The sequence below is a fragment of the Pteronotus mesoamericanus genome, unplaced genomic scaffold (assembly GCF_021234165.1).
Source record: "Pteronotus mesoamericanus isolate MK-2021 breed Mesoamerican mustached bat unplaced genomic scaffold, CSHL_Meso_final contig_90, whole genome shotgun sequence".
Classification (NCBI taxonomy): domain Eukaryota; kingdom Metazoa; phylum Chordata; class Mammalia; order Chiroptera; family Mormoopidae; genus Pteronotus; species Pteronotus mesoamericanus.
The window spans coordinates 17,438,549-17,503,180 of NW_026555277.1; the positions used below are offsets into that span (position 1 = coordinate 17,438,549).

Below are 64,632 nucleotides of genomic sequence, written 5' to 3' on the forward strand. Positions count from 1 at the left end.
GGGGCTGAAATGCAATCCAGGTCTGTTTGACTTCAAAACCCCTATCTCTCCTCGAATCAAGACTGACCATGTGAAATCACACCCTACACAACCTCAGCTCCTTGTACAGGTGTGCACTCCTCCGACTTCGCTGTTAGACTAGCTCTGCAGAAGCCGAACAAAACACACACAAACACATACACACAGTCAATTACCATTTAAAAATAGCCCCCTATCCAAATGGCCAAATTAAAGTATTATTTTAGCCTAATTGGTCCTCATCTATTCACTACATAGGATTCTTCTGACAAAGAGGATAGAGGGGGGCAAGGGGTGACTTGTGAATGTAGCCTAAAAGCTTGGCTGAAAGCACTTTGAATCAATAAGCAAGCCAGTGCTTTGGAATGGGAAATTTACTGCAGTTGGGTTTGAAATGCTTTTTTGTTTTCACTTTTATAATTAATTACTGTGGATAATGCTTCTTCTTGTTAATTTTAAAATTAATAATCAAGTATTGCTAGTAGCCAGCAACTTTTCAGACATTGCTTAAACATACAGAGATAAGAAATCAGAACCACAGCTAGAGTGCACGTTCATGGATTACTAAAATACTCACACAAAAATTACACACTAATTCAACTACAACAAAAAAAAATACACTTGAAGAGCTTATTATATACTATTCCCTCCCTCTATGAGAAACATTTTAGCAGAAGCCTAGCATGGTTACCATGGCAACTATAATGCAAAATTGTCAGTAACTTTATGAATTGCAAATTCCTCTAAGGGTGTTGGGGATTTTTTTTTTCTACTTCCATTTTTAACCATCTCATATGCATTATTCCAGCAATATGTTAAACAAGGTTTTTGAGAACTCATGCATCATTCTGAAACAAGCTATGTTTTAAACTCTCAAATTCTAACAAGATCAGGCTAAACAGGGAACACCCGATTTACTGAATTTTAAGTTGTCCATTGTTTTAAACTGAGATCTTAACACATTTACCATCTGCACCTTTTCTGAAGAAGAGGCAGTTAGTCAAATAAATGAAATCACTATTTTCTTCATCATTGTCTGAATCTCTCTGAGAATGGAGAAAGAGGATAAACCCAGTTTAAAAGCAAAACAAAACAAAACCTCTCAATCCCACAATGTGGTATTTTCTTCAAGTAACTTCAGCTGCATTTGTATGAAGCCTTTAGTCGAACAAAGGGTCCATTTTCAGTCCTTTCCTTCCTCAATCCTGTCTTCCCTCATAGATGCTTCTCTCAAGATCACCTTTGAACATGACAATGAGCCAGAGAAGGTCCCTGAGTAACCAGTTTCCCCAACATGGATGGTATGCCTTGGGAGGCCAGGAACTCGGAAGGTAGCCTGGACTATCATGACAATGTGAGAGCCTTCTAGGTTACAAATGCTTGTAAAGCGAGGTGGGGTTATCCTGATAACCACGGCTGGTTCAGGTGCTAGCATGGCCATTTCCTAGCTAGGTGACTTTGGATAAGTCACTTATGCTTCATGAGCTTCAACTTTCTCATCTATAAAACAGAGATCTTCATTTTTGCCCATCCCTTTCACAAGACTGTTGCAAGGGTCACATGAGACATTGCATTGGAAAGTTACTATGTTCTATTAAAATACTATTATCAATACTTCTGAAAATTTCTTCCAGATTACTAATATTAATAATCTCCAAAATATGAACATTCTTTAGTTTCAGAATTTGGTATCAAGAAGACAGCTGTTGATTCATGGTTAGTGTGGCTCAGGGTTTAGAAAATAAATTGAAATAAAGATAGGAAAAACAGAGTAGAACTAAATCCTTCTTCTATAAAGGAAGACCTAAACTATTGCTTCTGCTCAGTTTCCAGTTGGGGGGACCTACTTATTTGCAAAACTGTCCACAGCAAACAACTGCATTCAAAGCCCATCTCTAAGGCAACTGACCATCCATATGCTCAACAAACTCGGGGACAAACAGCATTTTGTGAAGACGAGAGTCTCCTGGTTTGTTCCTTTCTGTACTGTTTCATAGCAAATTCCTGAGGTCAGAGGACTGATGGTTGCTCTGTCCTTCAACAGTAGCCTTCGACAAGGATGTAAGGACGACAGGAACCCCGATAGATATAACATTATCAAGTGCAGGATAATCAGAGAAGCCTGGAGGAGAAGCTTTGAAAGACTGAAACCGTGCTTGGTTTCCAAGAACTTTCTGTTTATTCACTTATTCCTTTATTTGTGCGCTCAGCAAATATTTACTGAAAGCCAACTACACTCTGCTCAGAAAAATAAAGGAAAGCATCAGACATGTTTTTACTCATGAAGAGCTCTCTAATTTACTGTGGGGAGATTGCATGCCCCTCCTTTCCAGTCCTAACTGCAGCTAAGGGCTAAGGGAACACAGAAATGGCAAAGACTAACCACAAATGGGGCAGCAACATCCCAGGGAATGTGTCGTTTAAGCTGCATTGATTAGGAGATTTCCAGATGGAGAAGGGATAGCAGGAATTCTGCAGAGTAGAAAGCACATGGGAAGGCTCAGAAAGATGAGACTGGCCTCTAAATGGCTAGAGCACAACATGCCACTGATGGGGACTAATAACCAAAGAGTCTCAAAAAAATGGGTTCAGGGCTCAACTCACCAAGACGCTGTAATTGTATAAGCAAGGGGGACACCTGAACATTTCAAATAAGGGAGAGGATCTGGGTTTTAGGCAGGCCCCTTAAGGAGTTGCAGCGTTGCCCAAAATAAGTACAAGTGATCAAAGTCACTGACATGTCCAATAGGGCGGACCTAAAACCCTGTGGCCTCAAAGGCATGGGACACCCGCAAAAGAAAGGCAGGACCCACTCCACTCCACAATTCCCTGAAGGGTAAGGAAAAGCCTGGAAAATTATCAGCATTATCTCAAAAGGTGAACGCACAGATTACACGGTATTTCTACCTTCCCCAGCTTGGCCGTAATACAAAATGTGGTCGATTCCCTTCGCTCTGAGTAACTCACACCAGATGCTGATGCCCTTAGACTCTTCCACAGCTTCAGCTCCCAAAATCATTTCTTTCCAGGGGTCAGACATATGGAGCTCATTAAATCCCATACGCCAACATCTTAACTGTGTAAAACTTTATGTTTGCAGTGCAATTTAATGTTGAACTTGATTTACAAAGCACTGCGTATTTTTGGTCCTGGGATGACAGACTGCTCCTCTTTGAGCGTAAAACATGGTTTGGGCCAATACGGAGGACTTTTGACCAGAAGTTGGACTTGGAAATCAGGGCATATGTTAATCATTTGCAAAGAAGGAAGAGCCTCACGTCTTAGAGAAGGTCTATCTAACCACCTTATTCTACACAGGAGTAAACTGAGACCCAGAAGGTTAAATGAGAGGATGGAACCTGGGACTCCTCATGCGCAGTCCAATGACCTTTCTTCTCTTTCTCCCTTCTTCCTAAAGTTCAAAATACAAAATTAAAAAAAAGAAGAAGAGGAAGAGGCCTTTCTCATCCATGATGAAATCCCTTCAAAAGTAAAAAAAAATTACCCATGTATATAATGTATTGGTACCTTTATCTCCTAGCTTAAAAATGAGAGAAAAATCAGTCATATCTGTTTGAAAATTATTTTCTGTCTGTTTGATTAGTATAAAGTTATGTAATATATCATACATGGCTCTGGAATCAGATTTGAAAGATTAAATAACTTGCTTAAAGTCACGTGACTGGTAAGTCTAAGTCTGGGTTCCTTCATCTGTAAAGTGGGCACAATAATATGTAACTCAAAGTTGAGTGTTTTAGTTCAGAGAAATGCTTAAAAGACAGTGGCTATGATCACATTTTATATATTTGGGTTTGGGCTTAAAATAGCTTCCCTGGGAGACTCACCATATATTTTTTCCCACGATGATGTCATTGTTCAAAATATGTGGTGCATTTTTCTTCTGGAACTGCCTTCAGAACTAGTTTTCACATTTTAGGAGAAAATTATCCTTTTATTCCTCTATTTTGGCCAAAAAGGGTGTAACTGAGTGTTATCAATTTAAACACTGTTAGCTATGAAGCACTTTTATCCATGTGTGAAAACCAAAGACAAAAGACAAAGTGTTGCCATGACTGAGGATATTTAAAAGAATCTGTGCCTCTAGTGAGCACAGTTTCTACTTGCTGGGTCAGGCCCAGAAACCTTGGGAAAGTCATGAGACAGAGGACAAACTCAGTTCCAGAGTTGAGAAGGCAGAAAACGGAGGTGTTGATGACACAAGGTCAGCCCGTGGGAGGCTGGAATTTTCTGGAACTTTTGAGAGTGAAAAACTGACTCTCAGAAAAAAATTACACATGGATTCTCACAGGCAGAAAAGATCATTGTCGTGCTTGTAATGTTTAATTCTCATTCTGTGTAAGGGTTAGAAGGCGAAACCTTGAGAGAGCCCTGAGCACTCATGCCCTTGAAAGCAAAGCAGCCTGTGGAAAATAGAGGAAGAGACCCTGGACCACCCCTAGCACATCCTCAGAAGAGTTACTTTATCCCCTCCCCCTGTCCTCTCGACCCCCAAACCTGCCATGCACACACACACTTACAGAGTAGACACCCTGCCTCTGAAATTTTCAAACTAGGGTTAGCATCTTGCCTCAAATAATTTGCACCTCAAACATTTTTACTCTTTTTGTTGTTATCATTATAACCCTATCATTACAATGCTGGTTAATCATGAATACAACAATAAACAAAGAAAAACCTCCTTTCCCTGGTGAGCATAAATAATTGCAGATGAATGCACCTAGTCTGGGCCCTTCACCATGTAACGTTATACAGTTATAAGCTATTATGAGCAGTACTGGAGGATGTTTTATTGCAAGAGATAATTTTTCTAATTGTCATGCTCACTCCCTTCAGATTCCAACCTCATCCTGAAGGCCCAATGAAGTCACCTAGAGGGAGTTTGCAGCTCTTGCCTGCAGTAATAATCCTAAAGTGGAAACAAGAAACCCAGCAGAAGAGGGCAGGGATGTTTCTTTACCAGCTGCTGAGGTGAAGGAGCAAGGGAAGGAAATCCCGGGGTTCCTCTGACAATATATAGCCTGCACGTGAAAGGCTTTTAACAGGTGAAACCAGCCCACTTCACCGGCGGATCAGCTGTAGGCTGGAAGCAGCTGGATTTTGTTCCCTCCCCTGCCCACCATCCCTCCTGGAGCCAAGATCTCCCGGGTATATACTGGAGCATTTCTTGACCCCACTGGGCTATATTAGAAAAGCTTCATATCTGAGTATTAAAAAGTCCGTCTGCTGATCTTTTCTCAAAACACTCATCTCTCACCCAATTTAAGGGTCCTTTCTCCCGGCTCAGTCTCTTCCTTGGCTGCTTGTCCACCTGTTCTTCTTGTCACTCTCTCCCTGTGCTGCCTCTGGCGCTGCAGGGTCAGGATGGAGGGGTGGGGCAAGGAGAAAAGAAAAGGGGCCAGGACTATTCAGCGGTGACTTTGTAATCTGTGAAAATGCCTTTTGTGTATTAGATGTGCAAATGCTGGCTCCTCCTCACAGGAAGGGCCTTTAGGGGTTCTTAAGAGACTCGCAACCACCCACCATCCCCCCTTCGACCAGCTGCAGCTCTGACACAACAGTGTTTCTGCCCTGACCCCCACACTACACACACACACACACACCGTGCTGCCCGGGGAAGACCCTGCACGGCCTCTTTTTGCAGGTTTTGTAGGAGCAGGTCCTCTAGGGAGGTGCCATTCGGGATGACCCAAGCCTGCCACCTTCTTCGGCATCCACTGAACCTGCAGAAGACTGTGTGCCTCCCTGCCCTTGCCCTCCTCGGCAAAACCCAGCAGCCTGAAGCCCTTGCACTCTGCCTTCTGCCCTCTGCTTTTGCTCTGACATGAGAAGCAGCTCCAGGAAGCTGCCTGCCTTGGGCTCTTCCAGGCGAGAGTCAGGATCCTGTTTCTAGGCCCCCAGAGTTCAAAACATTCAAGTCAAACTCTCAGAACCCTTCTGAGTTGAGGTTTCTGCACGTCACTCCATGAATTGTGGCTCTACCTCTCTGAGTGAACAGTGACTCCAAGTCAGCAGACAACCCTCCCCCTGGCCCCCAGGGATGGGACCAGCTCCCCCCTCCTTCCTCCATACATGGGCCTCCCTGCGTGGCAGGTGGCCCTAGCTAGGAGGACAGACAGTGTTTATCTTGAGCCTATATCAGCCTTTGACTCAACTAAAAATTTCAAACATAACATCCTTTTCTGTCATCATTTTAGGCAATCTATGGAGATAAATTTATGATTTCATATCTATAGCACATTCAGTATGGATTTTAAGGTTAATTTGAATATATAATTCTCACACATACAAGTTTATATTCATAAACCATATTTCCACAATACTCAAGTCAAAGATGGTTCCTATATATACAGTAAAATTCATCTCCGATGAATTAAAGTTAATCCTGAAAACTTTGTCAGCCACACATAATGTACAATACCTAGTGCATTCATAAATTCGTATGCAGTGAATGAGTAGGGGGCGGATGAATAGATGGAGGGATGGAATGTTGTTAAAGCACCAAATCTAGACAGGGAGCATGGACTTAGAGATGGATTTGGTTTCTTACTCTTCAGTGTAATATTTGTGACCTTGGGAAATGCCTTTTAACCTCTTTGCAGCTCAACTTTCTCATCTGTAAATAAATCTAATCATCTCAAAGACCTACTGCAAGCATCAGATGAGGTCATCTTGGGAGCTCTATCGCTACCCATAGCGGAGAGGTGTTAGTGGGATGCGGGCAGAGACTCTGCCGCTCTGTTGCTGCCCTGAACAATTTCCACATTTCTGTGACTCACATTTACTACCTGAAAGATGGACATTGAAAGACTTCTCTCCAGCTTTCCTGAGAAGGCAGTGTATATAGGGCATATAGGAGGTCATTTGATTTCAAGCAGCATATATAACCAGCTGTGCAATCATGGACCAGCCATGAAAACCTCTATGCTACAAATGATAATTACTTCGCAAGGTGGTTGTGAGAATCAAATGTCTTAAAGTAGGACACTGCCTGGTACATAGACAACAGTACTCAGACTATATACAATTATTAGAGTCAACGGTGTTCTGTGAGTTTCCAGGGAAAAGTACCATGGGGTTACCTCTCCTTTTATTGCCTAGATTCAGTCATTTCTGAATAAGCTTAGTTGCTATGGTTACCTTCTAAAGACACCACATTTGAAAATGTGTTGGGAGATGGGGATTGATGGCAGAAGGCTTTAGTGGAGGACACAAAGCAACTTCAGCAACTGAGACATTTTAATACATGTGAATGCTTTCCCTTGGAAACCAAAGTCACATTTTTGCCAAAATGGAAATGAACTCAGGACATGGAGTTTCAGAAGTTCCGCTTTTGGCCAGCCTCCTTCCCCCATCACCGGGACCTCAAAGACAGGTATACCTGGCCCTGAGCCAACTCCTGAGCATCTCAGTTTCTTCCCGCAGGAGGATCTGGCCATCTGAAGGATGTTGGTTGCCAGGCAGAATTCATCAGATTCACTTCCCAGATGCTATCGCTTCTGATGCCGAAAGAAAAATAGGTTGCCCAGAAATTGAGGTTGGAAAGGACGAATGTAGCTGAGAAATGCACAGTGACACACAAAACAATAAAGGGCTATTCTTGTTAAATTCATTAGCATATATATTTGACTATTCCAGGAGTCCTTACATCCCTCAAATCCCATACTCAGCCCCTGGAGGGGCTAGCACTAATATCCCAGGCTAAACTGTCCCCCACAGCAGTGTTACAGATGGTATTCGATCTGTCAAAATCAGTCCTGGCTCCAACAGCGAATGAATAAAAGTTGGCCTGAACCCGCTTCCTGTTTCCAACTACAGCAAACCCAATACCCGATGGGGCCTCACGGGCAAGAGTATTGTATACTCAGTCGTACTCAAAAGACTCTTTCTTCCTGGTCACTTTTTCCCAGACGTCCCAGGGAGCTGTCCTGCTCTTATTTGAAATTCAAACCAGAGAGAAGTCACCTCTAAAAATACTGGTTCCCACCTGCATTTTCACGATAATGCAGCGCCACCTAGGGGACACTTTCATTCATTTCTCTCTATTTCTACTAGAAAATTCATTTGAAAATATTGCGGTCCCCACCTTCCAAACAACCACCTCCCAATATCAACGTGAGAAAGGTATAGGAGCATCTCTGCACATACTTTTCAAGATTCTGCTCCAGACTTACTTCTGCTGAAAACCCTGGCTGCTTAGCTTTCTGCTTAGCTTATGACATCCTGTCCGCTGCCAAGGGTTGTGGTTCACATTAATAATCGCCATGGAAATCTTGCTTTATTATTATAAGAACTACCAATTACTAAGCACTTACTACACAACAAGGCATAAATACTCATTTCTAATATACACAATAGTCTTTCACGTTGGATAGTAGCATCCACATTTTACAGATGAAGAGACCAAGGCTCTGGGACGTTGAGACACCCCGCAGATCTCAGACGAGGGCCGTCTTAGTCTTTCCCCTACAGGATGCGCTCGCTCGCTCTTTATCCTCCCTTGTGACTTCATAGAAGTGAGGCTGCTCATTTTGATGACTGTAAATAAGAACAATTCGAGTAAGTTTGGTCTTTCAGAGAAGTCACTTTGAAGTCTATACTGTCATTCTGAGGACTAATGCTCACAGCATCTCCGAGTGTCTCTTGAGCACACTCCATGCAGAGCTGTGAGCTTCACAACACAATCCTTTCCTTCAGATGCATGTTATGTGTCTAACCAAAATATGGTGGAGATGTCATGATGTCAGACAGTGTCATTTCTTCAGGCGTCTTCTCTGCAGATTTTGATTCAAGGTATCTAGGCCTGGGCTAAGAACTTGCAGTTTCAAGTACACACGCGATTGTAATCACCCAGAAAGTTTTAGAAATACTGGTGTATTCATACACACATGAGCATGGGAGTCAGGAGGACTTCAGGACCGTATCCAGCTCTGTCTTTTTTTCTAATTGTGCACCCCTAGGAAAGTCATTTAACGCCTCTGAGTATGTTTCCTCCTCTATAAAATGAACATTAATATTTATTAATAGCCACCAAACAGGGTTGTGATGAGAACCGGATGAGATTATGGGTGTGAAATGTTAGTACAGTGCCTGGCATATAGTAGGCACTTAATAAGTGGTCAATACTATTGTTACTTAATCACCCACTCAGTTTATCAGATTTGCCATACGTGGCTTTTTGCTATTACCCAAAATTAAATACACAGTAAAAGGATCTGAGGACACGTAAATATAACTACAGTAACACATAGATAATTTAAAAAATAAACAACTAAAGATTCTTAGGAGAACAGAGAAGAGATAATAGGTAAATAGTTATAGAGATATAATCTTTAGGATAAAAAATGTTCTAAAAATGAGGAACCAACACTTAAAACAGTTTCACACTTAAGAGAATAGCAAGTTTCTTGGAAAAAGAAAAACACCCAACACATTGACAGAAAAGGTGGAAGCAACCTAAATGTCCATGGATAAATGAATGAATAGAAAAATGTGGCACACACATACAATAGGATATTATTCAGCCTTAAAAGAGGAGAAAATCCTGTGATGTATTACAACATGAATGAACCTGGAGGACATTACGCTAAGTGAAATAAGCCATCGTGGAAAAGGTCAAATACTGTATGATTCCACTTATACGAGGTACCTAGAGTAGCCGAATTCACAGCAACAGAAAGTGAACAGAGGTGGCCATGGGTGGCGGGAGGGGGACAGGGAGTTATTGTTAATGGGTGCAATTTCAGTTTTGAAAGAGGAACAGAGCTCTGTGAATGGATGATGGTGATGGCCGTATAACAATGTGAAGGTACTTAATACACTGACCTGTACACTGAAAGTAGTTAAGAAATGGTAAATTTTTTGTATATTTTATCACAATTTAAAAATTTTTAAATAAAGAACTCCCACTGATATCAAAATCACAGGTGAGTTTGAGAAATGTCCCACTTGGTTTGCGCTTGTCCCCACTTGGTGAGGACAAAGAGAGCCATGTGAGACCCTGTGGCTTAGACATGTGTGTCGTCCATCCTTTTTAAAAACGAGCAAGTAAATTCACAAGCACGTTTCTATCCACATTCTTCCAAGTATGACCAGCACTGCCTTGGTTGCCTCCATTTTTCTCTAAAGCTAAATGTTTCCTGAAGATCACCCCAAAAATATTGGACAAAAGAGGAGGCAGACACTGGAAAACCTGTTCTGGTTGAACTCGCCTGGCCTGGGGAGGTGCTTTGAAAAAAATGGCTGCACAGCATGGAGAACCCTCAGGAAACACCGAGGGGAGAGGCCCATGCTCTCTCAAAACACTGGCCTGTGCAAAGTCCTGCGCTGGGCAGCTGGATAGACAGCGGGCATGGAAGGCACTGCCTGTGGACGGGACTCTGTGGGACCCCATCTCAATGACAGCCTGCAGCAACGGCAGCAGCAGCCGTGCGTGCAGCTTTACTTGAGCCTCAGGCTGGTGAAGAGGGCATAGCCCCTCCATTTCCATTCTCTTTCACTGATTTCCTTCAAGGCTGGCATTTAATAAGAGTGATGAAATATTTTCTGATGAATGTAAGCAACGTCGAAGCACTTCAAAGTTTCCAGAATAGGACAGCATTGCTTTTCGTCAAACTTAAAAGTTATGACAAAATGAAAATTAAATGTATATTTAATAAATTCCATGTATTTCTCCATTCATTGCATTCTTTTTTCCCCCTGGTAAAAGTTGGAACAGATTTTCTGAGACAATCGGGCAAAAGTTTGATGCTGTTCTCTTTTCTGTCTTCAGGATGATGTGGATCCTAGTATAAAGAAATTGTGTGAGTCAGAACTGGCAGAGTTGTGAAATGGGGAAGTACAGTGAAAATTGGGTGCAAGAAGCCCAGGTACAAAATAAAGGCAGGTGGGCTGGCTTTGTTCTTCACTTGCCAGAAAGGCTTTATTGCTGCCTGGAGCAACTTCCAGAGTGAGGTTAGAGTAAAACCAGCTGGCAGTGGGCACGGCTATGCCTCATGGTTATTAGTAACATGATGTGTGGGTCTAATCTTGAATAAAACTCTTAGAGATAAATTCAGAAAGTTTCAGAGAAAGGTATCCTATTTTTTGTCTCTGCAACATGGATAGATGATAGATAGATAGAAGATAGATAGATAGATAGATAGATAGATAGATAGATAGATAGATAGATATCTCTAACAATCAGAATCCAGGTAACAGAAACTGCTGTAGTTTAAACCCAGTGTGCCTGGATGCTAACTTCTGGGCTCTCAGAGAAGCAACTGCTCACCTGATAATTGGAAGGACTGAAGAAGCAGCCTGTAGTCTGACGTCCAGAAAGGACTCTCAAAACACCAGAAGAGCAGCTATTTCTGCTAATAACCTGGACACCAGAAAATCATGACGATGCTGCCTAATTACTGGTTCCAGAGCCACATCAACTTAGCCACAATCGCCACTAGCAAACGAATGCCCCATATCCCACCCCGCCACACCCGGGGACCTCAGTTTACTGCTATTCCAGAAAAACCAAATGCTCCATGATTGATGATAGAAACATAAAACTATGGTCTCCATCTCCTCTGGCCTTCCTCACCTCAAGCACACACACCTGCTTGGAGGAAGCTAGGTCACATCTGGGACTCAAGCTGTAAGGGGGTTTGGGAAATGTAGAGATTTCAGCTTTCTGGGCCCACCAGTGAGCCAGAGCACAACGATGTGCCACAAATGGGTTGCAAGTATGTCAAGAGATCTCTGTCTCCTCAGCCTTCTGGGTAACCACAAAGGGCTGGGCAGCCACCGGCCTCTTGGCAGTAACCTTCTCACCTGGTAGTCCCCAGACCGTAACCCAGAGTGGGATCTGATGGTTTACCCCTCAGCTCCTACTGAGAAGGACTATGGGAGGCATCGAGCCTTTGCTGCTCTGCTGTGATGTGTTGCTATGTGAAGCCAAGAATGTATCCAGTTACCTGAGCAGCTACTTAAGAGCGTGTTGCTGAGTGAGCCCCTGGCCATCAGAAAGAGGGGCAGTCTGTCTGCTGAATACTTTCATGGTAAGGTTCAGTCAGTTGAGGTTTGGGGAAGATGAGCTCCTCCTAAGTAAAGCTCCAGGTAGCTGCCCCAGATCTCTGTCTTACGTTTGCTTGTGTCTGTTTGCTTAGAAGACAGCCAAAGTATTTGCAGGATGACTGCTCTTACAGCATACACACACACACACACACACACACACACACACACACACACACAGACACACACACACTATAAATTTGAACGTCTTCATTATTTGGAAATATTTACTTGATATGAAAAATTTCAATTGCATTTGAGATCCATTTGTATTATCACAAAAAATATCAACATCCCATTTGTCAATGCCAAACAAGAAGAGCTGCTAGGTTCTAAGTACAATGTTCAGTTTTTGAATGGTTTTAAAAATAGTATTAAATTATTTTATCAGCTACTTATGCATCAGCTACTTGTCAATGGTGGCTAGTAAGAATTTGAGCCCTCACTGGCATGTCTCAGTTGGTTGAGCATCATCCCGCAAAGTGAAGAAAGGTCCCTGGTTTGATTCCCGGTCAGGGCACGTGCCTGGGTTGCAGCGAGTCCCCCAGTTGAGGCGCGTGCAAGAGGCAACCAACTGATGTTTCTCTCTTTCTCCCTCCATACCCCTCTCTCTAAATATAAATAAATAAAATCTTTTTAAAAATTAAAAAAAAATAACTTGCAGAACTTATCATTAAACTATCTTAATCAAGAATTGCACATTAGCCATTTCAAGCATATCACTTGATATTTAATACTTATGTCTAGAAAACAAGATCAAGCTTCTAATTTAGGAATTTTTTAACATAGTTTGGAATTTTATACAAAATTAATATTTAAAATATTCCTTAATACTTTGGACTTGGCTAATTTTAGCTATTATTATATCATATAAATAAAATATAATATTTTGTTCTACGAAGCTCCAAATTAACACTTAAAATACCTCCAGCTTAATGCTATGAAAACACTATCATTTTCTATGTGCATCATGACATATAAAAAGTAGGGCTTGGAATGGAGTAGAATGAGCCAATTTGTAAGATATACCACAGAATCACATATGCGACAAGATATCATAGTAAATCTAAAAAAAATTCTTATATGTTTACTTGTCCACTAACATTCTAGGCAGAGGTTAATGTTCTTGGCTCCTTTCCTTCTAAAATTAGGTTATCAGAATTTACTATATGCACTACCCACCACCACTATTGTTCCACCTCATTTAAAAAACCTGAAATAATTTTCAGGTCATATATGCTCCTCTTTGCATTTTGTCAAATCTTATCCATGCTCCTCTGCACGGCCAGCTCTGAAAACCCAACCTTGTGACCTCTTCTCTCTCTGACCTCCTCTTATCTTCTGCTTTGGGCCTTGTTGTACATTGGGCTGTCTTCTGACACACAATAATAGCATCTTATCTTATAAGCAACTTGATAGGATCTCTGGCCTAACTTCTTTATAACCCCATAGTTTTGCGTATACAATAAGCTCTTAGTGATTATCCTTAATTGCCAAAATGCTGTTCAGGGAATCAAACATTAGAAATGATTTGTTTTCCAATTTTAAGTGTCATATATAGTAATCATTCTTGACAATATGAAAAATAAAATGTAAAGAAAATTAAAATCACTCACAATTCCATTACTTACAAATTCCACTTTCTACATTTTTATCCCTTCCCTTCCTTTTTATGCACCTCTATGCACCCTTTACACTGTACTTTTTAGCTTTGGCTGGTGTGGCTTAGTGGATTGACTGGTGGCCTGTGAACCAAAGGTTTGGTGGTTCAATTTCCAGTCAGGGCACATGCCTGGGTTGTGGGCCAGGTCCTCAGTTGGGGGCATTCAAGAGGCAACCACACACTGATGTTTCTCTCCCTCTCTTTCTCCCTCCATTCTCCTCTCTCTAAAAATAAAGTAAATAAAACCTAAGATTATTTCTTAGAACAGTGCTTTTCAAATTTTAATGAGCATACAAATCACCTGGGATATTATTAAAATGAAGGTTCTGGTTTGGTAGGTGTGAGATGGGTCCCAAGACTCTGCATTGCTAGTTACCTCCAGGATGAGATGGATACTGCTGGTCTGTGGACCACACTTTGTGCAGCACAAGTTTAGGAGATATGTTCCATTAGTGATGAACATTTAAGTAGTTTTCAGTGTTTGACTCTTAAGTGGAAAATGTCATCAATGGAGTGATAAGAAGCCTTACACAGAATGTAGGAATAATACAAATATTTATCAAGTATACACTATGCATGCAAATAGGCCCAAAGATTATTAAAAATCTAATTACTGGTCAATGGCAATAGCTATCAATATTTTCAAGACACTGGATGCATACAAAGGGCATTCCATAGGGACAGAAGGCAGATCGGTGGTTTCCAGGGAACAAAAGGAAAGGCAAAAAGGGAGGAAACTTTAAGGAATGGTATATTTGTTCATTATCTTGATTGTGGTGATGTCTGGTGATATATATATATATCTTCATACACAGGGTCTGGCAGAAGGAATGCCTGCCTGAGTGTGGTTGGTAGGGTAATAATATGGGTGTAATAATTTGTAGTTTTAATTTGGACATTTCACAAAAAATGTCAGAGGGCGTGCTTGGGTGTGTTATTGTTGTGTTACAGAATTACGTGCCTATGATTTTGTAATAAAAAAGGGGCGCTATTTGTGCCAGACCCTCCCCCCCCCACACATATAATTGGTAAAAAGTTATCAAATTGTATACTTTAAATACATGCCATTGTTGAGCATACTTCAATAAAGCTATTTTTAAAAGGAGAGAGGCAAAAGCCACAAAGTGCATTCCAGAAGGGTCGTGCTAATTTACATTCCACCAGTGGCATATGTGAGTGCTGCCTCATTACACCTTTGTCAGTACCGCAATTCTTAAAAAAAAAAAAAAAAAAACCTGCTAATTTGAAAGGCAAAAACACTCATGTTTGAATGTGCATTTCTTTGATTACTGGTAGACTGAAAATTTTCATGTTCATCAGCTCTTTGCTCATTTATCTTTTGCAATGTATTTCTTATCAATTATAGGAGCTCTTTATTTAGATATGTCATAAATATATCACTTATTTTCCCCTTGATGTTTACCTTTGTGTGTACTTGATATAATTATAATGTAAATTGACATTTTCAACAAGTTCAAGAATTTAAAAAACCTCAACACTACTCTAAATGTGTATAAACAAAAAAAAAAAACCTTATTAAAGTAGAAAGATATAATTAGACCAAAAAATGTAATTCTTCTTCTACAGTCACCTAATTTCTTTCACAAGGTGGATTACTTAGTGTAAACCTACATCAGAAGCAAGCCATATACATAATCAATTGATACCTTTCATATTCACTCCTTTGGTTAACATAGTAAAACTAAAAGGTTTCATCCTTTTGAAAATGGAGATAGTACTAAGATATAAAATATTGTGCAATTCCATCAAGAGCAATCAATATTTGGATTTATAAACTGCTTTTTGCTTACTTAATGTCTCATTGTGTGAGAAATGAACTCATCAAATCAAACTGGGGTTGTTTGGGGATTCTTTTTTAGTCAATTGAATAAATAAAGGAGAATATTTACCTATTCTCTTGAAGTGAGGAGTAAATCCTTACTTATATTAGTAATCCTAAGAAGACACGTATTATTATTTAAACTGTTTTCTTGACTCTGAGCCTTGAGTCTCCTAGGATTTTCTTAGACCAGAGCAGTGGAGAATGCTATTACTAGAAATACTATTAAAAGAGCAATGCCTTACCTGCCATGTTAGTTCGTACAAATCCAGGAAAACTTTCCTCAAAAGGTAGTTATGAGTATTCATAAATTGGTCCAGTCCTTTGAATGAGTCATAATTAGCCATTAGAAGAAACAGCACACTTAAAATTTAAAGAATGAATCTTAGTTTCTTTATTAACAGAGTATTTTCAACTCTTGTTCTGAAGTTTGTAAGGGTTAAATCACTTGGCCAAACTAGATGATGTCCGGTCTGGAACCAGAACGCAGACTTTCTGAGACACCAGCTGAAGAGCAGTAGAGGGTGAAATGAGGTGGCAATCAGGGATGTGGCTGAGACTGTGAGGAGACAAAATTCTTTGAGTTTTAACTTCCTCATCCGTAAAATGAGGGAGGTGCACTAAATGATTGCTGTATTTTCTTTCAGCTCTAACCTTTTCTAAATGCAGGCTGGATATGTTGATAAGACCTCTGACAGGTTAGTCATATTGCTGGAGTATTTTTACTGGGGCTCCTAGACTACTTTTCTCTCTCATAAGCCCATGTCAGCTCAGGTTCAAACTCTAGCCCTGCCCAACTATCTGTGTACCGTTGGCAAATAATTTACCCACATATTAGAGATAAGGGAACGAGAGACCTAGGAGATTCATAAGAGCAGCTGCATCTAAGAGAACTCATTATTATTAAGATCATGAAAAGAGAGAACACATGTGACTACTTAGCAGTGCCTGGCATAGAGCAAGATATCCAATTATTGCATGCCCGTATGTTTGGGGTATTTTAGTCCATCCAGGCTGACATTAACAGAATACTAAAAGACTGGGTGGCTTATAAACAACAGAAATTTATTTCTACACTTCTGGACATTAGGAAGTCCAAGAGCAAGGTTCTGAGAGATTTTGTTTCTGGGGAGGACCCCCTTCCTAATTCAAGATGGTCATCATCTCACTTTGTCCTCACATGGCAGAGCAAAAAGGGAGCTCTCTGAGGTCTCTTTTAATCCAATGCATGAGGGTGGAGCCCTCATGACCTAATCTTCTCCCAAAGCTCTACCTCTAGATACCATTACATTGGGGGTTAGGTTTCAACATTTGAATTCTGGGGAGTGTGTTCAGACTTTTGCACAGGGAGTAAAATAATACCAACTTCATGGCACTCTGTTTTCACAGGTGAAACTCACTGTATCCCCAGTAAGTCAAATACGAGGTAGATAGTTGAGTAACAAACTCAAGCATTTCCACAAGTGAATGAACAAACATAACTGAAAAACTGTCCTTAAGTCTGACACACAACACAGTTCAGCTATATATAGTTATTTTAAAGATTTTATTTGAGAGAGAGGGAGAGGGAGAAACATCAATGCGTGGTTGCCTCTCACATGCCCCCGACTGAGGACCTGGCCCACATACAACCCAAGCATGTGCCCTGACTGGAAATTGAACCAGCAACCCTTTGGTTTGCAGGCAGACACTCAATCCACTGAGCCACACCAGCCAGGGCTCTATACGTAATTTCAAACAAGGGTCCCTAACCCCTGGGCCGCTACCTGTACTGGCCCATGGCTTGTTAGGAACCACCTCCTGATCCCCCCCACCCCCACCCGAGCTTTGCCTCCTGACATACACCACCCCCCTCTGCAGGCTGGTGGAAACCGGCCTCTGGTACCAAAAAGGTTGGGGGCCTATGATTTAAAAGACTATACCAAGTAGCAGGAAGGAGAAAGAGGAAGAACAGGACAGGAATGACCTCAATAGTGGCAGGAATTCAGGGTTAGCAACTCACAGCCTGTCAGTTTCAATAAATGTGGACTCCTTGCCATCTCTGTTATCTCATCTGTGTTTCTTAGTGTGGCCCACAAACCACCTCCACCTAGAACGTGACAAATGCAGGTGCCTGATTCTCACCCATTTCTAACCTGCTACCTCCTTGGTTCTCATAGTCTACAATTTGAGAACTTGGTCCAATTGCTATGTGGCCAATGCTTGAAATGTGGCCAATGCCTGAATCCTCAAATAGCCTATAGCAAGAGTATAAACACATAGATCCAAACACCAGCTTACCTGCAAACCCCCACATCCAAGAAAGCAGTTTTCAATGCATCAAAGCTAATGAGAAACAGTAAAACCTACGTTTTCTAAAATGTCAGTGATCACAGCTCTTCCATTCTTAAAATTAATTTTGATAGTGAACTGAAGTAACACTTTTTTTATGGTGAGCAGTCAAGTGAATTCCATTGACAGTTGAATTATAGTCTTTATTAAAATTATTTTTACAAATTTATGTCTGTCTCCAAATATGAAATGATTGTTTTTTACTTTAACACGTGCTTTGAAAATTAACATCAGCAGTAGAAGGGGCTTCAGTTGAGTAGATTTCAGACTTCAAAAATGTTACTGCATCCTTCATCTCTAGTTTTTCCATCTCCCAGTTATTAACCTTACCAAAGAAAGAGGAAAATAATCAGTTTGCAAGAAAATGATGACACATAAAAGAAAAGCTAGTTTCTAGATCCAAACATGTTAAAGTAACATGAAGCTGACTGCTTTTTTAAAAGCAAATGTTACCTTGTAATTACTCACATTTTAAAGGATTAGTTAGATTGTACTAGGGTAGAAGAAGGCTCTAACACTGAAAATTATAACTTGAAAGGTCCTCTAAAGGGTACAAAAATTCCTTTCTTGGGTAATTATCCCTAGACTATATATAACAGCCAATATGGAAAAAAGGTCTTAAATAGTAGACCGTTAACAGAAAGAGGCCATCTTAACCTCAGAATCCACGTGTAATAAGCTTTTGAATACTTAGGTACCATAATGAAGATTAGAATGTTTACATTTCATATGATGTACAGGACCTGTGAGTGACATTTAGACAGATCCCAACATTAACATAAATATAAATTTGCTTGTAAAGTTCTTGCTCCATACATCTGGCGAGGCTGTTCACGAAAAGCAAAAAGGGAGGACTCATGGGCATGGACAACAGTGTGGGGGTTGCTGGGGGGAGGGGAGTATAAGGAGAATAAATGGTAATGGAAAAAACACAATAAAAACTAAATAAAAAGAAAGTAAGAAAAAGAAAAACTGTGGTGCTCGGAATCAAAATGAAGCACATGAAGGAAGAGGAAGAATCCTCCTCTTATAACCATCCAGCTTTTTCTGGTGATACACATTCTAGAGCAGTCTCACACTGGCCCATTAAAACAAAACTTTAACAAAAAGGACCAAAGTTGACTGAATGGTGCATTTATAAAATCTCTAATAAATGATAGTAATCATTTAAGTAGAAGCCAGATCATGTATCAGGAAACAATAAGTAAAACACTTATTTCGATATTGCTGACAATTCCTCTACAATCCTAGTAAGCAGCTTCAACTACAACATTCCTGGCAGAATGGACCTCAATAGCTAATGAATATGTCATTTGCATTTTTTTCTTACCAAGATCACATGAAAACCCATTGTTTTCAAATGACGCATTTTCATAGCAAGGAATCCTCTGGGGTGGGTTAAATCCAAACAGTAAGTAGATCTAGGAACACTGAGTATAGCTAATCTGAAAATAAAAATACACAATATGAGACTAGTTACTAATGCGATGACCACTTACAATCTTGCTGTATCTCTGTTCTTTGGAGATTTCGGAGTTCAGCTCTCCATAGACTGCAGTCCTCAGCATTCCTTACTGTCTTAGTCCTTCACTTCCTTGTTACTTGGCTTCTATAAATATTCCAGTATATGAAGGCTACTTTAGCAACCAAAAGCTTATAAAAATGCTTCACACGGTTACCCGTCAATCATCTTTAAGGGTGGCTACAGTCCCGATAAGGAAAAATGTCAAATATGAAAGCGTCCATTTTAACACTTTACTAATCTCTGACCTAAATGTAGTTGTTTGTGCCACCAGTGTTAGTGCTGATGTAGGTAATACCAAATGGTAAATGCCCTTCTTATACAGACTGTCTCCCTGAGAGACCACTTAGAAACCAGACTAGGGAGACCAAATACACAGAAGAGAACACTAAAAGACAAAACTTAAAGAGATAAAATCTGTATGCGTATCAAAAATGTGGAACATGTAATTTGATTTTTTCATTGCTCTTGGCCTTTGGGAAAAAGAAAAGACATTTGTATCCCTACTGTCTCCTGTTATACTCTGGCTGCTATCTGAGATCACAGATAAGAGGGAAAAAATTGTATTTCTAAAGGAATGCTCCCTTCTTCAGTACCTTAGGCTGAAAGCTACTATGTTATATTATGATGCCAAAGCAGAGGAGAACTTGAAAAAGAAAAATGATCTTTCAGTGATGCAGAGAGAAAGCCTTTGTTTGAGGGGAGACAGTCAACAAGCACAGAGAAGACAACGGGTGAGAAAGACAGCCAAGGAACAAGGTGATGGATGCGGAAAGAGGCAAACGCTAGAGCTGTATGTGAACAGAGAGGGATGGGCGGCTAGAAGTTTGAATCCTTACAGATTTTTCTGTACCTCTCTCTACCGTATTTACGAGCATGTCTTGTAAAGCAATATAGGACATTAGTGGCCTGGAGTTGGAGTCCACGTCTGACCCATGTCTGTGTGCCCCACAGGGCCCCGCGGAACCCTTCCACAAAGGCTGCTGAGCACCAGACGTGTGCAACACGAGCTGATGCGCCTATCTGGAAGAATTCTCCCGGGGCAGCACTGCATTTCTCCTAGACACACCCCACTCGTAGTGTGTGGGGCAGGCACACAGCTTCGGATCTGCTTTGATACAGTCTGACCCATATACAATATAGCCTAACGAAAAAGCTAAAGTTTCTCTACCTTTACAAAAGTCTTCGTGGTAGAGAAAAATATTGGGTACTTGATTTTTGTAGATGCCCTAATTCTTCATAATCACTGTTGCATTATCTTGTCAAACATTTACACTGCACTGATAGTTTCAATTACATGAACACTTTTTCTGGATTGTTTAGCTTTAAAACTTAATTTGTAAAAATTGCCTATTTCATTAAATGGCCCAACTCCAGACCACTGTCTTCGGCCACCATGCCCACACTTAACACCTAAGGAGCAGATCGGTGGCTGAGAGGTCTCTTGGTGCAATACAAGCTCCACAGAAATATAAAGTCTTAGCATTGTGACTGCTATTTCATAGGAAGTCTTTCAGAATTAAGATTTAAAATAAGAAAGCTCAGCAAATGAAGAGATGTAAGCAACCTTTGCACATCTGTAGTGGAAGTTACCACATTTGCATCAGAAAGTGGAAGCACTTGACTCCTGTTAGAATCCATTCTGATTTCAAAATCTGAAAGAAAACAATTGATATTAATTTTTCAAACATTGCTCCAAGTGATTTTCTGTTTCAAAAATCCCTGCTACTACCAATGACAATGGGAGCAGCTAACATGATTGCACTGACCAAGTGCCAGACACCGCTCTGGACTTCATATGTACAATCATATTTACTTGTCACGGGAACCCTAGGGGGTGGGTTCTATTATTAGTGCCATTTTACACATCAGGAAAGCGAGGTCATAAGTGGCTAAAGCCACAGCACGGGCAGTGTGAGAGCCCAAAGCCCAGTGGCCCCGCTGCAGGGCCTGCCTGCGCAACGCTGAAGCGCCCCGGACAGCTCCCAGTCCCTGTCAGAAAGAAAGGAAAACCAACAAAATAAAATAGATGAAAATCATATCAAGTTCCATACCAATATGGTAATTATGTGGCAACTGTACATTTTCAGAGAAGTATCCCTCTCCCAGCAGGCTACGCAGCACCTCGGCAACCTTTGCATTTGCATGTAATGTTGTGGGCAGCCACGATGGCAGGGCTAAGTCCATGGCCTTGTAGTAAGGAACATCATCGAGTTTTAGACAGGCAGCCAAAACATGAAGCCTGTGAACATGCCTCTCCTTGTTATCTAAGAGAAAAAGAGAGGAAATGAGTACTTCAGAAAAAATATTAATGCCACAATTAAGAAACTGTACCAATGCACTTATATTTCTGATGATCTGTTTATCAGGAGGGATCTCTCTGTGTCCCCCTAGTTCCCATAGTGTCTAGATCAATACTCCGTAATTGATAACGTTTTAAGGTCTAAAATATCTTTCAAGGTGATTTAGTCTAAATGCTTCACTGAAGAAATGAAGAAATGCCCAGGAATGTTAAGACAGCTCATGAGCAACTAAAGGCAAAGCTGACACTGGGATCCAGGTCTCCTGGGTTCCAGGCTGTCCCCGCCACCAACACATTACTTGAACAATCTAAACATGGTATTTCTTCTCCTCCAACTTTGTAATTTCATTTGTTGTTTCTAAAAGAACTTAAACTACTCTATTCTCAGACACATCAAATTTTGTACTCCTAGCCTGATACTGCTTTTCCTTGTTTAAAATCAACAATTTGGTTCCTAGAGCAAATAATTCACTACTTTAGTAACTAGTTGGTTTCTTGACCTAACAGGCTGTGCCTTCATTACAGGCCATGATCAACAACGTACTTATAATTGCAAGAGTTGATTTGTTTGGCTTCAGAGGTGGCACACAAGGATGGGGAGGTACAAGCACCTCGGCTCTGGGTGTAAGGAGTAAATGAAAGGAATGATGACGATGTGTTTCTCCTTGTTGCGTTCTGCATGTCCTCTGACTTCCCCGTCACTGCTCCTTCCCTCAGCAGAATCTGTTCGTATGTTTTGACACTGCACCGACCAAGCCCCGTTCAGAATCACACGGCAGCTGGTGGTACTGCTTGTTTCAGTCACCGTCATGCACTGACATCCTACCTGACATCAGCAGCTCGTCGATGATGTCCTTTTGGAGAAGCTGATTAATAAGAGCCGAGGGAAAGTGGTTCATCAAGCAAAATGAATACACAGCACTCAACAGGCTTTCCGAAGAGATATGGTAGAGATAACCAGTCAGAGCACTGGCCATGACATTGAGGAACCTTCAGGGCAACAAAGAAAAAATCAGCTTTCAAATGTAAAGAGAAGACAAGGTCATGGTAGAGCTGGTGAGGCGCCATAGCACCAATGGCTTTAAGGAGTCCAAAGAAAAAAGATTTTAAAAAATCAGGCTTGAAATAAGTATTCACACATATTTCAGGTCAGGTGACTATCTCATAATAAATATACATCTCTCAGTAAAAGTTAGCTATCATTGTCTTGCACAGGGCAAATGTTTTATAGGTTTTAACTCATTCAGTTCCTATGAAAACTCTACAAGGAATATATTATTATTATCCTCATAATAAAGATGAGAATACAGGCTCAGAGAGGTTGAGTAACTTCTCCAAGAAAACACAGCCAGGAAGTAGCAGAGAGAGCATTGGAACCCAGGCTGTCAGGCTCCAGAGCCTTTTAACCATTATGCTCGACTTTCATCATGAGTATGTCCATAAGGCCTGGAACACCACTGCAGTTTTATAACCAATTCATATCCTCTAGCTGTCGATATTCTGAGCTTTAAAAAATCATAAGTCTAACCCTATCACCCCGTATAACACAGCTGTTAAGCACAGAGAGAGGAAAGATCAAAATTAGGGAAGGTCACTTACCCAGGGTGCCACTGCTAATAAACGGCACAAGTACCTTTTGAAACCAGGCCTGTCTGACTCTTAGGGCATAAGCTGTATGTCGTTATGTAGACAAACCTGAAGCACATGCAAAGTACCGTGACAGTGCACAGGACAGTACGTAAACAATGGCTTTGGGGTAAGAAGAACTTCAGTAAGTGGAAAAGATGAGGAAAGAGAGAATCATTTGAAACTAAGCAAAGGAATGGAAAGCGGAAAGTGCCCATTGTTTGCACTATAGTCAGTAACCAGTGGGGCTGAAGCCCAGATAAGCTACTCTGACAGCAGGGCCAGGCGTGCCCTGAAGTGAGCCCTGACTGACAATGAGGCTGTAAAGGAGGGTGTTTGCGATCAACTGGAAAGTTGGAGGGTAGGAGCCGATGGGGGAGGACGGGAATGGGGGGGGGGCGGAGGGGGGAGGCTAAGGCAGGCTAAGTAGGACTGCGGGAGTTACAGCAGGATGGGAGCGATGTCACGGTTCTGGAGACACCCGCGAGGCGGCACGTACGACCTGGTGATGACTGAACTTGCAGGGAGAAAGGCCGCAGGTGAGGAAGTCCGGAGCCCCTGCAGGTGACCTCCTCTCCAGGCCTCCCTCGTCCTGCACCTTATGGCTCCGCAACACCAAACCATGTGTTGTTCCCTGCCTGTGCTCTGCTGTTTCTTTCCTCCCTGACTTGAACATGGAGTCCTTCTACTAAGAAAGTTCTTTTCTGCTCATCTTCCCTCCTAGGTAGCCGTCTTCTAGGATCTGCTCAGGTACCATCTCCTCCAAAGAGCACTACTTGGAACCCACCTCGACCCTCCACTTTGCCCTGCTAGGTTCTGGGCACACCCTCCTCCATGTCCCTCTGTCCTGTATAAGACGCTATCACTCCAATTTGCATGTCTGCCTTACCAATTACACAGAATCCTTGGGCTAGAAGGTTATGTCTTACTCATCTTTGTCCTGTGCACCTGAGTGCGTGGCACACATTTTCTAACTAAATGAACAAATAAACTTAGATAAGGACAAGAGGAGAATGAGTCAAGAATAATGATCTAAAAACTCACCAAGTTGTACACATTAAATATGTACAGCTTTTTACATGTTAATTATACCTCAATAAAGTGGTTTTAAAAAATCACTTTGCACGATCGTTAGTAAATAGTAAATAACTGACAAAAATAAAAGAAGTAGGAACTGACTTCCAGAATTGTTGACCAGGGATCTAGAGGCCATATGCAATCCACAGGAGTCGTGGAGTCCAGGAATATACAAACGACCAGAGATGCAAATCTGGCGATATGCACAGATCGAGAAGGAACCAAAGGGCTGAAATAAGAGTTTAAATGTTAAAGGCTTTCTCCCTTAGGTTTCAAGTCCCAGAAGATACTTTGGATTTAACATACCTTCTTTCCCAGAGGTTATCACATAATTAAATGATTCATGTACAATATGTAGATATACAAAGTGTTACACCAAATTTTCTACAAATTTCCTATCTAATACATCTCAACTAGCCAACTCCCTCCCCAAATGCTCTCAATCATCCTGCTTCTAAAACCTTTGCCATGCCAGCCTAAGATGCCACCGTCCTTCCTCCTCCACAAAGCGCTGGTGTGCTCCCCAACATTTACGGCCTTCCTCTGGATGTACGACACTTGCTTCCTTAACTGCACTAGGGCGGAGGAACACAAACTTTTTCTCTAGTAGTCTTCGGAATACCAAGTTCAAGCAACTGCACGTTCATGGGCATTTGGAAAATTCCCACGGATAAATCTTGACCTGTCAGCCACACTGTCATCGCCCCCGTTTCTCCAAAGGAGGCGTGCTGAGGTGGGAGAGGGAGACTTCCCAATCGCAGCACCACTGATGTTTGGGCTGGGCCACCCTCTGTGCAGGGCAACCCTGTCTGCAGCAGCACGTCAGTAGCATCCCCGTGCCTCTACCCACTAAAGGACAGCAGAACTCTCTTCCCTGCACCCCTTCCCCAGCATGAAAACTCAAGTCCCCGGAGAGCAACAAATGCCCCCTGGGAGGCAAAATCGTCCCCCACTGAGAACCAGCAGGTTAAATGAAAGCAGAGAAGACAGACAACAGTACGATGCTCCTGACTCCCCCTCTGTATGATCCTGCTCCTCATGTGTTTCATCACATCTCTCAATCTTTATGTGACAATTGAGAGTTACCATTATTATTTCTCCCTTTATTTCCAATATAACAATTTTATTGGACAAGGTTATTTCTTGAGATGTCTACAGTCAGCTGAAAAACTCCCTAACCACGTGACCTAGTGTTAGTTCTCCTAATCCCATGGAATCTGTGGGTCTATTTCTAAAGTTTTTGTGGGAGGGGAGGGGGCGCTAGGGGACTGGATAAAAGAGTATGAAGGGATTAAGGGAACACACACATATACATATGGTATATTATATATATATATATGTGTATATATATATCTCACAAAGACACAGACAACACAGTATGACAGCCACAGGGAAAGGGGTGGGGAGTGGGTGGAGGTGAGCAAAGATGGGAGGGAAATGGGGACGGAAACAGACTTTGCTTGGGGCGATGAGCGCATGACACAGTGTGCAAATCATGTGAACTTACTGAGTTGTACCCTTAAAACCTGTATGGTTTTGTTAAGCAATGTCACCCGAATAAATTCAATTTTAAAATAAAAATGAAGTTTTAATTACCACTCAAGTTGACAGTACTAGTTAATAAAGTATCAGAGGTACATGGAAGGCAGCCTCAATAAGAAAACCAAGCCGGGGGAGGAGAAGAAGGCTGAATTTGCGGACCACGTTTCAATCTTTATCACCAGACATGCCTATCCTGTGCCGGACTCCACACTAAGTTTAGAATAACAGCAACCTGGGTCTGACTCTACAGAGCTTTCCCACGTGAGGGGCAGAGACAGACTTGTCGACAAAGAGTTACAGCGAGAGGTCAAGGCTTCACTGGAGGCTTGAGTGAGATGTGACAAGCCCGGGGGTCGTGATGGAGACAGCTAGGGGCACAAGAAGCACAGTACGAACTGAGTCTCTCAGTATCATGGAGAGTACCTGTCGCAAAGGGACGGGCATGTGACCCCAACTTGGTCAGATTTCTCTTTGGGAAAACCTGAATCTCGAGGGAAAACTACCGGGACAGAAAACAGTTGAAGTCAAGTCACGCAAGGGCAAGGAGATGGCCATTGAGTACCTCCTGCCATGGAGACCCTCAGAACTGCCACTGTTTGCTCCTCCAAGGCCTCTGTGACCGATACTCTCTCTATTTTTTAATCTAACAATTACTGTGTGCCAGGAATTGTTCTAAGAATCTGACATAGGTTAATTCATTTAATCCTCACAACAACCCAATGCGACACAAATAACTTTTATTTCTTATCCCCCATTGAAGAGATGAAGAAACTGAGACAGAGATAAGTAACTTGCCAAAAGCAGCTCATGAATGGCAGAGATCAGTTCAAATCTAAGCAAAATGTTGCCAGAGTCTGTGCTTTTAACTCTTCTAACAAATGACATTTCATACGCATTTCTTGTTTTTTAACGATCCCTAACTAGGTAGAAAGGAAGGAAACATGTACTGGGTGGTATGTTTGAGGAACTGCTGCATTTAGTAGAAGAAATGCATGGTTGTGGGTAAAAATGAAAATAGAAAGCAATGGTTTGGAACCAAATGAATAGGTAGGTTCAAAACTGAAATATGAACTTAGAAGCTGAGGGAATAAACTGGGAAAGTTTGAAATGAGCCTCCTATTTCATTATATCATAAATATATCAGAAAGAACAAAGGAATAAGCAAGACAAAGAACAGCAAAAGTAAAATAAAACTCTGTGTAACTTCATAAATACATAATACTATGTTTTATTTCTTGCCATGGACGATGGCCCTGGATGTATTTACCTGTAATAATTCATTGACCTCGTGATGATTTGTAATCTTTTCTATAAATACATTATGTGGCAATAAAAAGGTAAAAAAAAAGAATAGTACATACTCTTGGGTCTGGGACCTGTGCAGGTGATTCAGAGAAGAATACACATGAAGGACAGACACCAGGTGTTTCATGTTTAGGCAGTCAGGTTCATTTATTACCTTCTTCATAAATAAGTCCATCAAACCAGCATGTCGAAAGGCAAGGTTTTCAAATAAAGTAAGGAGAAAAAGAACCTTCAAAAAAAGAGTGAATTGAGGAAGAAGTTTTTAATAATTACAGTATTCTAGGAGTAATTCAGTTAGATCTCAAAAAATTTAAAGAGCCATAGAACTGTCCTGATTAAGAGAACATTCCCTAAAGAGGCACAGTTATCTTTTTCTCCCAAAATCTGTTCCAGTAATTTTTGAGTCAGATATTGTTATTAAGCAACCTTTTAATAAGCATAAAACCAGAGTATACAATGTTTCCATTTCATTAAAAATAGATCCTATCCTACAAGTTTTTCATACAACAGACCTGAAGAATACTTTAAATACACCTTTTCTGAAGTTTTTCAAAGTGACCAACTCAGTTTTGAACTGCTCCTTCCTCCAAACCTAGATACTTCCTAGATTCTAATATCTCAGTGGTAACTGAAAATTTTCTATATCCAATATGAATTTCTATAAATGAGAACAGAAATGAAAAATTACGATTAAATTAAAATTTCCAATTCATTTCTCATTTCCCTCTTTGTCCTTCTCATGATTACTACTCCTCTTTCCAAAATCAATGTCTATGGCAAATTCAATATTTTTCTTTCCCTCCAAAGTAAACTGAACCTACTGACCTAACATTTACAATTAATCTTTCTTCATTAATTGCAGAAAGAAGTTTTACTGGCTGCTTTATTCATGTTTATATTACTAACACAGTACCTGGTTTTAAAGGTCCTTACTCTAGAGAAAATAAGCAAACATTCCATAAATAAAAAAATAGACATGATCATTAAGTAATGACATTTTATTCTTCAAAAAGCATAAGCCTGTCACATCACCCAGATTACTTTAAATCTAACAAAAAAAAGGGAGAAAGACAGAACTAATTCTAATATCTAAAGTACCAGACAACTTTTAAAATAATGAAATAGAAGAGCAAACACTGAGCAATATATTTTTTTATTTCAGATAGAAAAAATCAAAAGATTGAGTGGTACAATAAGAGGTAACTCCCAGACAAAAATGATAAGGAGTTAATTTTTCAAAAGTCAACTTAGCATTGGAATATTTTGGTATCTTAACTGCTATAAAGCTGATGGAGAAATACCTAGAGTGCTAAATAAATTAATATGCTTCTTGAATATGTTTCTGAGGCTTATTCTAACCTATTAGCATACTTACATGTTTCAACTTGCACATGTCAAAAGTTGTAGCCACATAATCTGCTATCCCCTTGAAAAGATCTAAATTACTGTATCGGAGGTCTCTGCAAGACTGTACTATGTTGATCAATATTTTAATAGGACACCCATGGATATTACCTTTAAGAATGAGTTAAACAAACAAACAAAAATTACCAGATAGTTTGTAATGGAAGATCCAAGATACTCAACACTCAATACTTTTTTAGAAATAGCACAGTATTGTGAAAAGAAAAAAGAAAGAAAGAAAAAGGAAAAGAACTACAGGCAAAAATAAAATTTAGATCTAACCATATCATCCGATACTTTTCACATGTAAAAGCAAAGTTCTTAAAACAAAAAAAACTAATATAGTCCAGGGCAGTAGGTAAATGCTAAAAATCACAAAAGAGAAATTTCCTTTACCAATGACCATCTTGCTGCATTCATTCAACAGTATAATGGAGCGGTGATCCATGGCAGCTAGTACCTCAAACATGTGTTGGCTATTCAAAATAGAAAATTTGTCTAGTTCCCTCAAAGCTTTCATCTGAAGAAAAACAAGATTAAACTTAATTGATCATTTGTTGTAAAATAACTTAAGCTTCTATATTTAAATAAAAAGGATAAAGTTTGAGTAAAATGACTCAAATAGACATATAGATTAAATATATATTTATATACACAGATAAATATAAATCTACTTCTATTATTTCACTTTAACAAAGTTAAACACAAAAGGAATGTGTTTAAAGCACAACGTGTTAAAAGCAATTGACGACAGAAAGTAAAAGTATATCACAAGAAATATTTTTTTCAAATCTCATCCACTAGAGAAAATTCAGGTCTTTACCTCCAGTTTCTTTTTAAGAGAAATTGGTGCATCTTTTCCAATACTTCTCATCACAGCTTGTAATGTGAAGACACGTTCTATTTTCCAAATTTGTTGATCAACTAGTATCCTGTAATTAAACACAATAACTATCACAGACCTAGAACCGTAAAACCAGAAGAGAAATCTTAAATGCCATCTGGTCCAGCTCCTACTTCTAGGCAAGAAATACGAAGCCCATAGACATATCTACTGCCAAAGACAGGGTAAGGAGTTAGCGAAAGATCCGCTAGCATTATTTCCCCTTTCGCTGTCTTTATACATGAACAAATCACTTGAGATTAGAGTAGGATAGCCCAATGCATAGTCAATGAAAAAGGGAATTAAGTATTATTCTCACTGGCCTATGACAGTATATCATTGTGTCAATTTTATAAATTATAAAACGCAAGTTCCTTGTCAAGCCAGGCCAGCGTCCTGTGACCTCCACATAGTGCCCAAATAACCATCGTAAGTTGAGTACCTGTCAACGCTCTCCCAGCTCCCATCAGTACTATATCTTCAACTTAGATTTCAATGTTACCCACACCTTTCTTTCTTATGGTGGATCCTAAAAGCAGCATTATTCCCAGTTTTACCTGATCCAGAGTCAGGTTTTTAAGTTTAATAAGGTTTTAAAGAATATAACTACCATCAAAGTTTCCCCCAAACCAAAAAAAACCCAAAAAAGAAAAAACAGTTCAGCTTTAAAAAAACAGTTCAGCTTTCCGCTGGGTTTTGATTTGAGATATTAGAGAAACAGAGATTGCCACACAAAGAAAGCATGACAGAGCTCTCACCTCAGTCCTGCTCGGAGAACATCCACATTCTTGCATGGCTCCATGGCCTCTACAACAGTTGACAAAACTGAAAGACATTTCTCATCACACTCATTGATACGTTCCTATTGAAATATAATGACAAAAACACTACAGATGATGAGCCCATAGTAGACTATTGTACCCATGCAAAACCACTCAACTGATGCTTTCAATTAAGGGACTAAATATGAAACCAATAATTCATACAGAGTGAGTCCTTAATAAACAGCATCTTTGGGAAATAAAGTGTCAGAAATAGTGAATTTTCCAAATAGTTAATACAATACTCTTTTACGTACCGAAGTTTCTTTACATTCACCATTATCACTGAAAATCCATTTGATATTGATTAGATTCCTCTGCTTCTGAAATAACTTTTATCAAACATTATTTTTATCTCTTCTTAGGACTCCAGGTCATCATGAATACAACAGTAAGTGCTTAAAAATAAATTATTTAGTTATGCTCATTAAATTTAGAAGTCTGAGATGTTCACGCTCAAAAGGCAAATGATCACTTTAATAAGCTATCCTTCCCTCATCACATCTGGTGTAGATTCAGTGACATCCACCAGGACCCTGACTCCCTTGTTTAAAACAAAAAGTGGCTCCCCCATCCATTTTACCCTCCTTCCAATCCATTCTCCACTCACAGAGTGATGTAAAATACAAATATGAGCATCCCAATCCTTTGCTTAAAATACTTCAATGGATTCTCATTGCCTATAGGATAAATACAAACTCCTTAGCCAGGCATAAAAGGGTCTTTGATTCCCCCCTTTTCCAGCCTCGTATCTTGTCACTACCCCCAACTCCTCCTCCACAACCACCACATTCCCAATTTCCTCCCCACTCACTCCAACACACCACCCCAACGTTCTGTATTTCAGCCATACTGAACTACTTCCAGCTCCCCAAGCTTGCCAAGCTTTTGCTCTGGGATGAGCATGCAATCTCCTGTTTGAAAAACCATCCCATTCACTATTAGCCTCTCACAAACTGTGGTGCATTCCTTCATTCCTTGGATTCAGCTCAGATATCATCTCCTACTAGACTTGAATCCTAGTTCCACAATGGACTAGGTGTCATTCATTCCAGATATATTTATCAAGTACCTACAAATAGTGACATTAACAGATATGTGACCTTGGGCAAGTTTTTTAACCTCTCTAAGCCTCTATTTCCTATTCTCTGGTACGATGAGAGTAACAGTACCTGTTTTAAAAGGCTACACTGAGGATTACATGAGGCAATTGTGTTTCAAACATCTCTCTGTCTCAAACACTAATCCTGTATCCTTACCCCCCTCTCCTCTTGCCATCATGAAGGCCTCCTCCTCTCTAGACTGGAAGCCCATTACACACTCTCATAAGACTCTGTATTTTTGTTTCATTGCAGTGAATGGGCTTTGCGACCATTATTTTGTTCACAGTCTTAATCCCTCGTGCTCAGTACAATGCCTATAACATAGTTAATAAATGACTCAAATGATTGCTGGTTATTTTTGTAATTGCCTACTAAATACCCATATTCCCTCTAGATTATAAGGGCAAGAATCATGTCTTCTGTATCTTTATACCCTTAGAGGCAAGTATAGTAACTGATACACAGTGGACACCCAATAAATGTTTACGGCATGAATGAATCTGCTAGTTGTATGACTTTAGCAAACTTGTTTAACATCACTAAGTCGGTTTCCCCAGCTGTAAAACTTAGGTAACATCAACTTTGCATAGCTGTTGAAAAGGTTAAATATAATTATATAAGTAAAAGGTGTAGGTACTCAAAATATATTAGTTCCCTTCCTTTTCCTCCTTCCTTCAACTAAACAACTTTCCTTGTATATTTTACATCTCTCCTCATTTTAACTTATTACTATCACTCGACTCTGGAGAAGAAAAACGAGACAAGCTTTCATAAATCTCCATAGCAAAAGGAAAGAAAGACCTAGCTAATTTATGGACTCTAAATCATACATATAGAAATAAATATAAAGGAGACCACCATTCCACTGTCTCTATTTCCCCGCATTATTTCAAGACATGCCAAGACTACATTGCTATTTCCCTTCATTCTTTCAAGATATGCAAACCCAGTAAAAGGATATTTAAGTTTCCTTTTGAATTTACCTGAACCACCCTCAGCAAAGTCTGCACCAACAGAGTGTTCTGAGGAATACCAAGCTTCACCACAGCATGAAGACTGAACAGCAAGTGGTCATAGTACATGATCTTGGCTTCTCTCATCATTTGTTCACACAGCCGGGTAAATGCAGGGTGGTTAAACATCAGTTGTTTCTCAAAGCGTTTCTGGTCGTCAGACATCCTTTTGGCAATTGTCCACATTGCTGAGAAATAGGTACTACTAGGAAATGTAGGTGCTTCTGAAAATGTATCTAACACATCCCTCAGGGAATTACACTCCTGAGACAGTTTTCTCCAGGTGATTGGGGTTGCTTTTGTTTCCTTCGTGAGCACATCTTCATTGGAGGCCTCATGATGAAAGTTTATTTTCTTCAGCCCATTATCACAGACAGAAGACTGTTTTGAGTCAAAGCACAGTCTTCTAGGACAAAGCAGTCTGCTGACTCCAAAGGTTGTTACAGTGCCTACAACCTTTGTTTGAAAGGCACCATCTCCTGATTTAAAAAACAAGGCATCATGAAAGAGATAGCTAACGGATGATTTCTTTCTGTCAAAGTTATTTAAGAGAAGGTTTCCTGGGCTCCAATTTGAATAAACAACTTTTGGTCTGCAAAATCCCAAAGGATACAGCCTCACAGTTCTGTTTGTTGGAACTACAGTGCTGAATTGCCTGAGATTCCATAAAAAGGATCCTGCTCGGTTATTCATTTTGCTATCCACTGAAACACGTCCCAATGGCTTTAAGGTTGTCGATATGATACAAACGTTGCTTCTATCAGTGAACGGGAACACATGCACTTGTCTGTTCTTTTCCCCCTGTAAGAGAAGGGGTTATGAAAGGAATAAAAAATGAAGCAAAACTTTTACCTAAACAAATGAAATGCATTCAACACAGACTAACTGGGGACCTATGTTGACATGAAAGATTTACACTAAAATGGTAAAACTTTCTTACTAATATGTACTTCCTCCCCTTCTATCACAATGTGTACATTCTCAAAGGGACCAGGTGACTTTGGAAGTAGTCGTTGTATAAATGAACTTAAATTTTTTAAAAAGTGGAGGAGGAGGGGGAGAAGTGGATTTCTGGTGGAAAAGTGTCCCTGCAAAGCTTCCTCTGCAGGGTCGGATTTTATGTTACCACTGCCTTGGAGATGTCTTCAAGAAACTGAAGGGTTTAACGTTGATGGATACCTTTTAACACGAGGATTTAGCAACGACCGAAGCCAGACTATTAAGAAAAGGGAGTTGAACAAAGCAGACTGACTCAGGAGGAAGCAGCAAACCAAACTGATGTTTGCGTGTAGCCTGCGTTTGGGAGTGAAACACAACCAGCCAGTCTCACCAGGTTTCAGAAAGTGCCCCGGAGTCCGTCCTTTCGGAACCAGGCCATCCAGTACTAAACCACCTCCCTAAACTTAATGCCCGGTTAATTCCTGAAACTTCCTCCGAAAAGTAGTTAAAAGTGTAGGACCGCCAACTGTTCCGCCTAGGAACGTCCTGCACTCACCTTTGATCAGGACCCCGCGGTTACATTCAGGCACAGTCAAGACAGCGTCCCCGCGAGCTGCTCGTATCGCGAGATTTGAAGGATCCTTCATAGGTCCAAAAATGTTCGTTCGCAGCGATTTGAGGACTCAGTGATACGAAAGCCTACCGAAGAGAATGTCTAGTTTTCTTATCTTCCGGGTTAGGACCGAGGGGAGACCTCAGAGATTTTAAAAGCGATGTATGGTCGTGTACCCCAATTTCTCACTTTTCCTGCAGGGCACCAGACCCCGCGCTCAGCTATGGGGTGCGCCTGCGCCTAGTGCGAGGCGGCGTGGTTGCCAGGAGACCGCCAAGACGCGGTGCCTGCACTGGGATTACACAGCTCCACCATGGCCAAATTCGTGCTTGCGGGTGAGTGATCCCTGCGTGAGCCCTCAGATCGCTCAAAACACCGCAAACTGCTCGCCTCCTATGGCCACTTGGCTGTGATCTTCCTAACTGGCTTCTGTTCTAGCAACTTCAGCCTCTATATGGACCACTTCAGGCTTTCTCATGCATGCATTTAAAGATGTTTATTGGGCGGTGACTCTGTGCAAAGCACTGCCTGACACTGGGGATGCAGTTGCGGGAGAAAGACACGTCCCTGCCTCGAGGAACTTTCAGTCTAATGGAGTACAGAAACATGTGAACAAGTAATTTTAATACAGTGTGATTAATGCAATGAGGGAGAGGTTACACAGGGCTCGGGGGAGGGGTGTCACAGGGGTTGATTTGTCAGTTTGCAATAGGGAGGCCATTCCAGATAAAGGCACAGAGGCTGCAAATCTCGTGGTTTAATAGACCATCTAGATATGGAGGAAGTGACTGGACCTGGGGCTAGAACGGAAGCTGGAGCAGGAGCCTCATGTGCACCAAGCAAAGGTGTTTGAACTGTATTATGAAAGCAATAAGGATCCACTGAAAACTTTTAAAAAGAAGAATATCTTTGGTGGGCTTGCATTTTAGGAAGCCCACCGTGTCACCAGTGGAGGGGAAGGATTGGAAATGACGACTGGCATCCAAGAAAGCACTGAAGAGGCTTTTACTACAGCTTCTATTGTACCTGCCTCCTTACCTCCTCAGCAAGTTTCTTAAGAGAGGAGACTGCTCTTCTATCTCTAGGTCCTCCTTCCACTCAATCTGCTTCTATGTCGAACTCCTTTCCAAAATAGTCCTCATGAAAGTTACCAATGAGTTTAGAGAAGCTGCCCAATCCCTGTCTTATTCGACCTCTTTGATGAATTAACACAGTTGGCACCTCCCTAGAAATCTATTTTCTTTGCTTCTTTATTCATTCAGAAGAATATTTTTGAGCACCGACTGTATGCTGGGAAGACAGCGGTAAACACACAGAATGCTGCATGTGTGGCAGCATCAGGGCAGGGTTCTATAGGAGCAGTGGCAGAGGACCTCATTTAGTCAGGGGGCTTCCTGGAAGGGGTGATTTTTAAGCAAAGACCTGCAAGATGAGAAAGAGTTACTTAGCAGAGAGGAGGTAAGAAGAAAGAGAGTAATTAAGTATGGGTAGTAGGAAGTGGGGTTGGGATGAGGAAAGCTGGCTTGCTGATGATGGAGTATACAAGCAGTAGAAAATGGAAATAGATTTAGTAAGATTGGAGCAAAGAGTACAAGGGAAAGAGTATCATAGTCTGAGGTCAGAGACAGGGTAATGCAGATTCTTGTGAGCCATAGTCATTACTTTAAACTTTATCCAAAGTACATGCAGATTTTTGGAATGGGAGACATAATCAAATTTGCGTTTTATCTGAGTGTTACCTCTGCAGTGTGGGAAGAGAAAGACCAGATGCCCAGAGCCCAGTTAGGTGCTATCGCCCACTAAGGAGATAATGGTGGCCTAACCTAGGCTGGTCGGCAATAGAAATGGGAAGAAGTGGGTGGATTGAAGAGATGGTAGGAAGGCAGAATCTATAGAACTAGTTGTCTAAGTGGGTGGAGGAAAGCAGGTAAGGGAAAAGAAAGAGTTAAAATTATTCCCAAGCAGTGGTTTGAATAACTGGGTAGATGAGGACTTATTGAAAAAAGGAGAAGAGCAGGCTTAATACTCTGGATACTCTTAATACTCTTGGATAACTGGGTAAATGGACATAAAGAACATAACAGAAGGAGCAGATTTAGTGGGGAAGTGGTGGCAAAATTCATCACAGACATGCTGAGTGTCTATGGGACATTCAGAAGGAGATGAAAAAAAATACAGGAAGGTATAGATTGGATAAAGAGATAGGTCTAAGCTGGAAATACAGATTGCTGCTTGAAACCAGGGAAGTGGAGGAGATTGGCCAGGAAGAATGTATAGGGTGTGAAGATAAAATAAGAAACCTTGCAGAATGCTTACCTTCTGATGGATTGATAAAGGAATAAGAACCTACAAAGTATAGTGAGTAGTGGCCAGAGAAATAGAAAGAAATCCTGGAAAATGCCCAAGCATAATGGGTGCTTCAGAAGTGTAGGAGGGGGCCAAATGCTGCCAAGGGTCAACAAGAAAAGGACCAAAAAGTATCCTTTGGAGCCCTGGCCACTGTGGCTCAGTTAGAGCATCATCCTGTAGACTAAAATGTCATGGGTTTGATCCCCAGTCAGGGAACGTACCCTGGTTGCAGGTTTGATTCCTTGTCTTCTGGGCACATACCAGAAGGCAATCAGTTGAAGTTTCTCTCTCTCTCTCTCTCTCAAAAAAAAGGGGGGGGGGTCCTTGGGTGAGGATAAAAAAAGAAAAGTATCCTTTAGATTTAGTGACATGGAGGTCCTTGGTGACCTGCCAGAGAATTATGGGGAAAGTCAGATTGCTCAGGATGACAAATAATGGAAGTGAAGTACTGAGGATGGCAAGTGTACAGAACTCTTCCAATTTTTTAATAAAAAAAAAAGTTTTAATAGAAAAGGTCAGGTGGAGGACAGTAACTACAGGGTGCATGGGCTTTTTGTTTTTTAGTAGAAAAGAAACTTAACTATAATGAGGATATTTAAATGCAGAGGAAAATGATCATTGGAAACAGAGATGAGATGCAAGAAAGAAGGTATAACCAACTGAGTAGAATCAGTGGAAATTCTGAAGGCAGAAGAGGGTAGTGGCCAGGGCATAAGTGGTAAGAATGGACCTGGACAGGAGGTAAGGTCCCTCTTCCACTGAATAGGAGAAAGAAGGAAAGGATGAGTTCAAATGCAGACAGGCTTGTACACTTAATGGCAAGAGGTTGGGGGATTCCCCAACTGATGCCTTTTTCTATGAACTGCCTTTAATTTTGTAAAGTAGAGAGCAATGTCTTCTCTTGTCTTTTGGTGGTCTGGAAAAATGTTGGGAAGAAGGAAGGGTTTTGAAGGAAATGGACAAAGTCTGGAAAAGCAGTTGTGGAGAAAAGAAGAGAATGTTGCCAAGGAAACGGACCTCTAGTCAGTTGAGGGCCAGTTGAGGCTGGCGACCATGCATTTAATGGCGCCTCTCTGTTTGGTTCTGCCACATTCCTCCAGGGGTGCCTGAGAGACCTCAGCACAGAAAAGGCAGGGGAAGGACCTTCATCAGACTGATTTGTCAGAGCACAGTGGGGCAAGATAATTTAAGAGATAAGCCAGAGGGTGGTTTGCATTCATAAACTATGGATTTGAATTAGACAGGGAGGCTACTAGACAGGGAGAAGTTGAGAGGGGTTGGTGACTTAGAAGTCTCCATGAGGTTGAAGAACTGGTAACTGGGGAAGAATGCTATAGAGAGAGACTTCTGCACTTGGCTCCTGCCTGTCAAACCACGCACATTGGCAGCTTTAATTTCCTGTGTGTTGATGGCTACCACCACTGTACTTGTCTATAATTGAACTCACCTGTGATTTCTCTCTTTGGAGCTCCAGGTCATCTACACAAGCCAGAAAATAGAAGTTATTCCAGACTCTCTTATCTCCTTCAGCTTCTCCTTCCCCCAGTACTGCCTGCCACATACATCAAATCCACATGTGATTCTACCACTTCTCACTTCTCACTTTGCCTATTCATGGAAGCCTCTAAGGGGAAGAGAATTCTAACATAGTACTGGAGGACAGTGAATATTCAATGGTCTTTTTTCCTTTCCACATCTTACTACCTAAGATTCTGACCTCCTTTTTTGCCAATATAATGAAAATCGAAAGTTTATGTGGTGGCAACTTATACTATAACTCTATATTATAAAATATAACTATATGATTAATTCTCTAATTACATAGCATATATTTATAATTGCATGATTATTTCTGTATGATAAAAGAAAGCATTGCTAATTTGAACTCTTCTAGGTAAAGCAGATTGCCCATATTATGCTAAAGCAGAACTTCTGGCAGACTATTTACAAAAGAACCTTCCTGATTTTCAGATATATAAAATTACACAACATCCTCATGTTTGGGAGGTAAGAAGCCTTTACGATTTTTTAAACTCTCTCTCTCTCTCTCTCTCTCTCACACACACACACACACACACACACACACACACAAACGTGTTCCAATTTAATTAATATTAGCTACTATATCAGTTAGGCTTCCAGTAACTAATATTCACATACTACTGATACTTTACTACTAATAAAATTAATCTTCACTTATCAGTCTTAAAACATTATTTTTCCCCTAATACCTAGAACAACAAATGAGGCCCTAAACAATAAGTAGAATAAATTTCGCTGTTGTTTCCCCCCAAGAATCCAGGCAACTTATATTGCACTTTTAAACATTTTATTCATATTCATATTGGTTTCTAATGGGATGAGGTGCTTGTTTATCTGAAATACCCTTCTGCGGGACTTAGTTTCCCCAGAAAAAAACTGAGACGGAGGTTTAGGTGAAGGAACTTCCTTTACTGGGGAGGGGTGGGGCATGCTCTTAGGAACAACATCCTGGGAAGGAATAAGGGCAGCAGCTGCAGGCAGTGGGAGAGGCTGAATGGCCACCCAGCGGCAACGGAGGGCTCAGCCCACCATACAGGGAACTGTGAAGCTGGGCTGGCCCTTCAGAGGTATCCCCCAACCGGCGAGGGGCCTGGGCTTTTGTAGTCCCCCAGCTATGTCGCTGGATGCTGGTGGCCCAGGGAAAGGATTTCACCTAGGACAAGGGCACTTCCTTTGGCTAAGATCAGTTCCTGGAGGGAGACGCCACTGAGGCCTTGTGTGTCTTGATCACGAAGGAAAAATCTGAGCTGCAATAGCAGGATCTTTGGCAGTTCACCAGTCAGGCCTTTGGGAACCACGTGCTCTGTGTGATAAGCTCACGCCATCTGTGAGCGGCTCTTTGAGGATTCTGGCTGGCCACTCTCCCTAGGGAAACTTTGTAAGGAGGTTAGTCAAATGAACTATAGTCTCCACTGCACATCTTCCGGGCTGTACCCAGCACTCATCACTGCTCTCCACTGCAGACTCCCCTCCCCTCTGATGGTCTAGGCGCCTTGTTGGCTGCGATGGCCTGCACCTGTATCCTTAAGGGCCCTGAGCCCTACTCTCCATTCCCTCTTCAGGATGAGACTGCTGCTCTTGTCCATTTGCTGTCAGAATTGAGCAAGATAGTGCCAATGATGCCCCTCTAAATCATTTAGGTAACAAGTCTTCTTTCCTGCACGCACTGAGTACTAGCTGCCCTACATGCTCCTGATCATCAGGGCCAGTTGTCCCTTCTGGGGTGGCAACTCCCTTCTTTGCCTGCTGGTCTCTTTGGCACAGGAGCTCACACTGGCCAAGTGGCAGCCACAGCTTAACGTTTAATGGGAGTCTTCCTGGTAGAAGTATCCCCCACCCAGGATTTAGAACCTGCAGACCCACGGGGTCTCGGGCAGGTGGGGCTTGGTAAGCGTGAATCCCCCACATGGATGACTGGAAGCGATGGTAAGCAGGGCCACTCTTAATTTCACCCTTTGATTCCTAGATTCATGCCTTCTACCTGTTGGGGCAAAACACTATATTGATTCACGGTATTGATTGCATCCTGAAAGATGGCATCCCATCCTTTCAAGGCATCCATCTCCAGGCTGGTGTCTGTCCCTTCACTGGGCTGTTCCATCCCTCCGTCAGGCTGCTAGGTGGTGTGACACATAATAGGGCCAGTGGGCCCCTTGGTTTTGTGCCCAGCGCCACTCATATTTTACACTAAGGTGGGTCCCTTAGTTCAAAGCGATGTTGTGCAGGACCCCATGTTGGCAGGTTAAATATTGTGTGAGCTTTTGAACAGAGTGCTGGGAAAAGCCCTACAAGCAGGAAAGATAATTCTTTACCCAGAATATGTGTTGATTCGAATCAAGATGAATCACTGTCATGTCCAGCAGGGAAGGGGTCCAAGTATAATCGACTTGCCACCAAGGGGCTGCCTCATGCCTTTGAGGGATAATGCCATTATGAGGGAATCAACATTGGTCTCTGTTGCCACACATTGGACATTTAGTATCAGCAAGAGTTACCTCAGTTTTGGTGAGTGGCAGCTTGATCTCTAAGGTCATTGCATAACCTCTCTCTCCTCATGAGCCCACTATGCCTTCAGCTGCCTAAGTTGTCTTCCTGCTGGGTTGTTTAGTGTCTCTTCCACAATAGATATTCACTGGTGGGCACTACCCTCTGGCCTCTTATGTCAAGATTCTATCATCCCAGTGGTCTGCAGTCCCGGTCTGTAACAGCATGTCCTTGAACAGAGCTGGCCCAGAATGAACAGCCGCACAGGGCTTCTCAGCAATACTGAGACCCCTTTGACCATACATTCCTTGTCACTTCGGTGAATATAGTAATCCAAGGCCCCTCGAGAATACATAGTTGACTACTATGTTTCCAGCATTCTAAAGCAGCTTATCAACTCTTGTATGTCCATTTTTCTAAGCTTTTTGATCCCTTCTTCTATTGTCTTCCAAGGCACTTCTGGTGTTTCTATTTCATGTCATACGGGCCACCACCTTCTCTGAGCTTAGGAGAGCGACCCTAATGACCTGTTATCCCTCTCTTCTGAAGTCTTTGCCAGGGTGTACACTCTTGAATTGCAGAGGAGTGATTCATATTGATACAGTCTCCCTTGTCCAACTCTCTGTCCCACTCTTGATTCAACACCCCAGGGGCCAGGCCTGGTCGTACTCTGTCAGCTCTTGAGAGGATATCAACATGTCCTTGACGCTGAAGGTCCTTTGGGGTCAAGCTGTGTTGCAAATGGCGGGGGGGCGATGGTGGATTCTTCACAGCAGCACTGTTGGCTTTAAGGTGGGATAAAGGCAGAGAGATTTCAACATTGGAAGGGAAATTTGTTTCTAAGATTTTAGTGGTGAGATAGCCTCATCACACACACCTCTGAAGACAAGAATGCTATGGTGCCTGTCACCCAGTAGAATGTTGCTGTCTGTGTCTACTCAGCTCTTGCCATGGAAAGACATGATCTGCACAAACTGGATAAGGATTTAAGCTTTTTTAAATAAATATTATCAGAAATCCCCAGGTAACTTTTAGCTCCTTAATTTAATCTGAACAATATAAACTATACTTAAAGACTTGGAAAGCAGTATCAAATTTGTATGGCCCTAAGACTGGAAATATATAGAAGAACAAGGGAAAAATCAGTTGAATTTTTTTTTTTTTTAAATCAGCTTAGTTGGAACACTTGGCTCCTCTTTAACATAAAGTCTCCAGGTCTTCCCAGCAAACGGAGCAATTTTATGTACCTTCATTTGGTCAGTGAATTTGAAGAATAGTTTTTCTTATTTGACTAATTTGTCACTTAACTCATCACCATTTTCTATATTTACATTTTTACAATTTAAGATATTCCAAATTTTATGTATATACAGTAATAGTAAAAACCAAGCTAGCGTTTTAGTGTTTGAATTCTAAAATACTGAATTCTGAGGCAGATTTACTGTGTGACTTCACTTGGAATGTCATTCAACAGGAGTGGCTGAAAGATTTGTGTGAAAAGAATAACTGGAGCCACAGCAATTCCCCCATCATCTGGAGAGAGCTGTTGGATCGTGGAGGAAAGGGCTTGCTTTTGGGAGGATATAACGAGTTCCTGGAGCATGCCCAGGTATATCAATTAAGTTGATTTGCCTGTTCAAAACCTTATCATTCCCTCACATTGTTTTATTTTTCCTAATTCCTAAGTCTTGCTTCCTAAACTATTCTCTCAGCTCTCCATTCTGGCTTTAAATAGGGACTCTCCATTATAGCCATAATCAGCTAATTGTCTCTTCCCTGGTGTTGACTTTTTCTTTTGCAATGTTTAGCTTTACTATGGTGTCACCTCTAGCATGACAACTGAGCTGATGAAGGCCATTGCTCAAGAGAACCTGGAGGCACATATTAAAAAAGAGCTGGAGAAAGAAGTCCAGAAAGACCTCAGTGATCCCTTGCACGTCTGGATAACCAGGTGGGACAGTCAAACCCCAGGATTCGTGAGATAGACTTGTTATATTTAGAAAGGAGGAGGATGTGGGATTGATTCCATATAGAAGAATATCTGAATGTCAAGTGTGAGATTTGTATGTGTGTGTGTGTCTCCAATATAGCCCACATATGATCTTTAGATCATATATAGATTTAATATGTGTGTACGTATATATATGCACATACTAAAATCTAAGCGCAACTTTAACAAAGGCATTTACTCTGGTACGTCTGTCCGCAGCCCTCATCCCCTCATTCTGTGTCTCTCCCTCTGTCTCCTGCTCACCCTTGCTGGGATCTTGCCCTTGGCCTTGGTGCCTTTCCTTCCCTCTCCCTTGCTTACTTCCCCCTGTCCCCACTCCCCACCTCCCTGACCCTTGCCCCCTCCATTCCTGCCTGCGAGAGCTGCCTCCACGTTCATCATACACTCATTCCCTGCATCCTCACCCCCCTTAGTCTTGTTCCTTCTTTCTCTTTCTCTCTTTTGCTCCTCATTGTTCCGGTCTTGGGCACTTGCCGTCTTTGTCGTTGCTTTTTCTTTCTTTATATCTCTGCACCCTGTCCCTCTCTTTGCCCCTCTTGCTGTCTATCTTGCTCTGTCTCTCCCTCCCTGTTTCCTCTCTCCACCCCTCGATCTCTGTCTCACACTGCCCTTCTGACTATGTGTGTGTATGTCCTAAAGGAGCCATTCATTTAAAAATTAAGTTCTTATGACATATTTCAAATACAGAAAAGAATTGAGAATGATGTAATGAACTCTCATGAACCTAGCCCCCAGATTTCATAAATATTACATCTGCTTTAAGGTTTTTTTAAGGATTAAAATGGTTCCGCTACTGTTGAAACCCCATGGTACCCTCCCCAAACCCACTGTGTAAACCAAACATGCCCAGATGCATTTCAAACTCCATTCAGGAGTCATTACAGTTCCCAATGGATAGCTTACCATATATACAGTGCCCAAGTATCTGCTGAATTATGGGTACAGGTACTGAGACCTAGGCTGTGCAAATCCTGGGCTTCTTCGTAAGGATTTAAAAAGGAATAGTCCTTTCCGGAAATTGTCATTGCTTTGTAAATAAGGGTATACCATACAAAAGAGCTATGGTTAAAAGAAATTTGTTATTTCTTTATCTTCTTAAGAGAAAATGTAAGCATGTAATTAGAGGAGTATGACACAGTTCTCTGAAATGTTGCCTTCTGCATATTCTATTTTAATTTGAAAAGCCTTATAAACAGGTACATTTCTTATTTGGGGATGGTTTTCAAATGACCAGAAGAAGGGATTCGTAGGGAGAACTTTTTTTGTTCTGCTTTTGAATTTTAGCCATCAAAATTAAATGTTCTCATCAATAAAAGGGGTGATGTGTATATGTGAGGTGACGAACATGTTAATTAACCTGATGGGAAGACTCCTTTTACAATATGTACATATACAAACTTACATACTTTAACTATCTTACCATTTTATTTGTCAATTATACCTCAATAAAGATAATTTTTTAAACAGAAACAACAGCTTGTGCAAAATATGGAAACATGTTTATACAGCTGTGTATGCCTATTTAAAATAATAAATCACCCTATTAATGCACGTGCAGAAATATCTATTATGGATAAAGGCTTACGAGGGACAAAGGATTTAAACCATTCCTAATCAGGCTTTGCATTGTTCTTAGTGCTTCTACCTCTGTCTGCTACAACCTCATTCCCATCCTGACCAGCGGCGAAGTGTTTGGAACATACACGGAAATTAGCATAACTCTATTTGACAATGAACACACGGAAGAAACTCTCCAAATCCTTGCGTCAGAGACTCGGGACCTGGTTTCGCCCTTGCTGCGGAGCGTCGCCGTCTGCACTAGGGCGGAGGAAGCCTTCCACCAGGCCCGCGTGGTCATCATCCTGGATGACCCCATCGACAGGGAGATGCGCTCGTTGGAGGAGTTCATACGCAGCAGGGAGCCTCTGTGCAGGCTCTATGGGGACCTGATCGAGAAGAACGCTCATGAATCTGTCAGAGTGATCGTAGGAGGGAAAACCTTCGTCAACCTTAAAACGGTGTTGCTGATGAGATATGCCCCCAGCGTCGCCCATAATATTATCGCGGTGGCGCTGGGGGTGGAAGGGCAAGCCAAAGCTGCAGTGGCCAGGAAACTGAAAACAACCCCCTCATGTGAGTGAACTCCTGTTTCTGGTTTTGTTTCTAAACGGCATGATTTCAAAGCAGCTAGGAAGAACACCGTACCCCCTAGGATCCTTCTGGAATCTGGATTAGGAAGTAAGAGGCAGATACAAAGATCTTATTGTGTGATTTGTCTACTGTGCAAGGATTTTTTTTTTAATTGGCTTTCATGACTACCTGACTCTGTCCATCATTATAAAAATTAATAAGCAAGTATAATATTAAATTGGTTTATACTCTTCCAGTAATAATTTGAAACCATTAGGTTTCATGATAATTTTTCTATGATAATAGTTAACTAAGGTAAATCAGTGTTTTTAAAAAAATAATTTTTAAAAAATTGACAATGAAGCCCTATGTTAAGTGGCTGCACCTCACTTCCTAATCGTGTGACTTTGGACAATTACTTAACCTGGCTGTGCCTCAGTTTTCTCACCTGCAAGATGAGAATGCTAGTAGCACCTAGAACTGATGTGAGGATTCAAGGAGATAATATTTCTTAAGCGCTTAGAAGAGCACCTGGCACGCGGTAAACATATGCAGGGGTATAAAACATGGCCATGGGATTATGACACCCGATAGGTTTCTGCTACTATTAATCTTTGAACTAATAGACATTAGAGTCATATGAGGATGAGACTGGAACAGAAAATGCACTGTTGTGTATTTAAAAGGATGCTATATTTAAAGGGTGCTATATTTAAGTAATATTTGTCATACTTGACAAATCTTAGCTATTTGTGGCCTTAGAGGCAGCGGGCACAGCAGAGTCCTTTGAGAATGCAAGGAAGTACGAGGCATTCCCTCCAGCAAATGGGAAGATAGTGAAATATGAGCCCAGAATGCTCTGAATGGGGCTATAAAGGACTTCAGTGAGTCCCTAATGCATTATAGCAAGAGCTGAACTATCCATTTCTTTAGAATGAAGTCCTGGAACCATAACTCCTGGTATTCTTGCATAAATACAGATCTTTAGCATCTTACCCCCAGGGTCAATGCTTACCTCAGCCAGATTGATACTAAAATTATTCAATAGGAAAGCAAAATATTTTCTAATCATTTTAGCTCTGTTGTCAACCAACCTTATATGCATACATGCAGATACTGATTTATCACAAAAGGTCTATGATACGCTGATGGAAGTGTCAAGAGGGGCAGGGCTACAAAATGTAAACTGAGGTGCGGTGCGGGGTAGCTGGGGCTTTCAACCAGGAGGCTGCTCTCTTGTGGGTCTGCTGAGGCCATAAATTCTAAGCCCTGCTATACTCAAAGACAAGCATATTATGAGAAGCAGAAAAGAGAAAAACAAACAAAAATTGGGGAAAGGAAAGAGAGACATAAGAGGGACAGCAGTCAATGTAGAATTGTCAGTGAAGTAGCAAGAAGAAACTCAGCAACAGCAGGGGCAGAGCTAAACAAAATCATGTGAAACGCAAAAGCCATCAAAGGGAATCATTCAGGGAAGGTTCCAAGTGCCAAGAGGGTAGCAAACCTTTTCGGGATATCCCGAGTTCAGTTCACACATAGCTCAGTCTCTCAGACTACGTGCTTTTGTTTAATTGGGACTCTTTCTGCTGCAGGTGACAGAACGTCCACTCAAAGTGATTAAAGTCAAACAGAGAACTCTTTCACATCACTAAAAAGTGTAGGAGGGAGTTCTGATTTCAGGCATAGCTGGAGGTTGAGGCTTATGTGAGGATGTCAGGACTGGCTTGTGCTCTCTCTTGGCGTATTGGTCAGCTCTGCTTTCCTCAGCATTGGCTTGGCCCAGAGGCAGGCTCTCTAAGAAATAGCAAAATGATCCCTGGCATCCCTAGTCTCACATCTTCATAACTTCGCTACCCCAGTGGGAGGCAGCACTCTTGCTCTCCCTCGGTTCTTTGAACTAGCAGGACAATACCTCATTGGCCAGGCCGGGACCACAGACCCATCTCTGAACTCAGTCATTGTGACCAAGAATCTGGAATTTTGGTTTCACGTCTATTGATAGACCTAAGAGGTGAGGATGGCCCCACTCAATCCACAGGGACTGGGATTGGGGAACAGTGATTATTTAAAGAAACACCGGGGTGCTGTTAAAGAAAGAGAGTAAGAAGAGATGCGAGGAGGAAAAAAAAAAAGCAGATGTCTAGTATAATTTAGGGCACTTGAGTTATAAAGACCCTGAAAGCTGATAGAAAAACAATACCCAATAAGATTTAAAGGCTTTTTTTAGGCTTTGGGAAGAAAGCCTACCATATGCTTACTTGGGGCTGGAGAATTCTTTTTCCCATGTGGGATCCAATGAGCTGCACACCAGACTACCACATTCCCTTCCCTCCTACAACATGAAGCTAACAGAGGAGCCCAAGTGCACAGCACTAGCTCTCTTAGGAGTTGGGTGATTGAGGGAGCACAGGCTATTCCTACTTCATGAGTCATTTTGTTGGGAGAAAGAATCTCAGAGGAGCACAGGAGACACTGATGGTTGACTACACAAGATCTATTTCTCAGCCATTTCTCCCCCTGCCCGATCTCTTGCTGTACATTTCAAAAAGACACTCATTCTTTTTCAGCTTCTCTTGCATCTAGGGGTGGTCAAGTGATGTAGTCTACTTGCAAAGTCCCTTAGAAAAGATATTTCACTCCCTTAAAAGGCAAAAGAGGAAGCCTCTGTCTCGTTCTCTCCCCAACCGCCTGCCCTTGAACACAACTGTACGAGTGTGATACTTGAGCTGCTGCAGCCATTTTAGCACAATGAGGGAAAGGCCAAGAGAATGGCAACTGTGAGCTGCTGAACAAGCACCAGTGTCACTGTCTACCTTGACATTTTATTATCTGAGAAAGAAAATCCCTTCTACTTAAGCCAAGTCAGTAAGATATTCTATTACTTGAAACCAACAGCAATCTCACCTCATACAGGAGAGTAGGAAAGAATCTCATCTTTAATATAGGAAGTTGTGCAACCTTATAAGAGAATTGAGTTTTTAAGAAAATATACAAGTTAATAAATAAATCAATAAAATTCCTTATTTTCACTTTGGATACAGTAATTCTAGAAAATTTACAATTACAGAATCAAAATTAATACCAATCCTTATTTCTCTTGAACCCCATCCTCTTATTTTTCTTTAAAGTACGCATCACTTTGTATAGAAATTATTTTCTTTTCCACTCCCTTCCACCCCCAGAATGTTGCAGGGATTTGGGCTAACTGACTTTCTTCTAAGCCAACCACCTAGAAGTGCCTCATACATAGAAGCTAATTTGGTAACTATGCATTGATTAAAATGTTCCTCAGGGTCCCTTCATTAGAACACCCTCATTCTGCAGCAAACATAACCCACCCAGGGAGTTAAGTGATTTGCCCAAATTTTCATTCCAGTCTAGAATCAAGGACTTTTTTTCAGAATCAAAGCAGATAAAAGGTTCTCCTAAGGCAAGCAGAGTAATCAAACCAGTGCCAGTGGTATGATTTTCAGTAGCAATTTCTTCAGGGAGCATTTCAGTATTCCTTGATATCAATTCTATGCCCACACCATTCATAGGGCATTAATAAGGATTGCCGACCCCTGATTAAGAGATGATTGATCCACATCATTTGCAGTTTCAGGCAACACAAACTTAGATCTGTTTTATAGTCAAAGGACCAATCCTAAAACAAACACAAAAACAAAAAATAGGCTGCAGGCAGTTTTTTCAATTAATGTTCATTATTATGTTAATTTTTATTTCTTTTCTTCACAGGCATCAAAGATGTGATAATTTGGGGTAATATTAGTGGAAATAGCTATGCTGATCTGAGAAAAGCCAAGGTTTACAGACATGACAGTGCTATTTGGGGACCTCCTCACTTTTCACGCCCTGTTTTAAGCTTGGTTTTTGATAGGTACTGTGTAATTTTAAGTGAAGTATACTAACAATATTGAATACATGTTTAATAGTTATAATCTTTTAAATGATCTTGGAAATCTTTGTGCAAAAATAACTTGACATTGTTCACACTCATGTTTGTTTATGTTCTCTGTTGAAGAAACATAGAAAGTTCCACAGGATTTCAGCTAGTCACTCCCCACCCCCCATTTTTTGGTTTTGAAATAAATTTTTATATTTCAGATTACCCTTAAAGTGGCTCACACATTCCATCCAAGATCTCTCTAGGGCAAGCATAAAGTGAATCTTATTAACTTAAAGACAGAGCTATGTATCCCAGTTGAAATGAGTTGAACATTTTCAAGAACAAGGAATTAAGCTGGTGAGCAGGCCTGGGCCATGCTGGGTGCTCTGCCCCAGGAGAGGCAGGATGGAGAAGGGTGAGGAGCACCCTTCTCTTAGAATATAGGGGTTGAGAACCAAGCCACCTGAGCTGAAATTCTCACCTACCCAATCATTAGCTGTGTGACTTGGAACACGTTCCTTCCCCTCTCTATTCCCCAGCGTTTTCATCTGCAAAGTGGAAATGGTAACACAGTATGGGCCTTCTAAGGTTGTGAGGAAGACTAAATGCGTTACTATTATAGGTCAAGCACGTAGAACTGTGCCCACCACAGTCAACACTACCACGGTGCGAGGGCAACGGAGAGAAAGGGGCAGGGGAGCTTTAGAGAGATCGTGAATGGAATATGTGAGCCACTCTAAGGATAATCTGAAATATAAAAATTCATTTCAAAACCAAATAAATGGGGGGCGGGGAGTGACTAGTTGAAATCCTATGGAACTTTCTATGTTTCTTCAACAGAGAGCATACACAAACATGAGTGTGAACAATGTCAAGTTATTTTTATACAAAGTTTGAAGCATCTTTTTAAACTTTGCAGCACTTTCCCTTCCAATGCCCCTCCCTTTCCTCCCTCAGACCTTAGAAACTTGGTCCGTCCCTAGTTTACCCTCTTGGGGGCTGGTTCCTCTACACTGGCTGCCTGGACGGCGCAGCTCCCCATGGAGCTCTGTTGTGCTGGCTAAGCAGGGCAAGCCGTTCAGGGCTTGCTCTAGTCCAGCTGGATGAGGCCCTGACTTAACGCTTCAGACTATAAAAACATCATTATTTCCCTAGTTTTCAATATGAATAACTCAGTGTTTTATGATGTTATTTTATTTAAAATGAAGGATACCATTGGGTCCAAGATAGTATCTACATAACATGCATTCTTTGTAATGAAAGTATCTGTTCTGGCAGCCTTTGACCACTTTTCTGGGCTCCATATGTGTATTATCATGTTTTTAGTTTGAATCTTGGGGATTTGTTTCTGCTCCTTTTCACTACTTCTCAATCGACTTTTTATGGGATCGAAGAAGCTTGAAGAAAGAACACAGGAAGTCATATCTCTGTTTTGTGGAGATGACTTCTTGTGCTCAGACTCATTGACCCAGGAAACAGCCCTTTTCATTTCTATTTCTCCTTCCATTGAAAAAGTGTTTCCTTCTCTCTTTATAGTGAGTGGGTGAACAGAGAATTTGTGGCAACTCTTCACGAGTGGACCTCCACAGGGAAACAATTTGGAGGCATCTTAGCTGCTCACAGTATAGCCACTACGCTGAAATACTGGTACCACGGCTCCCCCCCCGGAGAGATTGTGTCCTTAGGAGTGTTGAGTGGAGGTAAACCTGGGTCTTTCCTATCTTGTAATAGTGAAAAACCTACATGTATGATTGTACTCCTACTTCTGTGTCTCTGCCTGTATCTCTTAACACGATCTGTAAGTTTTCTGGATTTTCACGATTTCATAATTATGTTCCTTATATTTCTTGAATGTTAGTGGAAGCACCATCCTCCCCAAATCAAGGAAATCTCCCCAATTCCCCCAGGTCAGATTAATCTCTGTCTCTCCTCTGCACTCCAATGCATTATGTCCCTTCGTCAGAAAGCACGTTACAGCCTGCCTTCGTGGATGGCGCGGTTAGTTGCATGCGTGTCCTCCATCAGAGTGAGTACACCCTGAGGGCCGCTCCCCCAGCTGCATCTTCTCACTGCCCCTTCGCGGTAGACACGCAATGAATCTTGTGTCAAGTCAAATCAGTATATTACTTTTTTAGTGAAATAGGCATTTTAAACCGTATCTTTATTTGTAGAAAATTCAATTAATCTCTTTAGGAGTTCATCAATAAACAATGCAATATTGGGGAAAAGGAGCCAGTGATCATTGTCTCTCTGGAGCTGCTCATAAGTAAATTCTCAAATGTTGTCCCCGCTTATAGCTGGCTTTTCACAGAGGAAACAAAGAGAGTGAACAAGTAGAGGACCTGAGACACCCTCTGAGGCAAAGTTTTTTAGATCCTAGTTTCTGAATACCTGAAATTTTTTTTTTTGCCCTGGAGGCAATATTTTGATGACTAGAATGACAAGCATAATTTCCTAATTTGATTGAGGCACAAAAGGAAGGCAATTTTATCTGAATGTTGCTCAGTGAGTAACAAGTATTATCAATCTTTTCATTTGGACCACATTCAAAAGGGGAGCTGGGAAGAAATCACCAACTTTCCTGCTCCCTCCCTTTTCCTTCCCAGTCCTCATACCTTAGTTCTGTGACCACCATTTTCCCATAGAAGAGCAGAAGTCCACACTGGACAAAGGCCTGGGGCTCATAGGCTCTGTAGGGGCACACAAAAAAGCCTTGGATGGTAGACAAAAGGAACCAAGCAAGATGGAGGAGAAAGACTGCAGAAGCCCTCCAGGCAGAGGAGAGTCTGAACCCAGGCCAAAGGAGATGAAGAAGAAGCAATGGTGGTGCCCTCTTTCGAGAGAGACACAGAAAGGGGGTTGTCAGCTTGAACAGATGTCCCATCAATGCTTCTAGAGCGTTTCAGTTCTCCCTGGGGAGGAGTCACCAGAAATTTAGTTCCACTGTTATTGTTACAAAGCATGTCCTAAGCCTGTTCCACAATGCTTAATAGGTATGTATGACTTACTCTTTTGACTGTTCTTATTTTGCTTTGCTTTGCGTTTGCTCACTGCAGGCCAGTTTGGTATTCCTGAAGGTATCGTCTTCTCCATGCCTGTGAAATGTGAGAATGGAAATTGGGTGGTCCTCACAGATCTCAAAGATATTGAATTAAGTGAACAGATAATGACCAGAATGACAAGTGACCTAATTCAGGTAATATCAGAACAGATACAAGGCAACTGACTTGAAAGATGATCTTAAACCCATTCCCTTAGGCAAAGGCATACATTTGTTTTGGGGGGGATTCAGTTTGAATCTTATTCCTAAAAACAATAAGGAACCAACACAAGTTTGAAAAAATCAGCAAATATACACAACTCATTTGGTTATATAATTTCTGGTATGTTAAAAAAATTTGATGGCAATTTAAAAATCAGAATCAAAGTGTTTATCCATTAAAGAATGATTAAGTTAATATTGTAATTATTTCATTATCTGATTATAAAATTTTTCAACAGGAGATACTTGTTGCACTTGGAGAGTTGAGCTATTTTCAGCCGTATCAACCAGGTAATCTTTTAGATGTGATGTGTTATGAGGCTGCTCTTAAAAGAGCATTAAAATATTTGTTAAAACTGAGTCACTTTAATGTAGATAAATATAATCCATGTCATATCACCTTTAAACCAAATTATTGGTCAAATAAACTGCCAAGTTTACTGGGTCCTTTGAAATAAAACATCCCATAAGAACACTAAAGAAATCACATCTTAAAAACACTATGACCTTATAAATTTTGGGCATACCATCCATACACATTAGTTTCCTAGGGCTGCTATAGTAAATTACAACTGACTGGATGGCTTAAAACAGCAGAAATGTATTCGCTCATGGCCCTGGAGATTAGAAGACCAAATCAAGGTGTGGGCAGGGATATGCTTCCTCTGACGGCTCCAGGGGAGAATCATTCCTTGCCTCTTCTACCATCGAGTGGCAGTGATTGGCATTCCTGGCTTGTGGCTGCATCCCTCAAATCTCAGCCTCTGTCTTCACATGTCTGCCTTCCCCTGTGTGTGTCTGTGTTTCCAAATTCAAGGACGCCAGTCACAGCATTTAGAGCCCACCCTAATCCAGCATGACCCCATTTTAACTTGGTAATATCTGCTAAAACCCTATTTCCAAATAAGATCACATTCACGGGCACCAGGGATTAGGACTTTAAAATATCTTTTTGGGAACACAGTTCAACCCTGCAATACTACATTTATTGTTGATAGCTTTTAAAAAGAAAAATAATTGCAATAAGCTTATTTTTCTTAATTATAAACTCACAAGGAAATGCTATGAATTTTCTTTCTTTTGCCTTAAAGAAAATATTAACTATGGAAGCAGGAACATAGAAATAAACTATTTATGCAAAGAGCTTTATTTAAATGCTTTTGAAAGCCCAGCATTCTTTCCTTCCACTAATATTTATGATATACCAACTACAAGCTAGTTCTAGAAACTGCAAACATAGGGTGAATAAGGTAGACTCTTTCTTGCCCCTTTGGAACCTACAGTCCATCAAGGATCATAAATTATACAATGACTACAGTTGTGGTGAGTCTTAGGCATGAGAAATACAAGGTGCCGTGTTGTGAGAGCTTATGCCTGAGAATATAAAGAAAGGGCTTGAGACAGGAAAGCATCCATCAATTTGTTTGAAAAACTAAAGTAAAGCCTCTGTTGCTAAAGCCTGAAGAGATGAAGCTGAGAGGCAGTGACTTGAAGAGCAGATATGAGCATGACAGAAGGCTGCTGGATGGAGTGACCTGATCAGTTCTCAGTTACTTTAGAAAACAGGTTGCAACAAGGCTAGACTGTTTGCAGAAAGGCTAGGCGGAGGAGGAGGATATGGAACGACACCAGGAAGAGATGATAGCAGCCGAGGCCAGAATCAGGAGAATTTGGAGCAATATGTGGGAGGTGGAATTATGCAGGCTGACAGATTGATGACAGACTGACTCTGGGGGTGAACAGAGAATCAGGCTTGTTCTTGTTGAGCAATGGATGGATTGGGTGATGTGGGGGGTGGGGGAGGGGAATAGTAATAGAATGTTATTTGAGAAAGAGAGGATATATGTGTGTATTCGGTGGCAGAAGAGGGCACAGTGTCAGAGTAGAGGAAGAATGAGTTCAATTTCTTACATTATGACTCTGAATTACCTATGGGATATCTAAAATGGAAATACTTGATAGAGAACTGCATACTTCTGGAGCTCAGAAAGATCTGGTCTGAGAGTTGTTGCCTCGTAAGTAGAAATGAAGCCATGAGCGTGATGGATGTTGTCTAGAGAAGTGTGTGAGGAGAAGGCCTAGAGGGCTTTAGTCTTTAGTGATCAAGGAGACCACTAAAAGCGGACTATGAGAAAGGAGTGGTCACAGAGAAAAGGACAATTCTCTGGAATCTGATGTCTTGGGAAACTGAAGGACAGAAGGTATTTCAGGAACATGGGCCAGTCTACACTGTCAGACCTGAAAAGTACCCCATGGATATATGGCATAGAGGGCATGTGTGACTTTAATGAGAGCAATTTTGGGGAATGGGAGTGTGGAAATGAGACCACAGTGGGAGGGGAGGAGCCTAGCCTCAGGAGCCACACTCTGGCTATGGAGCTGATATGTTCAGTGCTGTGGGCCAGGGGAGCGTGCTGGGTGCTGAGAACCCTGCGAAGGGCCACTGACATGGACTTTCTGGAGGAGGTGACATCTGAACCCAGTCACAAGAGGAAGGAAGGAATTAGCTAAGCTAAATAGGAGGGGTATTCCATTCAGAGGGAACAACATGTACAAAGGCAGAGAAATAAGAACTTTTTGCAAACTGTCAATTTATTTTACCTGGAAAATAAATTGAGTTTAGAAATGTCAGGAGCCAGAGAGGTTACTCACCTTGTGGAAACCAATGCAACATTTTAGGCAGTGAAGGGACAGGAGCAGATTCCAACTTTAGAACGATCACTCTGTTCATAATGGGAAGCATGAATTGGAAGGGAGAGAACAAAAGTAGTTAAGACCAGTTCTTTTGCAGGTAGAGAAATAATAAGAGCCTTAACCAAGAAGCAGCCATGGGAAGGTAAAGGAGGGGCTAGTTTGAAAGCAATAAAATTGACAGAATTTGACCAACCTGAGAGAGAGGGCAAGAGAGAGCTCCAGGGAGTCAAGAACCCTCTGATGTTTTTGGCATCTGGACATATGGTGGTGTCATTCCCAGGAGAAAACTTCCCAAGCAGTCAGCCACAAAAGGGCGGGGTGTGCCGAGCTATTGGTCTCCTTGGCCCCAGGGTCTGAGTCTGGGGCCGCTGGAGTCCCCAGGTTGGTTGTCTCTATTGCCCTTGTCATTTGCTATGCGTACCAAGTCATTAAAAAGATTAGAAAGCTGTGATTAAGCCAAGGAATATAGAAGGAGCAGACAGATATTCAAGACACATCTAAGGGAAAATGTCTGATGAGTGATGGGCACATGTTTCTGGTTAATGTTGAGCAACCATTGGAGAGGGAGAGGGTGTAGACAGAGGGGAGTGAGAAGGATCCTCAAGGCAGCATTAGAAAACAACTCCAGAACAGGGGGTCAGCTTCAAACAGGAAGTGCCTCGCGGTGAAGGCCCAAGTGAAGCTAAGAGGTGAGGACCATGGATACAGGAGAGTATGTAGGATGGAGGGTGGTGTCAGGAGAAAATAGGCAGCAAGACCAGGTCCCCAGGAATAGGGGAGAGGCTACTGTTAGAAAGGAAGAGGTGAAGGTTTGAAGTAACTGTTCAAAGGAAAGGAAAGGAAAGGACAAAGGGAAAACACAGAATTTTTTTTTTTCAAAGCTGAGGGCTCAGTAGAAGTGGGAAACTGAATTTGCAGTAGCTCCAATGTATGGCTGTGTGATTTCCTACTAAGGTGCTCAGCTGCCTGGACACAGGAGTGGAAACCTCGATGCACGATTTGTAATAAGATCTGAATTATTAGAGCGTACCACCGTCCCTGCAATCGAAATAATGCAATTATAATAAAAACAGCACTACACTGTATTCCAACAAAATTCTGAATATTTCCATGATGCCCTTATTTAGAATATCAAATTATTTCACAAAAGTTTTTATTTTTCTCATCCTTCTCTTGTTTTATTGGCACCCTAAATGAGTGCTAAGCTAATTTGGTCATTGGCATTGGAAATGGAAAATGAGCAGTTTTGATATTTTACTTACCATTTTGGAAGGAAGGAGGTAAGTCAAAGAAGTTGAGGATAATTGCAAGAAAGCCATGAAGTGGTGAACTATAGTGGTTTAGATTGGATAAAGAAGGAAATAATAAAGAGAAATTAAATTAAAAGCTCCAGGCAGGGGGTGGTATTGAAAATATTTAACAACCAGTATGATATATATTTCAACCAATTAAAACAGTTTCTCCCTTTCAGAATGAGTTAACTGGTTTTAAAAAAAAAGAAAAAGAAAAACTGGCTAGAGACAGGACAGCTGCTACCCTGGGTCCAGGCCACAGAGAGTTTAGGGAGGTCACTGGTCAAAGTACCAGCAGTAGGAGGAAGGGCAGAGCGACTGCAAGGAAGAGAGGTTATGGCAGAGGGTGGGCTTTGGGAACTCACGCTCAGTCTGGCCGGTGGTCAAGTCACCAGGAGTGGGCCAAACCAAACAAAGCCCAGAGGCGGGGCAGAGGCAGAGGCTGCAGGCACAAAAGTCTGAGGAGCAGTTGATTTTAATGCAAAACCTTTATTCTCAGAATTTAGAGACCCTTTGTGTGGCTTCCTGCATTAGGCTGACTTCTAAAGCTGTAAATTCCTTTCACGATAATGGGCTATAAAGCAGTCATTCTAAATTTGACTCCATTGACTGGTATTTAGTCCTAAATTTCCCATAACACTTGCGTTACAGAGGATTTTGTGAAAGAAAATTACCTATTTTATGTTTTTATTAACAGAGTTTAAGGTGTGCATAGAGTTGATTGATCTTGACTCTGTCACCCTTGGACTTTGCCCAAAACACTGTTCCAGAGATTCCAAGATTAGAGCTTTGAAAATAATCAGAACTTTGCAGAGTTTGGGCAGCTCTGCTAATTAACATATCAATGAGAGGATTCTTGTAGGGGAATTGTTTATTCTTTTCAATTAAGTTAATACTTAATTTTCTGACTTTCAGAAACTGAAGAGACCACCTTCAGTGCCACAGAAGACAACCAGGAAAATCAGCAAGACTCGGATGGTAGGTATATATCAATTGGAAAAAAGAAATGCCCTTTTCTTCCAAGATTTAACACTAAATTGCAAAGAATTTTTACTAAATTTCAAAGAATTTAGCTACCTATTAGCCATTAAGTAAGAATTGAGTCCTTTATCACCCTCTTCCACTCAAATATAAGATCGCATTTAAAATCAATTAAAATCTCGGGAGGAAATTACTAGATATTCATGGAGCACCTCCTATGTGCTAGTCACTGTGAGAGGCACTGGGGGACCTGATAAGGCGGTTATGGCCACACAGCACATCTAGGGGAGCGGAGCCATGAGAATATGGAAAGGTAAATGCCAAGGTACGCAATGAATTAAAAACCTCAACAAAACTAGGTCAAGACAAGTCAGAATGAAAGAGCATCCATAATAAGTAATCTAGAAACTTGAAACTTACAAAGAAAGGAAATATTCTGTACTGTATAAAGGAGAAAATTTAACAGTATCTTGAAGTCTAGTTGTGAGCTGAGATGGCTAAAGATAGCCAAATGGGCTTTTATTCACAAACTGTACTAGTTCATTCACCAAGATAAAAAAAAAAGGCTAGAGATCTACTGTACAACCATGTGCATATAGTTAATAATAGTACACTTACAATTTTATTAAACAGATAGGTTTCACGTATATGTTTTTACTGCAATAAAAAAAAAAACCGTGCTAGGTGCTAAGGACATAAACATAAATCAAATATTGCTCTTGTACTCAAAGTGCTCACCATTTTAGCCTGGGAAATAGCCAAACTACCTTACTGAGAAGCGTCATGATACAGAGAGGCCCAGTGTACAATGGGACCACAGAGGGGGCCTCCTGACATTGACTGAGAGTGTGATGAAAGGCTTTCAGGGAGAGATGAAATGGGAGCTGAGTCCAGAGGAATGAGTAGGAATTACTCATGTAATTTAGTGGAAAAGAGGTGTGCAAGCAGAGGGCTGGCTCGGAAAGAGACCCTGAACGTTCCCCCACCAGAGGAAAACCATGGGCAAAGGGGGCATCTCAGGTGATCAGGACCTGGCCAGAAATACGAACCTGAGACAGTATAAAGTGATATTCAGAAGACAGTACAAAAGGTAGCTGAACAAGAACAGAAGATTCAAAAACAATGAGCACAGCTGGAAAGGGCAGGTAGGGTGCACCTGTGTTTGGTTGAGTGGTTGGTCTGGAGCTCAGCAATAGGCTGGTGGGTGGCGGGACAAAGCATAAAATAGATGGGATCAGGCTTCGAGGACTAACCCGCTTTATCACTAGCCTTCTAGAGGATGATCAAGCGGCCCAAACCAGTGTCCAGAGGAGTGTGGTGAGTTCAGTCCCAGGCACACCAGAGATCTTAGGAGGCCCACTCAGATAGAAAAGCATCGCTAGGCATCTAGGTAGCAGCACTATTATGCCCGCTGTTCTAACTAGTGTGATGGGCGCATCCTCAAGGAAAGGACTGAGGGCACTAAATCTCTGGAGGGAGGTCTGGGAACACTGTAAGATCTTTCAGGAAGAGGGCAACTGGCAGCTTCCCAGGACAGAGGGAGAGAAACCAAATTGCAGAGTATGTATTCCCAAGTCTCTGCATCGGGACAATTTAAGTTAATTAACATTTTGGGTTCTAAGACCCTCTAACAAATGATAACCTAATGCAGACAAAATAAATTTAGTGTTGATAAAGTGGAGGTAATTGGGTTGATTTCAGGTTGTTTTGGGGCTATTGGTTGAGGAGCATTAGAATCAAATATAACATTATACTTCCCATATTGTGGGTTAGGTGGGTTGTGAAAAAAATTTAGTGGGTCATAAAATAAGTTTAATAACTAACTAGCATTTTTTTGAACTGGAATAAAATAGATAATAAAGGGTAAGAAGGCCAGGATTTTTTCCCTGTGAACTAGAATAAAATATAAAGAAAAAGATAAGTGGAAAAGATAAGACAACGGTAAGAAGTTTGGAAAAGAGTAAGTATTGTGTCACGTAAGTTTTTGTTTTATTATCTGCACATAAGTGCACATACTGGACTGCAAGAATGTAAAATGCATTTTTTACTGTGAGTCATGGTCAACAAAGTTTGAAAATACTGACTTAAAACATCTCACAGGTCGTTAATTATATTCTAAACCAAACATGTTTTATCTTGTTTTGGTTTCAGAACATAAAGCTAACACTCATTCTGATCTAACCCAAGAGGAAGAAAAAGATCTGGTTATGCCAGATGGTAAGTCAACTGAGTTAGAAGCGATGGCTGTAGTGCTAAGAGTCATAACTCGTGTGGTTCAGTCTTAGAGAATGACGTTGTGGTCAGAAAAACGAAGTTCAGTAACTGAAGTAACTTTGAAATAACTTCATTTCTTTTCTTATACTTTGTAAACACTCTGAAGAAGGTGAAAAAAATATACTTTGTAAATTTTTTAAATTTAACTGGTTTTTAATTTTTTTTTCTTCTATTGGTTCTAGAGAAAAGGAAAGGGAGGGAGAAGAGGGAGAGAAACATGGATGTAAGAGAGAAACATTGATCGGTTGCCATGGATAAGCCACTGTGGGGGGGTTGAGACTCCACATCAAAGAGACCTGGCAGCTTGCATCTCCCAAAGAGAGGAACTTGGACTGGAAGGAACAAGAAAGGGAAAAAGGGGAATAACTGCAAAAAAATCAATGTGCTTTAAACACTAAAAACTCTGCTCTTTTAATTCTCTATTTACCACAGTGGATTTTTCAGATCTGATTCCTAAAATCAACTCTGAAAAACCCCTCAGTCAAGAACGCATAATTGGCAGGTGGCAGACAAAACATTCGATAGTCTTTTCTTATTCCATAAATGGAACTGGGTAGAAGAGATCATGTCCTCGTGACAGGGTTCTTTCCAAACCCTCCCCCCTCACATCCTCGGGGATCGGCCTTGCTGACTCCCCTAGAATCTAGCTTCCTGTTTTTATAACCAGGACAATGGAAATGACAACCCAATCCTTCCCTCGGAATGAATGAATAAGGAAATGGACAGAGAAACATCTGTGAGTCCAGATTTTCAAAGTATGTATCCGAGCTGTCTCCATACTTGATGAAAACAAGGCTGATGTAGATTTCTTCGTGGCTGGCCAATCAGAATATTCACTCACACCTAACTTTTATCTGAATATCAAATAAACGAATTCATTGCATCTTTCATTCCAAAAATGAACAGTATAATCGGCTTTGGAGTGGGCCAACCGTGGGAAATTAGAATTCACGCACGGAGGAGAAGCAGGAATGAGGGAAGAAATGGAACTGACAATATAGCTGCAAATAAAATTCAGGATGAGAAGCAAAGGAGCCAGGAGAGATCGAGCATAAAGGGAATAGATTAAGGTCAGCAGAGGGCAGAATTTAACTTTGTTATATGAAAATATCTAATGATGGTCTTGTGGTCCGATAGGATTCCCTCCTAGGATCGCCCTCACACACGCACACTCCCTCAGCTGCTGAATCAGATTGAACCCAGAAATCTGGAAAACAGAAGGAAAGGGAAGCACAGAAAAGCTTATAAAAACAAATGTTACTAATGTATTTTTTAATTTGTTACATCTTTTCCTTTTTCTTCCTTTTACAGACTCTGAAGGCAAAACTGTGGAACAGTAACAGATCAAATTAGACCAACTATGAAAGTATTTGGTGTCACAATAAATATAGAAAGACCCATGATGTCTGTACTTAGGGAAGAATAACTTGAAAGATTTACTTCAGTCTTGATAATATTATGCTAGACAATTAAACAGTTTGACAGCACACACACAAGAAGGTCAGAGTTCAATTATTTTGTGTATCTACTCAGAGGTTTGTTTATTATCAATTTCTTATAAACAATTTGGTGCCAATCGTTTTTTGAACTACAGTAAAATAATTCACCACTTATTGTGTCCTTGTCCATACATCCTTCAGAGAGAACTGCTACCTCCTGCAGGCTGTACCTAAGACATGGGCCTATGTGGCCAAGTTTGCTCGGATTTTCTTACCATGTTTGCTTCAACCAATTTGGCCAGAATAGTTGCACCTTACTCAAGGAGAACCAATCGGATTTTCTCTTGCTCTCTTAAAAAAAAAAAATTGAACTGAGAAAAATGGATGAGGAAGTTAGAGTGTGAGTAACTGTAGAGAAGGCCACAAAGTTCTGGCCGTGAACGGCCAGGAGGTTCACGAAGACCACCCGTGCGGTCTTCAGAGCTGGTCAGGTTCACCACCTCCGTAAGACCTGGGGGTGCGTTGTCTTTTCTTGGATTTGCTTGGTTTAATTATCTTCACAATAAACCACAGTTTTATTTTAGCTTAGCTTGAATAGGTTTCTGTCTCATGACACCAGATGTGGCCTGAATTTTAAAAGAAAAGCATACTATTTTTACCATATAATTACATGGTTTAAGTAAAAATTACAGTCTTTCATTAAAGCAAGAGTAGTCAAACCAATATGCTCAATATTTTCACGCTAATAGGACCCTTTACAAATGCCAGTTAGGAACTTTTGAAAGCCCAGAAGTCATGTTAAAAACTGCTGATATCTGGGCTTTCTCTCTAGTTCTCAATAGCTCTTAAGATACTTACTTTCTGAAAATTCAGTGAAGTTTGGAATGCTCCTACATTGCTTCTGTCATGATTCAAAACCATGACTCACTTTTGCTTGTTTTCATTTGATGTCATTGTAAAGAAATCTTAAGGTCTGTCTGTGCTGAGGACTTCGGGTGAGATTTTGTGCCTTAATCCTACTGTGTCCACTGCCTCTCCCTGTGGGGACCTCAACCAAAGGGGTGTGGCTGCAAGTACTGGGTGGGCAGACACCTGGTGCTCTGCACACAGCTGGGCATGTGATGGTTGCCCCTCAATCTGCAGGGCTTCTTGGGGGCATTGTAACGTTGAGCTAGATGGGAAAATGCAACTCAGGTGGAGAAATCCCAGCAGAGCTCCCTGCTCCTTTCTCCGTGAACCAGGCATGCTAATCACTTGTCAGCAGGAACCAGTTGGAAAAGCTGGAACAGAGAACAAAGCCGTAACCACGCATTGCCTTTCAAGGCAGTGGCTCCCCTGCTTAGAGATATTCTTCCCAGTAGATGTCAAACTCTGACCAATCAGAGAAGCAGCTGCTCCTGTTATAGGTGAACATGTAGGAAGAGAGATGTGGGCAGAGTTTCTCCTCTTCAGGGGCTGTAGGAAACATTGAACCCATCCCAGGCAGGCTGTACTTTCCAGGGTGCATACAAACTACCGTATCTTTGAACCACTATCGGATGATCAGGTTGCCTTAGCAGACACTCCCATTGCAGGAGAGAGCAAACTGATTTTAATCACTATACCTACTACCACACATTCATCCCAGATTAATATAAAACACAGAATTACACCAGAGGATAGAGCAGTAGCCCTGCGTCATCCACGGTTTTGCTTTCTGACGTTTCAGTTACCTGTAGTCAACTGCAGTCTGAAAATACTAAAAGAAAAAACTCCAGAAATATACCATTCCTGAGTTTTAAATTGCATGCTGCTCTGAGTAGCATGATGAAATCTCAAACTGTCCTGCTCTATCCCCTGAGGACACGAATTACTCCGTCTTTCGTGGTCTTCACCCTGTACACAGCCCCGCTCCCCATGTTGGCCACTTAGTAGCTTCTCATGTATCAGATTTACTGTGGAGATGTCACAGTGCTTGTGTTCAAGTAACCCTCATTTTACTTAATAGTGTCCCCAAGTGCCAGAGGTGTGGTGCTGGCAATGTGGATAGGCCACAGAGAAGCCGTAAAGTGTTTCCTTTAAGTAAAAAGGTGAATAAAGAGAACAGTACAATAAGATATTTTGGAAGGGCGAGGAGAGAGAGACCACATTCCCATAACTATTAGTGTAATGGTTCTATTATTTTTATTATCAAGATTCTTGATCCACATAATTAATCAATGCCAGAAACATGCTCAACTCTTGACATGGCAACATCAAGAAAAACATCGCAGCCTCCCTCATTGCCAGCACCTCCGCTCTATCTTGGTGCAGATGTAATGGAATATAAAAATTCTAAATATGGTTTCAATTTTGAGACTGCAGCACTCGGGCATACATTTCACATGAGATAGCCTTGCTCTCTTCCTATGTTGCCTTATCTGCTTCCAGGAAATCAATAGATTTATACAGAGAAAAGCAATCGATTGTTTTGCCCCCTCCACTTGACCCCATTTTTGCCCCGTTACTCATCAATTTTTTTTAAAAGTCCCAAGTTTCAGTTTCTAAGAAACCAATACTGTGATACTAATACTCTTCAAAAACAAACAATGAATGTGCTATGCTTGGATATCATACTCACTTTTCAAAGCAGGTTTTTATTACGGGACATTCTGGGGTGGCTCGGTGACCATTCATCATCACTGTGCCCCGTGCCTCCGCTGGGACCACGGGTGGCCAACCATCCCGGCCCTCCCGGCACCGCTCCTGGAGAAGCAGGCCTGGGCTTTGGGTTCTAACGTTTATGATAAACATGTTAACATCGACTCCCCACTTCCTTGGCAGCCCCAAGACATTACTGATGAAGTTCTAATACATTTGGTTCATGTGACACGTTTTTATTTTTTTAACCCTGTTAGGATTACAGTGTGTTATTTTTAATCTAAGTTTCTTTAAAGACGTATTTTCACATTATACTTAAAATTTAAGAGGAAGTGTGCCTTTGTAGAAAATTATTGTTATACATTTGAAGGTTAATAAAATAATTTTGCATTAGATTTGGTGCTTTTCAAAATATGTGGCCTCTGTATTTGTAAAAGAATTAATCAAATACATTAGATTCCAATCCTAAGTCGCTCTTACCTGGGATGGTCAGGAAGGTGGCTGTTACCTGGGATGCAGAGCCCCACTTACTGTAGCTCCCAGAAGACAGTTTACTTGCCTCTCCTACATGTGAAATTAATGCAGAAGTAGCCCCTAGAACAGAGAGGTTGGAGTGGTCTTAAATTATTCAAGATCTTTATTACTAATGAATGCACTTCTGTGAGCCCTTAAAAACGTTGTGGATTCAGTGTCACTGTTTTGCATGCAACTGCTGGGCGGTCAGGACCAGACATCCATGCTCCTTAGGAATGCTACATCTGGAAGTCTGTTATTACTCAGCTTTTCCCTCTTCCAAAACTTCTGAGTGACTTGTGCAGAAGGTTTGACTAAATGCTTCTCCAAGAAAACTAAGAAAGGTAAGGGTCCAGTGTGGAGGCAGAGGTTGTGGCTCCCGCTGTAATGTTCATGGGACAAGAGACTGGGTCCCTCTGGACCTGCCTGGGGACTTCAGGAAGTGCTTGGGGGAGCATTTCTACACCGAGAAGCGTTCCTACCTGATTTCATTTAATGCAACTTCCAGAACAAATCTCACTCGAATATATCTAAAACCTTCCTGGTTTTGACAAATCTGCAATCACTATTACTACCATAATTTTAAAGAACTGATGTAATTAGTTTTGGCATTAATTTCTCTTTTTGTAAAATTTTACTTATCTGTCCAATAATGTGTCCTTAATTTATTCATTAGAAGGAGGGAGAGTACCATTTAAATTTAATTATCATGCTACTCTTAAACACAGTTTTCAACTGCATATGCTAAGAAATGTCTTTTTCTAAGAACTGTATAATGTTTTCTTATAGCATAACCCGTTTTTTGTTAAAAACAAACATGTATATGTATATATATTGAGTTTGAACAATAGTCGCAATGTGAAACAACAGGTAAATAACATACCACTCTTTTTAAAATAAATATTAACTGAACTCTATATATAGAATTGTGTGTGATAAGGTGTTTAAATGGATAGTGTTTTTCAGAAATTTAATATGTAGAATTGTTTAGCATAGTGATATTAGAAATTCGAGCATTGAAAAAATTTAAGCATTGAGGGATTCAAATTTTGTCTTTCAAAATTCAAGTAAAATGACATTTTTTTGAA

General features: G+C 41.1%; 2 protein-coding genes across 2 annotated transcripts; one reads left to right on the top strand and one right to left on the bottom strand.

Annotated features, from left to right (window-relative positions):
* Positions 1-18,022: 18,022 nt before the first annotated feature.
* FASTKD2 (FAST kinase domains 2) lies at positions 18,023-34,072 on the bottom strand. The gene is made up of 12 exons (XM_054585759.1): positions 34,009-34,072; positions 32,484-33,314; positions 30,335-30,438; positions 29,517-29,625; positions 29,090-29,213; positions 28,665-28,804; positions 27,346-27,518; positions 22,566-22,729; positions 21,492-21,704; positions 21,005-21,092; positions 19,246-19,360; positions 18,023-18,240 (listed from the first exon to the last, which is right to left on the bottom strand). The coding sequence occupies exons 2-12, from the start codon at positions 33,204-33,206 to the stop codon at positions 18,121-18,123; spliced, it is 2,073 nt and encodes a 690-aa protein (XP_054441734.1). The 5' UTR covers positions 33,207-33,314; positions 34,009-34,072; the 3' UTR covers positions 18,023-18,120.
* A 306-nt stretch (positions 34,073-34,378) lies between these two features.
* On the top strand, positions 34,379-60,313 carry MDH1B (malate dehydrogenase 1B). The gene is made up of 14 exons (XM_054586122.1): positions 34,379-34,400; positions 38,309-38,421; positions 41,915-42,049; positions 42,249-42,391; positions 44,088-44,584; positions 48,320-48,461; positions 50,007-50,170; positions 51,527-51,666; positions 51,972-52,150; positions 54,707-54,807; positions 56,634-56,696; positions 58,839-58,916; positions 59,406-59,471; positions 60,285-60,313. The coding sequence occupies exons 1-14, from the start codon at positions 34,379-34,381 to the stop codon at positions 60,311-60,313; spliced, it is 1,872 nt and encodes a 623-aa protein (XP_054442097.1).
* The last annotated feature ends 4,319 nt before the right edge of the window (positions 60,314-64,632 follow it).

Excerpts from the sequence above, each read along its gene's own strand:
- FASTKD2 (XM_054585759.1), bottom strand. The coding sequence starts at position 33,206 with ATGAATAACCGAGCAGGATCCTTTTTATGGAATCTCAGGCAATTCAGC. Across the intron at positions 19,361-21,004 it reads TCCACTACAGATGTGCAAAG|ATTAGCTATACTCAGTGTTC; the intron begins GTTGCTTACATC and ends TTTTATTTTCAG. Across the intron at positions 18,241-19,245 it reads TGGGTTTTCATGTGATCTTG|GTTAATAACTGGGAGATGGA; the intron begins GTAAGAAAAAAA and ends TTCTTTGGTAAG.
- MDH1B (XM_054586122.1), top strand. The coding sequence starts at position 34,379 with ATGGCCAAATTCGTGCTTGCGG. Across the intron at positions 38,422-41,914 it reads AACATCCTCATGTTTGGGAG|GAGTGGCTGAAAGATTTGTG; the intron begins GTAAGAAGCCTT and ends GTCATTCAACAG. Across the intron at positions 48,462-50,006 it reads TTAAGCTTGGTTTTTGATAG|TGAGTGGGTGAACAGAGAAT; the intron begins GTACTGTGTAAT and ends CTCTCTTTATAG.